Consider the following 53,214-nt stretch of genomic DNA (forward strand, 5'->3'; position numbering starts at 1 on the left):
TGGCCTATCATGTAAAAGAACCTTCATTAGAACAATGAATCTTTAATTCATGAGTGTCTGAAGAACAGAGAAGGCGATCCAATGTATTGGACACATAAAGAGAACTGACTAGGTATAGTTTCCTCACATTACTACAGATAAAATATAGTCCATTTAGAAGGGCAGCAGCTACATCTTGTGGAAACACATGGCACTGCAGTCTTGTTCTTAGAAAAATCATGAAATCCATGAAGATTCATCACAGTAACTAGTTCCCAAAAAATGTTTAATGGAAATAATATTCAAAGAAAAATTCCAGGGAGCGATACATCTTAAGACCACTGATAGAGCAGAGAGCTTTCCACTACAAGGCTAGCTAGTTAAATCCATTGCAAATCAGACCAAAAGTCAATATCCTCCAGCCATCCCCACTGGCTAAAGTTGAAACATGCACAGGAAATTTTTGCTGTATGTGAGGTACCTGTTCTGTGAATAACTTACTACCTTATAGGAGTCTGTCACTTCCATGACCACTAAATTAGTTTAAGTAAGGAAAACAAAACTGGTAGTAAAGCAGTATGAAGAGGGAGAGCTTAATACAGTGCTGTAGGGAGGGAGAGGGGTCAAAGCTGCCTAAGCATGGACTGGTTCGTGCTTGCCCTTGCAGTGTGAAGCTCTATATTGTACCCCAAGTTGCATATGAGTGGCAAAATTCCTCCCTCCAATGCTGTATGTAATAGGAAAAACTGAAGGGCCTTGAGCCATATTTAAAACCGCAGCTCCCGTTTTGAAAGAACTGAATCTCAGATGCCTTTATTTTAGATTGTCACAATGGCTCCTTGAGCAAGGGTCCCGTGTTCTTTGCAAACATTCCTCTCAGTCCTGACAAACTCATGCCAAATACATAAAATGACATGTGTAAGATCTCTGTTGAAAGCTTGCAACTTCTCAATGTTAATTATCCTGGCATGATGGGAATGGCAATTTAAGGAATAATGTAACTATATTGAAGTTTATGCCCTTAAGGTTAAGAGGAGTAATCCAGTACTTAGTGAAAGCCTATTTATATCAGAGGGAATTGACACTGGTTAGCCAGTGATGTAATGCAATGCTCAACTGTCTACCATTGTCCCATCAACAGGAAACCTTCAAACAAACAACTGCAAACAATAAAACAGACAAGGGATGACCCTATGAATAAAGGCAAGAAACTATTATATGCTAACATGAGATGGAGAAAAGGTACTTTGGATCCAATCAATCAGGAGGCATCTTGTTGATCTGGGCTGTTTTTCCACGAAAAACTGGATCCTGATTCCTGTTAAACTAGCCAGCTCTGCAGGATGAACATGGTTGTGGGGGAGGCCTACTTGGATAGGAAAGGTAACTATTAGTAAGTTTAGGCCCTAGTTTGGATTTTATGACTGTTTTGTATTGTAATCATTTTTCTGTCACTGATTTCTAGAGAAGTCCTTAATTTTTCTTAAATAAACCTTTTGTTTTATTACAAGTGTTGATATAAGACAGGACTGGAGATTTAAGGTAAAACTGGGGTGTGCTGCTCCTGGGTAAAGTATCTGGGATTTCTGTGAATAATCAGTATCAGGGACTGGATATCACAGGGGAATGCTTCAAGGGTATTTGGAGTGCATATCTTGTTAACGGCAAGGCAAACAGAGAGCTGGTGTAGCCAGTGGGATATTAAGATCTTTAGTCCAGAGCTCCTGAGGAGATTGCCACAGCTAATGGATTAAGAGCCATGAGTGTCCCAATTTATTTTATTTACAAAATTTGAGTGAAACTTACACTTGCTCATTTATTCAATTGACTTTTCATAGGCATGTGGTGAACCTGCTCATTTTAGTGTATTTCTAAATTAGGCAGACACTCTATATTTATAGCCAATATACAACCAACATTACATGAAGGAACAAGTGCAAGTGAAATCTATTACTTTTTATTACTTTCCACATACACATAATTAAAAAGTCACTGAACACACAAAGAAAAAGGACAGAATGAATCTGAGTGAACATATGTACAACAGTCCAAATATTAGATTTTTTCCATCTTTAAAATCAAGTCATCACAGATTTTTGTTAGTTCATCATTTTCTTTTGCCTGTTAAGAAGACAAAGAATTAGTGAGTCAAGAACAAACTGCAACTCACATTCATATCACAAAATTGCAGTCACAGGAGTCATAGCACCTTTGGTGTTGTGTGGAACAGGAGTTCCATTACAAATGCTCAAATTCTGTAAATGCAGTAAAGACTTGGAACAAGGCATCCTAAGGAGGCATATCTTGATTAGATTTTAAAGGGACAGCTACATTACATTGTTTCCTTAACTTTCCAGGCAGTGTCTAAAATTTAGACTGTAGTCTCTACTGTTAAGGACTATTGTTAGACTGTTGTACACCCTTTTGTAAGTTCTCTTTACAACTAAATAGAAGATGCAACCATCAACATACCTATTACTGGTGCCTGTTTTTCCACTTCCTAAGTGGCTGAAGCAATTCATTATGGAATTATGTTTATAGCATGAGTGATGCTGGTTCTTTAGATCATAATGCATCTAGAACGGATGCAGTGCCATCATATTTAAGCCTCATTCCCAGGACAAGGTGTACTGTTCACTTTCAACCTGAACCTATATTTTAGTTACACCCTTTCAACAGTTCAGCTAGTATCCAGTCTTGGAAGTCTATATATTGTTAGTTACTTCTGAGGCCCATCTATGCAAATGAACCCATTATTCACAATAGATCCCTCTACAAGGGTAGATGGATTCCATCTCTCAGTATCAAAGGGTTCTGCCATACCAATATTTGAGACATACAATCAAGACTCCTATTTCACAGTATCAGCGGGTAGCCATGTTTGTCTTTAAGGTACCACCAGACTTCTTGCTATTTCACAGTGGTATTCCTGAGAACACCAGTTCTGATGCTAGTTTAGAACGTAGCTTATTACAAGTTTAAAACCAGTCAAGTAGCAGATACTTAAACTGACCTTTTGTTCAAGGCTTCTTTCTAGAGACTGTACCCTCATTTGTTCTTTACGCAAAGTAGCTTGCAGTGCTACAGACTCCGTCTTGGCTTTGCCCCGTACCTGGGCAATCTCTTCATTTGCTCTGGAATGAAAGTGAGCTAATGTTTAAATCTGACTTAATTCAAAACAGCTAGCAAGTTACGGTCTGAAGTCAAGTTAGGTTCTTCCACTTTAGAAGTGGTTACAATATTTCTAAGAGAGGTTTTGAGATTGAGATACTAAAGTGAAATCCTGGCCCCATTGAAATCAAGGGGAGTTTTGCTTGTGAATTCACCCTACGTATAAGGTAAACATGAGAGACTAAGAATGAGAAAGTACTCACTGATGCAGTTTTTCTTCAGCATGTGCCTTCAGTGCTTGATATCTCTGCTCTTCCTTCTTAATCCTTGCAAGATAATCTTCAGCACATTTCTTCAGAGCCTCTTCATTCTATCCCAATATAATTGGAGAGTTCAGTTAGTGTCAAGGTGGTTGTTTGAATTTAACCTCATTACCCCATCGGCAGGCAAGACTCTACTACTGCAGGGGTTTTTTTTTGTTTTTTTTTTTAAAACAAAAGACCTGTTCAAGAAAACAAATAGTTAAGGGTATAGTTGAATGTCAGATCTTTCCTCGACACCCAGCCACTTGTTCTCGCCCACCTCTGTTTAGGCTCACTTATCTTCAAAATGCCGACAAAGGAGAAATTCATCCTAGTTTGCATCCTCAACTTTGTCTCTTTTTCTCTCTTCTCTTATCAAAAGCCACCATGTTCTTGAAATTTTCTCATTCTGTGCCACTTCTATTCGTTCAATCAATGTACCACCTACTCTGGCTCAAAGTAAGGCTAAATCAACTCTCTTCCAGGAAAGGCAGAAGATGATGGGGAAAATTCAGGATTTGGACCCTGCTGCAGTTGAATCAAATATTAAATATTTAATACCAAGTATGAAACCATGCAGTGCAACAAAAGCCACTACAGTGAGATGGGAGGAGAAAAGATAAGTCATTTTCCCCTGAGTGAGACTTTAGGGCAAAAAGGCCTGGTCCGCCTTGGTTTGTACAGTTCTGGCACAAGGGAGTTGTGATATAAAAGTTAGGGTCTCCAAGGGCTAATGTAATAGGCAGACTTCTCCTGAACCTGAACCAGATCCTTCTAGTAGAAATGATCTTGGCCCTTGTGATCACCTAGTCTGACCTCCTGTGGCCTCGGAACCTATGAATAATCCAGAGACAGGCTCTCTTTGGACACATATCTAATCTTCTCAGAGTCACTCGTTCAATTGTTCGTGATAGAAAAGGATAGGACACTGAGCTAGTCACATTTTGATGCAACTCTCAAGACAGCCAGGAAGATGTGGAGTACTTTCAGTTAAAAAAACAAAAACAAATTTTTTTTAAACCATACTTACTGCATTTTAAAACATGACTTGAACCTTGTCTACCCTAACTACTAACATCTTTGAGACCTTAACCAGCCACATTTCTAGGGGGAGTCGAATTTTGACTGTGACCACCTAACACCTAGTGTAAAGTGAGGTGTTCTAGAATTTCAGCTATTTCCCCAGTCTCAACAGGGCCTTAGTCTTGTTTGGGATTTGGGAGCACAGTACCAGTGTCACTCCATCATCTTACTTTGCGATAACCTTCTAAAGCCTCTTTCTGTTTTTCAAATCGTTTGAAGAGTTCAGAGAAAGACTTCTCCATGGAGTTCAGATCTGACAGAACTTGCTGTTTCTCCTCCAGCATCTTCTGGTTTTCCTTTTTTGAAAGCTCTTTCTGTTTTTGGGCATCCTCTAAAGATGAAAAAAAAAATACAAGATGGCTGGGTGTTTTTTGTTTTTCTTAAAGCAAAGCACCCCCTCATCCCAGTTACTAAAGACACAGGACCAGACATTACTGTAGCATAATGAAACCGTTACTTCTTATCTCTACTTACGAAACCTTTAATTCTTATCAGCACACGCAGCCATATTACTTTTCCTGCAGAATTCTCTTTAAAGGACCAAAGGACAAGCATCGAAGAACTGTCATTCTTGTAAATATGAGTCTTCCTTAATTAAGGATTTAATCTAAATTATGCACAGCTTTAGCATGCTTACTTGTAAAAGGATGACTAAATGTATACCCCAAATTAAACAGTTATAGGGGAAAAAAAAGCCATCAAGGTTAAAACAGAGTAAAAGAAGCTGTTAAGAGGCAAAGAGGCAGCCCTTTAAAAATTGGAAGTCAAATCCTATTGAGGAAAATAAAAAGGAAAAAAAACCTCTGGTAAATCAAGTATAAGTAGGCAAGCCAAAAAGAGCAACCAGCAAAAGACTAAACAGCAAAAATAAATAAATAAAAGTACATCAGAAGCAGGAAGCCTGCCAAATAATCAGTAAGACCACTGGACGATTGAGGTACTAAAGGAACATTCAGAGAAGATAAGGCCATTGCAGAGAAGCTAAATGAATTCTTTGCTGCAGTCTTCACTGCAGAGAATGGGAGGGTGATTTCCACACCTGAGCCATTCTTTAAGGGACAAATCTGAGGAACTGTCTCAGACTGAAGTCAATAGAAGTTGTTTGGGAACAATTGATAAATTAAACAGTAATGTGTGATCAGGACCAGTTTTGAAGGAACTCATATGAAATTGCAGAACTACTAACTGAGATATGTAATCTGTCACTTCTGTACCAGATAGCTAAGGTGACACCAATTTTTAAAAAAAAGAAGACTCCAGAGGTGATCCTGGCAATTATAGGCTGGTAAGCCTAACTTCAGTACCAAACAAATTGGTTGAAAATACAGTAAACAACAGAAATATCAGACTTGGATGAACACGATTTGTTGGGGAAGAGGAGAGATGTCTTTTGTAAAGGGAAATCATGCCTCATCTATTTGGATTCTTGCGGGGGGTGGGGAAGGAATCAACAAGCACGTCGACAAGGGTGATCCAGTTGATATAGTGTACTTGGACTTTCAGAAAGCCTTTGACAGCGTCCCTCACTAAAGGCTCTTAAGCAAAGTAAGCAGTCATGGGATAAGAGGGCAGGTCCTCTCATGGATCAGTAATTGGTTAAAAGACAGGAAACAAAAGGGTAGGAATAAATGGTCAATTTTCATAATGGAGAGGAATAAATAGTGTCCCCAAGGATCTGTTCTGGGACCAGTGCTGTTCAACATATTCATAAATCTGGCAAAAGGGGTCAACAGTGAGGTGGCAAAATTTGCAGATGATTCAAAATTACTCATGACAGTTAAGTCCAAAGCTAACTGAAGAGTTACAAAGGGATCTCTTAAAACTGGGCAACTGGGAAACAAAATGGCATATGAAATTCAGTGTTGATAAATGCAAAGTATTGCACATTGGAAAATATAATCCAATCTATACATACAAAATGGTGAGGTCTAAATTAGCCATTACAACTCAAGAAAAATCTTGGGGTCATTATGGATTGTTCTCTGAAAACTTCTGCTCAATGTGCAGTGGCAGTCAAAAAAAAAAAGCTAACAACGTTAGGAACGATTAGGAAATGGATTGATAAGACGACAAAATATCATAATGCTACTATATAAATCCATGGTATACCCACACCATAAACACTGTGTGCAATTCTGGTCATTCCATCTCAAAAAAGATATAAGAAATGGAAAAGGGCAACAAAAATTATTAGAGGTATGGAACAGCTTCCATCTGAGGAGAGATTAAAAAGACTGGGACTATTCATCTTAGAAAAGAGATGACTAAGGAGTGGAGGGGGTATGACAGAGGTCAATAAAATCTTGAATGGTATGGAGAAAGTGAATAAGGAAGTGTTATTTACCACTTCACGTAACACAAGAATGAGGGGTCACCCAATGAAATAGACAGCAGGTTTAAGACAAATATGAACAAATACTTCTTCACACAATGCACAGTCAGCCTGTGAAACTCATTGCCAGGGATGTTGCAAAGGCCAAAACTATAACTGGATTAAAAAAAGAATTAGATAATTTCATGGAGTATAGGTACATCAATAGACAGTCAGGGATGTAACCATGCTTTGGTTTTCCCTAGGCCTGACTGACAGTTACTGGGACTGGATCACTTGATTGCCCTGTACTGTTTGCTCCTTCTGAAGCATCTGTCATTGGCCACTGTCGGAAGACAAGAAACTAGGTTAGATGGACCATTGGTCTGCCCTAGTATGGCCGTTCTCATATTCTTATGGACTCAAGATGCAAGCTTTTGGCTGACATGTTAATCGTTGCCTTTGCAGTTTAGAACAGTAGAAACAAGAAGTGTCCACCAGAGGGTTCCACTGACATTTGGTCAGAAGTGATATGGCTGTGTGTGATCTACAGAAGTGGAACAGATTATTGTTCTCATTTAGTAGCAAACTGTTGAATTGCTTAGTAAGCAACTGGAACTTGTAACATCAATGGACCATCTAGAATTGAACAGCTACGAGCCATATTGTGGCCATTACTGTGCATGCCTCAGTTAGGTACAAATCAGGCACCTACCTTGCTACGTGCATGTGTCTGTACAAGTCAAGCAAACATGTAAGTACCCCAGTTGTGTAATTAAGATGCATACAACTGTGCACATTCTACTTTAGAAATCTGTCCATAAACACATTAATTTGTCTAGCTCTGATCTCTGTTCCAAGGATTCAGTATGATACAAGTGTAACATGTAATGCAGTATTGACAGCATGACTAAAGTACTAGATATTCTTGTGTCAAAGCCAGCTATATATTTAGTGAGCCCTTCAGGTCTAAGCAAAAGCCCATCTCAAGCAGTGTTCCATTTATTCAGTATACTTACCCATCATTTGGGTTATTGTACCTTCAAACTCTGCAACAATTTTTCTAAAAAAACAATATTGAATATACATTAGAGAAAGCAATCAAAAGCAATAAATCAAGCTGTATAATTAGCAGGCACTAACCCCATTTCCAGGTATTCCATATAAAGCCTGTCATACTTCTTTTTCCATTCTAAAACTTCCATTTGCTTTTCTTGAACCTTAAAAAAAAAAAAGTTCTACATTTACTTAACAGGGATTGAGATAAACGGACATTCACAACAACCTGAAGGGTATCTTAAAGAGGTGTTGACAGAAGATAAAATTTTCCCTATGGACACTATTTCATAAGTGTCAGTTATGGCAGAAAGCTCTAGTACTAGTCAGAGACAGACCAGTAGACTGGGTGATGTAGTGTTATCACTAGTCTCATAGTTCATTGTAATATTCAACACTTCTCAATCAAAAAGATTCACACAAAAAATTGTTTTAAAGCAGATTACAAGTGACCTTCCCATGCTATCCCTGTACACACAGCACTGGTGTTTGTTGCATCACATAGCAAGACTAAGTTTACTATTTCTTCATACATTGATCACAGACTGTTTTTTTCCAAGTAGACTTCCCCTAATTTGTGATATAGGCATCTTACTCCCTCACTGTTCGCGGTATTAAACTATTGACTCTCTCAGAATGCAGCCAACTCTTTTAATCTATTCAAGTCAATGTTAATTTGCAGGTTGAATCAATCTGTGTTCACACAAATTTGGAGGGAACAAGGATAACCTTACATTTTCAGACAAGTTATATTAAGATGGAGTTACAGTTGAGAAAAAACACATTAGCTATGTAGGAACTATCCTAGTAGCAAGCATTATAACCCCAGGAAATTCAGGCTTAGTTTAAAATGGTTGGCTCTCTTTTAAGTTATAAGAAGCACAGTTAAGGCCCCCAGACAAACATGACTCTGTCCTGTAGTGAAGCCATGCAATAACCATGAAGTTATATTTGTGTTTGTTGCTCCAGATTAGAAGAAACTGATTTGAAAAGATAAGATTCTTCCCCTCGTGTTGTCACTACAGGGCATTTTAAAAATAATTTAAAAAAAATTATTTTTTTTTAAAAAAAAGTCTTCCTCCTTCAGAGAAACTCATCAAGAATGGTCTTTTCAGGGCATCCATCATTTCTTGTTCTTGTCACAGTACAGTACTATAGTTGGGAGGTGCCCCCACCTTACCCCACACAGGCACAGCCCACTGGCACTGGAGACAACGAGGCAGGCAAGGAGGCTGAAGGTGCTGTAGGCTAGAAGCACATTGAACAGCAGCAGCGGCAGTTTCCCCTACTCTGCAAGCACCAGGGACGGGGGGGCTCAACCCTCGGCCTGCCCACTCCACCCCTTGCACGAAGCCCCCACCCTTAACCACAACTTTAAATGGAGCATGTTCTGTAATCGAGCAGGGAAGTAAGATCGAAACAACGTGAAGCGAGATGACGTTACGTGGGGAGTTACTGTACTTCAAAACCTGAAAAGGGGGGTGGGGGTAGTGGGATAACAAGTGTTGAAATAGATGCCCAGTATTTACTGAGTAACTCAAAGAGGGGAATGCTTGCATGTGTTGGATCATATTAAAGAAGTTCTGTATTAAAATCACAAATGAGTTTGATTCCCCATAGTTTAAATTCCAGGGTATTACTAATTAAGAGGTCTCTTGATTTTTGGTACTGTTTCTCTCCCTCTGTGTATGAAACTTGCAAGCTTCTAATTGTGTTAGTACATTCTAAGACAGAGTCTGTTCTCAAAGCAATTCTTTGTAACAACAACTACTCAGAGAGACTCAAAGCAATACTCTAACAGAAACAGCACCTAGAGACTTTCCGCCCTTTTGTTGTATTCATCTCACTTTGTTAACAATTGTGATTAAAATAGAGATAGAGGATGTATGTGGATGGATGCTTGGTGGGGATAATAACGGAATGATCAGGGAGGCGCCAGCCTAAGAATCCAGTGTCCATCGGCGGAAGAAGGCATCAAATGGAAATAAACAGAGGACCCCCAGAGGGCAGACTGGAATCCACCCAACAGCCTCAAGAATGGGAGAACCAAAGAACAAGATAACATCTGGCAGCACGGAGCCGTCAGGATTGTGACATCTGCTGATTGATTCAGCAACAGCATGATGAAGCAATTCCCGTAGACTGGCATAGGAAGAAATTCCTATAAAAATGGACTCTAGAAAGTGAGAACTTTGGGGTCTGATTCTACAAACCAACTTCCAGCAGCATCAGATGAGCATCTGACAAGGCCCTGCTCCCTCCTCATATCCAGGCCACCTGGCCAGTGGCTTGGCATGAGCAACTCTAAGGCTGGTAACTAGGATAACCTTGCAGAACCTGTGAGAGTGTGTATGAATAAATATGAAATTGAATGGATTGTTATAGCTATAACTAACTGCTTACTATGATTCTTTCTGTATTCACAATAAATGTGGCATTTTGCCTTTTCCCCTTTAAGATGATCCTGCTGGTTTTTATTTTATTGGTATAACACAAGTTATAATGACACGCCTTTTCAAAGTAAGTGCTACATTCCTCAAGGCTTTTTAAGCTTTCTTCTTACCTCTAGTTTAACTGTTTCAACAGCTGCATCCATATCTTTTTGGCTATATTTCAGCACTTCTATAATAGCGTCAACTGCAGTGTTGGTTGGCACACCAAAAGGAGAGAGCGGTGAAGCATTACTGGTTGAGATATCTGGAATTAGAGGAACTGTATCCTTTGCGGAGAAGAAAAACAAAAAGTTTGAGTGGCTACCACATCAGCTACACTAGAATCTATTCAGATTATTGCAAGTTATTTTAACCCCAAAGCTATCCCTATAAACTGCTTAGTCATTTTTCTAGCTTGATAAAGAGATGTGGTAATACTATAGCTATATTGAGATGCAGCGCACTGCACTATTTGCCTATTCATGAACAGCAGACAAAGAAACAGCTCCCCCCACAGCAAGTTAAGCATTACTGCTAGGCAAACAGACCTTCATCCACATAAAGAATTATACAAGGACAGCCAAGTTTAAAACTTTACATTTAATTGTAGAATTTGGCACAGAGTGCTGCTTATTCAAGAAGCAGAGGAACTACAGTGAAAACCCATTTCTCACCTTACATGGGTTCAGCTGTATGAAAAAAGAATGCTTTGACTGAAATGGGAATCTGAGCTGCCTCTAGGGACTGAAAGGCAACATGCAATAACACCAGTCTAGGAGCCCACTATCCAAGAGCAAGCCTGTTTTAGTGTTTAACATCAGAAACACTGTAGATCATTAATAGCGCCAATTTTCAGAGATATGATCAATGCTATTAGGCATCAGAGAACCATTTAATCAAGTTTAATCTAAAGGATCATGTACAAAAATGCTTCTCATCACACAAAGTTTTGTAAGAATTTAGCTTAAGGTTATGGTAAGCAAGCGAGATTTCCCCCGTTTCCCCCAAAGGACCAGTGCTTAGTGCTGGAATTTCCTCTTTATCCTGAATTTCTGTACTCAGACACACAATATCTTAGCCTAATTTTAAGCCAAAAATTAAATATGTTGAGATTGTAACATTTAACTGCTCTCTAGGAAGACATAGTGTGGAAGATACTAGGAAGAGAAATTCAGGGTGTGGAAGACACTTTTGGAGATTTGTTTTTAATTGCCAGAGTAAAACAAAAGCGCCAACAAAAATGTTATTATATAGCACAATTATAGGACAGTGACTCTGATGTCAAAACAAGCTTGATAGAAGCCTCCTCACCAGTGATAACAGTTCACTTAAACATTAAAAAAAAGTTAGTTTTAATACCCAGTATTGGGGCTAGAAACTATTTTAAATATGAAGATCTTGTGAATAGGCCAACTGCCTCTTGAGCACCCCTTCATGGCCTGAGATTACTCTGCAGGTACCTGGCTCTACTAACAGAGCCATCACACTCAATCAAGCTACCTAAACAAATTCTATGGTTCAGCACAACCCTCCTTGGGGATTGTTTTATCAGAGTAATCAAAAATAATAATAAAACAAAGTCCTCAAACCTCCATCAAGGCTGCAATCTGCATTTCCTGCTGAGGGTGTCTCCTAGGTGTTCCCTACCTGAAGCCCTTTTCCCTACGGCTCAGGATTTCATGCTGGAACTTGCTCACTCCTAGCAGTCTCTGACTTCCATTTTACTGTTGTCTCTCTCCCTGAGCACTCCCCTTTCTGAAGCTTCCTGCTGCTTTTTATAAAGGAATCGGCTCCTCATATACAGCTGGTTCCACTAACTAATCTCCATATCCCATCTTTGAGGTGTGGCCAGCAGGGCTAGTTGTACAGGACTGGCCAGCTAACTAACTTTAACATTCAGTTTTAAATTTCCAATTTGGAATATCATGGGGTTCTGATCAAAAACCCAAATAATCTGGTTCTGTGGATCCTGCCAAGACTATGCCAATGTGACCTGTGGTGCCTGTGGAAGCCCTCACTGGAAATGCCAAGGGCAGGGCAGGCTGCAAAAGGGAGAGCAGATACTCCCAAGACTGGTGGGAAACACTGAAGTTTATCTCCTCAACCAGTCACAAACCATGCTTCTGATTCCCCACTAGTTATCAAGAAGCAAAAAGGAAATCACACAGCCCTCTTATTTCATTCCAGTTCTCTGGCTCCCAGTCAGCACCTAGTCCCAGTACAGTGAGAAGTTTAGTTTTAAAACTACTCACATATACAAAAAATGTTCTTCTGACCCCAAAGGGCCAGCCACGTTACCAGATCAGTACAATTTGGATCTTACCCAAAATACCAAGCTGCTGGTCAGTCCTTTATGGGGGAGGGATAGCTCAGTGGTTTGAGCATTGGCCTGCTAAACCCAGGGTTGTGAGCTCAATCCTTGAGGGGGCCATTTAAGGATCTGGGGCAAAAATTGGGGATTGGTCCTGCTTTGAGCAGGGGGTTGGACTAGATGACCTCCTGAGGTCCCTTCCAACCCTGATATTCTATGATTTAGTGTCTAAACCTAAAGGTTTATTGTAAGTGGGGGAAGGACCAGAAGAGAGATGTATATCAGGCTCCTAGCAGTATTGGTGATTTTGCTGGCTTGAAAGTCCCTCTGGAATACATCCACAGCGTGGATGGGTCATTCAGTCCTTTATTCAGAGTTTCAGTTTGTAGCAAAGTTCCTCCAGAGGTAAGAAGCAGGATTGAAGCCAAAATGGAGAACATGCAGCTGCCTTTTTACAGTCTTTTGCCATGTGGCTTGTGCTTCCTTTGTTTCAAACAAACTGCCCAGCACATGGCTTGGAAGCCTTTTCTGTCCTTAGGCATGCCCTTCATGCCTTGTTGATTCATAAGGTGTATCCCCATACCTTCTCTCAATGGGTCAGTTGTACAGCTGATGGTCCTTAATTGGCCATCAAGCAGACTAGGCAGTACAGATACCAAACTGTCTGGGGGTGTCACCCAGAAGCATAGCACAAGTTTGAAATACAGACATACATATCTAGAACTCATAATAAACACATACATCAGATCATCAGATCTGGCAAATTATAACATTTTTGCAGATACCTTACATGGCATATCTGGCATAACTCATTACAAAATGGATATTCATAATATCCTCAAGTGTACCCCAGATTCAATACATCATCACAGCTCCTTTGTCATTTTAAAACTCAGACAACCTATATGTATTAAGCCATTTAAAGTCTCTTGGCAACACTTGTAATGCCATTCACCCAGTGAATGCATACGTCCTGTTTGAGGGTACTGGCAATTGTAACACCAACACTAACCCACAGCAGTGCAGGAACACTAAGCAGGCAAGAAGTTGATAAAGGTTGTTTATTCTTCCCACTCGAAGAACTCATCCAAAAATCCACTAACATGAAAATTGACATGTTTATGATTTACTTACTGGAGCTGGGAAAGTTCCCAGAAGATCCAGTCCTTTAGGCTTTTCTTCATTTTGAAGAGATTTCACTGCAGGCTTTGGGGTTTCCAAAGGCAGTCTACTGAAGTCAGAAAGAGGACTAAAAAAAACAAACACAGTTAAAATGAGAGTGTTCAAAACCAAATTTATGTGCTATAATTTAGATTAATATCTACACTTACCCACTTTGAAATGGTGCATTGACTACACATGAGTTTATTGTTCCAGGGGCCAGCTTTTTGGGGCTGTCTCTCAGTAGAGGGTCAAACTTCAAATACAATGACTGCTTCCTCAAAGCAGACTCTTTAAACTGGGGAGAGATAGGGGAGATATTACTCACATTGAAGGATATGTTACTTTGTAGTATAGCCAACTCAGAAACTTCAAGTGGTGTGTTCTCTCCAGAAGATAGGCTTAGTCAAACCTCAGCCTTGGCTAGACTACCAACAAGGACAGCAGCTAATTATAGGGGGATCATGAGAAAGACTGAGCTCAACCCATTGTCTCTATCTACTCATGAGATGGTACATAAAACTGCTACACCCAACTGGGCCACATTTGAACCTACAACCTAGAGGAGAAAGGATTAGATCTTATTGTTCTCTCCCCACCCCTAACTCTTGAGCCAACAAGTTTAACTGCTTAAATATCAGATACTTACTGAGGATGTACCGAATTGTTCCAGGTAGTCTATTTCTATGCCCATTCCTAGAACTGGAAAGGGCAAATATATTAATAAAAATGATTTAATACAGTCATACAGTTGTTAATAGAGCAGGATGGAAAGTGACATTGATATGAAACTGATGGAAAGCAAAGAGAAACTACTGTCCCCAGTTAGATTAAGTTATTAGCAGGAGAAAAGAACCCTGAACTTTAGCCTAGAAGGGAAAGAGTTCGCATTTAAAAAAAAACAAAACAAAAAAACCCCACAACCCCACTGCTCTTCTTAAAACTCAGGTTTATTTATTTGGGGATGGAAGGAGTTAACACGATTCAAGTGTCTTGATGTAGTTGAAAAGCTAGTGCACATCTTTAAGTTTAACATGGAGGTATCCTCAAGAATGGACACACTGCTCTTCTATGAGCTCTGTCCTTTTAGTATATCATTGACAGTTCAATCTATGCAGATTTACACACAGCTGCTATTACCATAGTCATCGTTTTCCAAAATGATCCACCAACCCAAGTATTAAGAGGTTTGTGATAGATTGTAAAAGGGGAACCAGTAAACTTAATGTGCAATGATAGACCTAGCCCTCTAGTTTTGAGCATAAACAATCTTTTGAATTATGCAGCATACTATAGAAGTTTTTATTTTTTAATAAAATTGCAATTCTGCACTTGATTTCTCTGTTTAAGGTATGAAAATGCAGAAAAGCCATTTGTACCATAACAAGGACAGGGTGGGTCCTATGGGTTTGTATGAAGTAAATGTAGTATCAAGATTGTTCAATAGATTTGTGTTTTGTATAGTGGGCACTTTGGTAATGTGTGGTTTTATGACCTGAAAAGAATAATTCAACATAAAAGTGCTTTTCTAATGTTACAACCAGCCAAGTGAAACCCATTAGAAACTGTATCATTGTCACCAAAACAGGCGAGGTGGTATTGTTTGGATTGTAACTGGATTTGGCACCTGGTTATTTAGTGACTATTGCTTGACGGGACAATGTCAACAGGAAATCTAGTCAGTTTTTGAAGGGGGAAGGAAAAGGAAAGAGTATTTTTGGATACTCCACCAGCTCCGACAACCCTGCCAGTTTTGGTGGCTTTAAAGTTACTCCTCTCCCCCCTCCTTCAACTTTAAAAATAGCTATTGGGTAGTACTTGCAAGAAGCAAACAGTCAAAGAAAACTATTAGAGGGAAACTGACCGTAAACAATGCTTTCAAGTGTTAAGTGTAAAAAGTCCTCTTTAAACTTCTGTCAGTTTCAATAATCTTAGGAAAAGTTACTGGTCTGAATTTAAGAATTGTCCCTTTAAAGGTAGGCAGGATGAAACATTAAAAACTAGAATTGGTAATGAGATGTATGTTCCTGTAACTTAAACTGAAGTAGCAGAAAAACAGCATACAGAGCTGTTTTAACAGCATGTGTGTCCAGTTCTGTTGCAGCGCCTTGCTAAGAGCAACTGCTCTTACCTTCTGTTGAGGGTCTGAAGTACTCTTCAGACTCAGTGACTACTGTTGGATCATTTATATCAACTGCCATTTCAGTTTTCTTGCAATTGGCTTCATGTTCTTGGTCAGCCAAAGGGGATGTTCCACTGCCAAATAAAGGCAAGTTATCTTGACTGTGGGCATCAACTGGTGAGGTATTTGAGCTTGTTTTTTTCTCCTGGAAGGCATACACACACACAGTTTGTAATATGGAACATTGGGAGTATGGCTGGCATAGTGCATTTATGGCACTTAAAAACGTTAGTGATGGTTAAATCAGTTTGTTACACAACAGTTAAAAGGGTTGCTGAAACAGAATCCATGGGGAAGACTGCAACAGCAGCAGGAATTTGTTAACCCAACACATTGTGTTAATCCTCATCAAGCAGAACTGCATTTTATCAGATTCCCCACCCTTGATTTAAGTTTTTAGCCTGAGCACTTTATGCTGTCAACTAAAATCAAGATATTTCAGATATTCCGTGATACTGATTTGATCCCTTCAGTTATGTCAGGCTGAGTTTATGGATTTGGTATTTGGTACAGACAGGGCCCAACCCCTCTTTCATTGGTTTTTAAAATAAACTTTGTTTTCACTAAAGAAGTCTGAGGATCTGTAAGAGTTACAGTTTTAGACTGAAAGGCATGCAAGAAGGGGAGAACAGCAACTTTATTAGAAATAGAAAACTGCTTTAACATAATGGTTTTACCTAGAACTGGATATCTTAAATATAGATACACATTACCATAGTTAGTTCTCTTGAAGATTCCTCTTCAATTTCTGCTTGAACTACAAATTTGTCTTCATCTTCACTCAGTTTTTCTTCAGGGAAGCTACTAAACAAACGGTTAAAGTCATTGTAATCTAGTCAGTTGTAAGGTCTAAACATGTTCCTAGACCTGGCTAAGAGTCATTTAGGCAGAGGAAGCTTGTTTGACAGCTTGCCTCCCCCCTCAGCCCACAGCTAATATAGTGGTCTCTAAATGGCAACAAGCTCTCCATTAACAAAAAATCAGCAGGTAAGACAATGAATTTACATACTTCTCCCATGAAAGCTAGAATGCTATCATGGATGCATAGAAAGTCATGACTGTCACAGAATGGCCAAACAGCCTTTTCCATTAACAAAAAACAGGGAGATTAGATTTAAAGGAGTTTCTACTTCTGTGAAAACAGCTCTGTTGGAGTTAAACCCCAGAACTCATAGGGTTCCCACCCTCCCCTTAACAATGGTCTAATATCCGTAGTAACATTTTTATAGGCACTCCATAAAGCCTCACTGTAGCAGTCCAAAACTTTAGCTGATGGTAGTGTAAATTTAATATTTACCCTAAGTTTAACAGTAATAGGTGGCTCTGTATGCTTGACCAGGAGAGTGAACACGTATTACTCATTCTTATCAAATGAAATGAAATAGAGTCTATTCTGGATAAACAGCTAGTTGTTTCCAATATGTTCCATAGTAAAGTCGTTGGCATGTAGTGGTTAAAACTGGACTTCAAAACTCAACACCCTACACCCTAAAATTAACTAGGGGAAGAAAGCTCCAGTCCCTTGATATTACTACTTTTTCCTGCAGCTCCAGATTTTGTGAGAAGCATTTATATTACAGACCGTGTTCACAACCAGAAAGCAGTGTGAACTCCCTACTATAGAATAATAGGATGAACAAGAGGGTCATTTCTTCCTTGCTAGCTCTTGTCCTGCACCCCAAGAACATTAGGGTTAGGTACCAGAGGTGAAGTGAGAATTGATTTTAGGCTAAGAGTGTAAAACAGAACAATTGTCCAGTTTGTTCCGCTCCCTGCTACTGAACCAGCCATTATCTGGTAGCTCTCCAAGCTTTAACATCTACAATGGAAGGAATGTGACAGATCAGTGAATGGGAAACAGGGTAGATATAATGTTTATTTTGAAGGAGGGGCAGGGCAATGTTGAAGGGAGAGCAGGCACACAGATCTGATGCTCTTATCTTTTATTTTTTGAAGCAAGGACAGAGAGAAGTATTTTTAAAATTTGTTGACTGTCAACAGAAAAATTCTGTTCAGAGGCACCAGCACAGATTTCTCAGAACTGTACAGATTTCTGCACCCACAAATTTTTGGCATCATCTTGCCCTGAAAAAAAGTCTTTGAGGCAGTTCTACAAGTTCAATTAAAGATTTACTTACTGAGCTTCAGGCACTATTTCTTCAGCAGTCTCATCTGCAACAACAATTCTGTTAAGCTGCTCTGGTGGAAGAGATTCCCTTTTTGGTAAGGTGTTATCCTGTTCCTCTTGCTGATTAGCTTTTTCGGTGTTGGGTTTAGGGCATTTGGGTGAGCTAGAAACTTTGGAACCTCCTCCAAATGGATTAAAGTTTGGATCATCAAATTTGTCCCAGTCAAAGTTATAAGATGCACTGGAAACAGGAATATCACTTTCTGTTTTACTCTTGCTTTTTGCCTCAGAGTTCTCCAATGTTTTCCCTAGAGCTATAGCGGTTTTCTTGGAAGGAGGCTTAATTCCAGGTCTTTTACCTAGTTTCCTTGGAGGTGGCCTTTTACTAGCTGTGTTATCAGTGAAGTCAAATTCTAGTTTCACAGATTCGGCTTTGGAGAAGCTAGCCTCTTCTTCAGGTTTTGACTCTTTTGTTGAAGTTCTTTCTGCTACTAGAGAATTCTGTAGCTTTGATTCCCTAGTTTCGAAAGGATGTGTTGTATCAGAGCTGTTAGGATCAAAGGTGTAGGACCCTTGTACAGGTGGTGGAGAATTCTGTGTGTGTGTTGATCCGTTGGAAGAATTGGTTTTGCTGACTTCACCAGAAGTGGGCTTTATATCCAGTTCAGTGTCATTAGGAATTGGTTTGGATTCATTACCAGACACCACGACATCCATGAAAACAGTCTCTTTTGTCACACCAATAAGGGTGTCTGCATTTAGATTTGTACTCTCAGACACTGCAGCAGTAGGTGGGGAAGTAACAGGAAGGGTATCATCCAGTGACAGAGAATTTGTATCATTTTTCTCAGAAACCTTTTCAGGGTTGCTAGACAATATAGGAGACTTTTTTAGGCTCTCAGGAGAATTCTGCATCTGAGAGGAACTCTGGAATGGATTGATGTTGTTTAAGTTATCAAAATCAATGCTGTATGTACCACAGCTTTTCACTGGCATCTCATCATCTGGATAAGGAACAACACTGGCTTCCTCCTGCATTTGTGCATCTTCTCTAGTAATTTTAGTGTCAAATTCTGTTACATGTTGATTTCTGTTACACAAAAATAAAGTCAGTGTTAATTTATAATTAGCCATTTTAAGACACCATTTAAAAAAACAGTTTTCAAACTCATATGCTGGAGTTTGCAAAGCTTTATGCTACACCAAAAGAGTTGGACATAAGAAGGCTGAGATCACCATAAAAGCAAGAGAATTTGTCTGCTTTCTAAAGAGCCTACCACCCTGGTATCTTACTGTTCAGGGATTAGAGAAAAGCCAACAAAACCTCTCTTAAAGAAGTCAGTTCTCCTCCACCACATTGTGCTCATATAGAAACACACTGCTGAGTCCCCTTCCTTTTCTCCTCAACCCCACATAGGAATGCTTTACAAGGGAGGCTGAAATTCAGGGCATAACTCTCTGGATAGGCTGAATATGTACTGCAATAGTAAAGAACCAGTAGTACTGAAAACCCCTACAGAACTTAGATTCAGATAATGGTACAGATTCCTGGACTACTGTAGATATTCACACAGGGTTTATAAGAATGGGAGTGACCATCAACATAATGTATCAAGTTATAACATGACTCACTTCTTCCATTCCATCCTTTGCTTTCTCTGGTCACTGCTGATTTTTTTTTTTTTTGGCTGTCCGTGAACACTCCCTTCCCTCCCCCGCCATCTATGAAACATGTATGCCAGAATTGCATAGACTGCTCTGAATACAGAAGTTGAATGCTAAGACTTACTAAAAACAGAGAGGCAAGGAAGAACACAGGGGGTGGGGGGAGAAAGAAATGACTGACTGCTGTAAGTGAATAGATTATAGAAAGATTATGCATAATCACTACAGACACATTCTAATGTTATGTTCCCAAGTCACCCCTGAGCTCAAGTTTGCTTATTTGTAGCTCATGTACACATGATAGAGCATTAAGACATTACTTCCTGAAAAAGTATTTCCTCCCATTGTTTTGCCTCTTTTGCAAAAGAGTACAAAAAGTTATATGAATGCCACACACACAAAAGCTATACAGCAAAACATAATTAAAAGCCAACCAGTTAAAGTTCCAGCATGACAAAGTTGGAAGCAAGAAAGGATACAGTTCACTACGATCTCCCCACCCTGTGAGTCTCTTCTCTGCAAGACTTGTTGTCTAAGTAATCAGACCCCTCCCATCCTCTTTCAGTACTTAACCAATAAGAGCCTGAGAACTATGCACCACAGTGCTGTTCTTTGAAAGTTTCCGTCTGCAGTACTTTCTTCCTCTTAGTCCTAAAATAAGTCCTCATACTCCTTACCACAACACAATACTAGACTGCAGCAACACAAGCGTTCTCATTGTAGCATGGAGAAAGGGAGAGGAGATATACAACAGCAGGGGAACGGACTAGATGACCTGCTGAGGTCCTTTCCAACTCTGATATTCTATTATTCTAACAAAAGCAGTAGCTCTTGAGATGCTGTTACTTGTGCCTGAATCATGACTGTACAACACCATCAATAAATGTTCCACTTTGCCATTGTAAAAGTCACTTAATCCCTACATGTCAGACCCTGACATTTAGAGACATAGGAGCAAGAAGTTTAGTTGACATATGAATTACAACTAAGAAATTAGTGACCATGCCTAAAGATCTAGAATCAAATACTGCTGTTCAGTTCAGAGAGGCTGCGTGGATTTGAGATCAGAATTTGACCACTAGTCAAAGATTACCCAGTTCTTTTTTAGCCAGCTTGGAGATAGTAATTTTCTGAAAAAAGAACAAAAAATGCCATACAAGTAGGGTTTATAAGCAATTAAACAAATTAATCACAATTAATCACGCGGTTAAACAATAGATTATTTAAATATTTTTGGATGTTTTCCACATTTTCAAATATATTGATTTCAATTACAAAACACAGAACACAAAGTGTACTGTGCTCACTTTATATTATTTTTATTTCAAATATTTGCACTGTAAAAAAGAAACAGTATTTTTCAATTCACCTCAGACAAGTACTGTAGTACAATCTCTAACATGAAAGTTGAACTTACAAACGTAGAATTATATACAAAAAATAACTGCAAAAAATAAAACAAAGTCCACTCCATCCTACTTCAACCAATTGCTCACACAAAACAAGTTTGGTTACAATTTGCAGGAGATAATGCTGCCCGCTTCTTATTTACAATGTCACCTGTAAGTGAGAACAGGCATTCACATAGCACTGTTGTAGCCAGCATTGCAAGGTATTTACGTGCCAGATATGCTAAACATTCATATGCCCCTTCATGCTCTGGGCACCATTCTGGCAGATATGCTTCAATGCTGATGATGCTTGTTAAAAAAATAACGTATGCATTAAATTTGTGACTGAACATTCTGACATCTATTTCATGTTAGAGCAGTCTCAGATGATGACCCAGCATGTTCTTTGTTTTAAGAACACTTTCACTGCAGATTTAACAAAATGCAAAGAAGGTACTAATGTGAGATTTCTAAAGATAGCTACAGCACTCGACCCAAGGTTTTAAGAATCTGAAGTGCCTTCCAAAATCTGAGAGGGACAAGGTGTAGAGCATGCTTTCAGAAGTCTTAAAAGAGCAACACTCCGATGCAGAAACTACAGAACCTGAACCATCAAAAAAGAAAATCAACCTTCTGCTAGTGGCATCTGAATCAGATAATGAAAATGAACATGTGTTGGTTGGCATTGCTTTGGATTGTTATTGAGCAGAACCCATCATCATCATGGGCACATGTCCTCTGGAATCGTGGCTGAAGCACGAAGGGACATATGGATCTTTAGTGCATCCGGCACGTAAATATCTTGCAATGCTGGCTACAACAGTGCCATGTGAATACCTGTTCTTACTTTCAAGTGACACTGTAAACAAGAAGCGGGCAGCATTGCCTCCTGCACATGTAAACAAACTTGTTTGTCTGAGCGATTGGCTGAACAAGAAGTAGGACTAAGTGGATTTGTAGGCTCTGAAGTTTTACATTATTTTGTTTTCGAGTGCAGTTAAGTAACAAAAAAAATTCTACATTTGTAAGTTGCACTTTCACAATAAAGAGAAAGCACTAAAGTACTTGTATGAGGTGAATTGAAAAATACCATTTCTTTTGTTTCTCATTTTTACAGTGCAAATATTTGTAATATAAAGTGAGCACTGCACACTTTGTATTCTGTGTTGTAACTGAAATCAATATACTTGAAAATGTAGAAAAACATCAAAATATTTAATAAATTTCAACAGGTATTCTATTGTTTAACAATGTGATTAAAACTACAATTAATCGCGATTAATTTTTTTGAGTTAATCGTGTGAGTTAACTGCAATTAAATCAAGAGCCCTACTTATAAGTGAGTACCACTGAAAAAAATCTTAGTCATGTACATGTATTACAATGGTGTAGTCTAAGGGCTTGTCTTCCCAGCATTGTTTTATAGGTATAACTCAAGCATTGCCTCTAGTCAGACTCCTTTGACCAGTATCAGTGAAAGCATTGGGACTAGAACACGGGAATTACTATTGTAGTACTATTATAATTACTAGGGTATTTTTGCTCCAGCTATGTAGGCTCCCCTGTATCATTTTTAATTGCAGCACCAGATTGCTTTACTTGTACAATTTAGAACTTGTTAAGTATGAAAGTGTCAGAGTTGATTATGCAGACAAATTTCTAATGGGAGATAGTCGTCCTCAACATATATTGCATTCACAAACCAGTCACTCTTAATAGCCTTAATTATTTGCAAGAACACTAAGTGTATTACTCACGCAGCACTGCTGGATTCAGACAGATGAAGGTCTCCTAGAACTTCAGTACAATCGTCTAGTGTGAAAGTAGCATCAAGTTTGTTTTCCATACTAGGACTCAGGATTCTGTGAGTCTGAGGATCCCTCATAGGAGTTTGAAAAGTTACCTTTGAGGTGAAAAAATAGTAGTTTCTGATTGAATATTTTTAAGCCCCCAACAATACATACATGATTTTTTCTCTTAAGAGCGAGGCCCTGAAAGCGTGAGAAGGAAGAGGCTAACATAAATGCAGACATACCTTCATAGCTTTTGCTACACTTTTTGGTGGCAGATTTTCTTTCTGTGATGGACGAAGGATAGAAGGTCTCCCTGTGGACTCTGGTGGCGGGAAAAGGAAGGAACAGCTTTCTGCTGTTAGATCATCACTGATGTTTTCGCCATTTAAAATCTGCAGACTCATTCTAGAAAATAAACACATTTACATGCCCACAACGTGAATGAGAGGGTGTTGACAGACAGCTGTGCTTTCAGATAATTGGCCTCTTAACAGTCAGCCTGGCATGCTAGTGAAGAAAGACTGTAACAGCCACAGAACTGAGTTTTACAACTATTCTAAATCCTTATGCAAGTTAACATACTACAATACATTGAAAAAGCAGATACATACAATATTACATCAGCAACTCTGCTTTTAAACACAAAGTGGTCACAAGTTCTCTTCTCTTCCCTCCCCTCCCCCAAACCTGACAGGTATGTGCAGTCATGCAGTTGTCATGACATTCAAGCTATGCGTAGCCACAGTTTTTGCAGGGGAAACAGAATGCCTGCAAAATTCCTACATTTTATTTATAATGCATCATGATTAAGCTTCCAGAATCTCCTTATTTGAACAGAGTTTTTAATAGTTAATGTTCTGAAATGGTACGGAGGACATAAGCATAATATGCATTTCCTCCCACTTTCTCAGGATGTCAGTTATTCATCCCCCTCAAATATAAATTGTGACTCAACAGTTCAAGCAGACATAATAAGGCACATAGAACCATAGGGTCCTATTTACATAAATAATATATATAACATTTTAGCATGAGAACCAGAAGAGCTTTATAGGGAACATAATTTTTCCATGCAACGTTACTGTCAACATTAAAAGGAGCTTATATACAGCTCATCAGACTTTGTAGGCTGATTTGTTTTACGAGTGATCTAGGGGAGCACAATTTATAGTATGCTTACTTTTCAGTGGGTTTTATATCAAGGACAAAAGATAGAGAAGTTTAGAGCACAGTGAAAGCAAGTATTCAAAAATTATTATAAAAATCCTAATGTTTTTAATGCTGGCACTGGACTCTAACTCTGGCGATTTCTGACAGACACTTTTCATTTGTCTGTCTTTTTGTAGGTATGATTGTGATAATAATTACAGATGCCTAGTATTACTCTTGAATGTTTAAGAACTATCTATGAGGGTTTTTTAAAAATGGAAAGGTATGCAAGAAAGTTTAGCAGGATTTAAAGCATGTCTGCTATTTTTTTTTAGTCATCTTGTTTTAAAGGGACAGTGTCAACTGAAACTTTGCCCCCAAATTACAGCTCTGAGAATCTTCAAGGGAAGTTAACCTCACTGCTTTTTGTCCAAGCCAAAGGGGGGAGGGGGGGTTAACATGCACACAAACCTGTGAGCAGCAGTGAACTGAATTTTTAGAGTTGTAGTTGTAATATTCTAAGTAGTCAGTGAATAAAATAGAAAGTATAAGATAAGATTTAAGTTGACAGCATCCTTTTAATACCAGATCTCTTTACACAACAAGGACCATTCAGAGACTTCTTCACTTATTCAATGTAGCTGCCTTTGCTCATGCTGGAAAAGTTAATAAGACCACTAAAAAGACATATGATGTGCACAATAGGGATCCAACATCGAGTTAAAGATACTATACATGCACACACCACATATATCTAGATTTCCATACATTAGCAACCACTGCAACCATTTCTACGTTCTGAAACAAAGTCATTGTAAATACTTGATATCTGAAGTAGTGTTGCAGAGAATAGACTACTTTAATGTAAGATTTGGTTGAGAACACAAGTTAGTTTTCACAGCAATTAACTATAACTTGATCCATTTGCATAAATATTAGTATACCATGAGGTACAACCGCATAAGAATGGTCATATGTAAATGTGATTGAGTTAGTATGTGAAAGCCATCACTGAGTTTTCCACCTGATAAATATATAAATCTCAACAATTTAACATTTAATTGCTTTAGGTTTTAGTGAAGGATATAATTAAGTGCATTGGTGCCAATCTGCAATTGCATATGCAGAACTGTCACTATCATTAGATAAAAAGGTCAACTCAGGTTTCTCTGTATGCCTCAGAATGCACAAAACCTGACATTAGAAGATGCGCAGCTAAAAACTGTTTAGTAGTAATTCATTTTGGCATATATGTCAAACTTTAAGATCATGGCAACAGCGTACCCAAATACTCACACAGTTGTGCATACTTAAAGTTTGCATTGAATATTCAGCGTAGAGAGAAGAGACTAGTGTGGAGCATTATGAATAATGCCTTCAGTTCTTCAGCAGAACACAGGACATGAAGAACAGGTAGCTTCAGTGCTTTGCATGGCCAGTGTTCTATACTGGCATGTGCATGTTGTCTATGTTCAGTTCATAGAACTGTGGTTCTCAACCCATGGACCACTTGGGGCCCAATCAGCACACAGCTACAGCCCATATGACATCCTCGGGGCCATACACGTAATATATATTGTGTGGATGTGGTCCACATAACACATAGAGAGCTGGATATGCAGCCCACAATGATAAATAGGTTGAGAATCACGGTCATATTAACATGGATATTTAAAGATTCCTTGGGCACATGTGTAAAACATACCACATTTTTTAAAACCTACATTTTATTTTTTTGCAATATTGAGCTCTTAGATTTAGCACTCAGTAAGAGCCTAGTCATTGGGATGACCATAGCTATGTTAAAAAAAAAAAATTACCAGCATTTAAGTTAGTAGCAAATGTAAATGAAAATCAATTTTTATTTACAACTAGAAGACATGATTGCCAGGCTGATTTTACTCAGACTTCCCAGCCACAAAAAGGCATCCTGTTTAGTAAGTTACAGCCCCACAGGCAAGTCTGCGAAAGTAACACATAACTCAAAGGAAAGGTCTGAGGGTGACACAGCCTCACCAGGGAGCAGAAGAGATCCCGGTCATGCCACTGCCAAGTCAGCTGATGATTAAACCCCCTGCCCCTCCCCATGCCCCTGTCACGCATTTCAGGGGAACAAAAGAGGGCCTTTTTCTGGTGAATCACCAAGACATTCGGTTACCAGCAGAGCCAGGAGTGGAGCAGCGGCTCCCACACCGGGCAGCCACAGACGTGGCCACTGAGCTGCAGCAAGGGGGAAGGGAGAACAGCCTAGAGAGATTGCAGAGTAGCAGCCGTGCGAGTCTGTATTCGCAAAGAGAAAAGGAGGGCCTGGGGCACCTCAGAGACTAACAAAGTTATTTGAGCATAAACTTTCGAGAGCTGCAGCTCGCTTCATCGGCTTAGACTAGAGAGAGGGAGAAGAGGGGGCGACGGGAGATTGGGAGGCTTAGAGGCCGACAGACGAACGCCCCCCCCCCCCCGCCGTATTGTCAGGACACCCTCACCGTCGCGTCAGTGCACGAGCCAAATCCACCCGGCCCAGGGAGTCGCATTAGTCCCCCCCCCCGGCCCCGCACCACACCCCAGACTCCCTCAGCGGGGAACCCACAAACCCCTCCCCTCCCCGACACCTCAGCGCCCCCCACACCACCCCGCCAGCTTCCCCGCAGCTGGGGGTGGGGGGGCTGCTACCTGCCGGCGAGTTCCAGGCCTGAGGCCCTGCCTGTGCGCTCGGCTGCCCGGGTGTCTCCCCTCTTCGCCCCGCAGCCGCTCTCCCCGTCACCGGCAAGCAACCAGCCGAGCCCACTCGCCGCAGCCGCGGCCCCCGCCTCAGGATTTCAAATGTCAACGTTAGCTCGACTCTGCCAATGACAGGCCAGGAGCCAATCAAGTCAGAGGTGACCTCGGTATGAACAGACCAATCAGAGAGGGGGCTGGAGGAGGGGCACCCAGCCGATAAAAGCTCCCCAGAACTAAGCGATGGTGCGTGCGGCATGCTGGGAAATGTAGTTTTCTAGGGATGAGGGTGGAACACGAGAATCTTTTCATCTCGCTCCCGCTGGCTAAGCACCAAATTCTCCCCACTGGCTTCAGGGGCTGATGTTTGTGAGCTCAGGAAAGCTAATGAGACCTAAATATATTCTGCTTCAAATAAATGTTTCCTACAAGAAACATGCTGTATATTTACTAATAAAGAGCATAGGTCACTGAAACAGCCCCACAACTGTCTGTATTACAAACAAAATTTAACTTGGGCAAATAATTACTTTAATCCTACACAAATATTATTTAAAAATCTTACTGCAATATAAATACTGAAATTATCTATTTCAAGTCCCAATGCTGCAAGGATTCTTATGCTCACATGGGCACTAATGCCATAATAAGTTGTAGGTGGATCACTGCACCTGCATCAACCTCAGGTCAGGATTCAGTACCTGGACATGCATAGGACTTTGTGTGAGCAAGGGGTCTGCACAAGTGGGTCCCTTTTGCAGGATAAGGACCTCTGGTATTTATAAAACACCAAGCCAATGCTACAAAAAACTTATTTAATTCTGAAAAATGTAAATGTTAACAACAATGACATAAAACATTGCTCTGGAAATAACTGAATAAAATACTTTTGAAATGACTAACATAAGGCCCAATCCTGCAATTCTTACTCACATGAATCTCACAGTCAACCTGTGACCCTCAATGCCATAGGATGTTGTGAAAGCCAAAAGTAAGTGGGTTCAAAAAAGCATTAGATAAATTCATGGAGCATAGGTCCATCAATGGCAATTAGCCAAGATGGTCAGGGAGGCAACCCCATGCTCCGGGTATCCCTAAAGCACCAACTGCGAGAAGATGGGACTGGACTCAAAACTGCCCTGTTCTGTTCATTCCCTCTGAAGCATCTGGTGCTGGCCACTGTCAGAAGAAAGGATCCTGAGCTAGATGGACCATTGGTCTGACCCAATAGGACTGTTCTTATGAATAACCCTTACTTGTGTGAATAATCTGGACATGCAAGCTATCACTTTAAGAGTGTGTGTGGAGGGAGGAAGTTCCAGGTCCACTTGCAGGCTAGGTACCTTAGTCATCTGGGATGGGGAGCAGTACCATAGTCAGTCTGAAAAGAACAAGGGGAAGGTGAGTTGTGCCTCTCTGTCTTAGGGAACAGCTTTGTCTCTCTTTCGTTCTTGTGTGTTATCATTCTGAATTCTAAGAAATAAAGTAGTGTTAAGTTGCAAACTTCTAGCAAGATAACTTTACTTGTTTATCTAACTTCTCTGTGTTTATGCCATAAACCACTTTGCAAAGGGGAAATTTTACAAAAATTAAGCCTAGTGATCACAAGGCCACATAAGGATATGGGATGAAATTACAAGGCAAGGCTCTGAATTTGAAGCCTCAACTGGATTTTTATATGGTGCATTGGTGAAAGCTATGAAAACACCTAGACCTCAATTCTGGAATGAGCTCTTCACAGGTGGACTTCTGCACTTGATGAAGCACCATTGACCTCAGACAGGCATAAGAGTCTGCCCATGCAGAATTCAGTGCAGGATCAGGTCTCTATTTAACAGTCAGAAGTGAAGAGGCCTATAGAAGGCTGAGCTCCACACCTGCGGCTCTGTTCTGTAAAGAGAAAAGGACGACTTGTGGCACCATAGAGACTAACAAATTTATTTGAGCATAAGCTTTCGTGAGCTACAGCTCACTTCATCGGATGCATTCAGTGGAAAATACAGTGGGGAGATTTATATATACAGAGAACATGAAACAATGGGTGTTACCAAACACTGTAACAAGAGTGATCAGGTAAGATGAGCTATTACCAGCAGGAGAGTCAGGGGAGGAGGGGGCGCGGGGGGGGGGGAACCTTTTGTAGTGATAATCAAGGTAGGCCATTTCCAGCAGTTGACAAGAACGTCTGAGGAAGTGGCAGAGAATAAACATGGGAAAATAGTTTTACTTTGTGTAATGACCAATCCACTCCCAGTTTTTATTCAAGCCAAAGTTAATTATATCCAGTTTGCAAATTAATTCCATTTGTTGAAGAATTGCCACTTTTAGGTCTGTAATCGAGTGACCAAAGAGATTGAAGTGTTCTCCGACTGGTTTTGAATGTTATAATTCTTGACGTCTGATTTGTGTCCATTTATTCTTTTACGTAGAGACTGTCCAGTTTGACCAATGTACATGGCAGAGGGGCATTGCTGGCACATGATGCCATATATCACATTGGTAGATGTGCAGGTGAACGAGCCTCTGATAGTGTGGCTGATGTGATTAGGCCCTATGATGGTGACCCCTGAATAGATATGTGGACACAGTTGGCAACGGGCTTTGTTGCAAGGATAGGTTCCTGGGTTAGTGTTTTTGTTGTGTGGTGTGTGGTTGCTGGTGAGTAATCAGGTTGGGGGGCTGTCTGTAAGCAAGGACTGGCCTGTCTCCCAAGATCTGTGAGAGTGATGGGTCGTCCTTCAGGATAGGTTGTAGATCCTTGATGATGCATTGGAGAGGTTTTAGTTGGGGGCTAAAGGTGATGGCTAGTGGCATTCTGTTATTTTCTTTGTTGCGCCTGTCCTGTAGTAGGTGACTTCTGGGTACTCTTCTGGCTCTGTCAATCTGTTTCTTCACTTCAGCAGGTGGGTACTGTAGTTGTAAGAACACTTGACAGAGATCTTGTAGGTGTTTGTCTCTGTCTGAGGGGTTGGAGCAAATGCGGTTGTATCGTAGAGCTTGGCTGTAGACAACTGATCGTGTGGTGTATTCTGGATGAAAGCTGGAGGCATGTAGGTAGGAATAGCGGTCAGTAGGTTTCCGGTATAGGGTGGTGTTTATGTGACCATCGTTTATTAGCACTGTAGTGTCCAGGAAGTGGATTTCTTGTGTGGACTGGTCCAGGCTGAGGTTGATGGTGGGATGGAAATTGTTGAAATCATGGTGGAATTCCTCAAGGGCTTCTTTTCCATGGGTCCAGATGATGAAGATGTCATCAATGTAGCGCAAGTAGAGTAGGGACATTAGGGGACGAGAGCTGAGGAAGCATTGTTCTAAGTCAACCATAAAAATGTTGGCATACTGTGGCGCCATGTGGGTACCCATGGCAGTGCCGCTGATTTGAAGGTATATATTGTCCCCAAATGTGAAATAGTTATGGGTGAGGACAAAGTTACAAAGTTCAGCCACCAGGTTTGTCGTGACATTATCAGTGATACTGTTCCTGATGGCTTGTAGTCCATCTTTGTGTGGAATGTTGGTGTAGAGGGCTTCTACATCGATAGTGGCTAGGATGGTGTTTTCAGGAAGATCACCAATGGATTGTAGTTTCCTCAGGAAGTCAGTGGTGTCTCGAAGATAGCTGGGACTGCTGGTAGCGTAGGGCCTGAGGAGGGAGTCTACATAGCCAGACAATCCTGCTGTCAGGGTGGCAATTCCTGAGATGATGGGGCATCCAGGATTTCCAGGTTTATGGATCTTGGGTAGCAGATAGAATACCCCTGGTCGGAGTTCCAGGGGTGTGTCTGTGCGGATTTGTTCTTGTGCTTTTTCAGGGAGTTTCTTGAGCAAATGCTGTAGCTTCTTTTGGTAACCCTCAGTGGGATCAGAGGGTAATGGCTTGTAGAAAGTGGTGTTGGAGAGCTGCCTAGCAGCCTCTAGTTCATATTCCGACCTATTCATGATGACGATAGCTCCTCCTTTGTCAGCGTTTTTGATTAGGATATCAGAGTTGTTTCTGAGGCTGTGGATGGCGTTGTGTTCTGCACGGCTGAGGTTATGGGGCAAGTGATGCTGCTTTTCCACAGTTTCAGCATGACTGAGGCTTGAATAAAGACTGGGAGTGGATGGGTCGTTACACAAAGTAAAACTATTTCCCCATGTTTATTCCCTGCCCTCCCCCCGCCCCGCTGTTCCTCAGACTTCTTGTCAACTGCTGGAAATGGCCCACCTTGATTATCACTACAAAAGGCTCTCCCTCTCCCCCCCCCCCCCACTCTCCGGCTGGTAATAGCTCATCTTACCTGATCACTCTCGTTACAGTGTGTATGGTAACACCCATTGTTTCATGTTCTCTGTGTAAATAGATCTCCCCACTGTATTTTCCACTAAATGCATCCGATGAAGTGAGCTGTAGCTCACGAAAGCTTATGCTCAAATAAATTTGTTAGTCTCTAAGGTGCCACAAGTCCTCCTTTTCTTTTTGCGGATACAGAGTAACACGTCTGCTACTCTGAACACTGTTCTGTAAAGGTTTCAGAGTGGTAGCTGTGTTAGTCTGTATCAGCAAAAACAACAAGGAGTCCTTGTGGCACCTTAGAGACTAACAAATTTATTTAAGCATAAGCCGGGAGGCCAGACTGGAATCCACCCAACAGCCTCAAGAATGGGAGAACCAAAGAACAAGATAACATCTGGCAGCACAGAGCCCTCAGGATTGTGACATCTACTGATTGATTCAGCAACAGCATTATGAAGCAATTCCCATAGACTGGTATAGGAAGGAATTCCTACAAAAAATGGACTCTAGAAAGTGAGAACTTTGGGGTCTGATTCTGCAAACCAACTTCCAGGAGCATCAGATGAGCATCTGACAAGGCCCTGCTCCCTCCTCATGTCCAGGCCACCTGGCCAGTGGCTCGGCATGAGCAACTCTAAGGCTGGTAACTAGGATAACAACCTTGCAGAACCTGTGAGAGTGTGTATGAATGAATGTGTGACTAAATATGAGATTGAATGGAATGTTATAGCTATAACTAACTGCTGACTATGATTCTTTCTGTATTCACAATAAATGTGGCATTTTGCCTTTTCCCCTTTAAGAAGATCCTGCTGGTTTTTACTTTATTGGTACTAGCAATGGTTAGCATCTCTAGATTTGGTTGCCTAAAGTTAGGTGCCCAAGTTGGAAAATGCCGGTTTGTGTAACTTGACCAAGCCCAGGGGAATCCGTATCAGGATCGATCCCCTGCGGTCAGTCCCTTGTCTAGCCCCTGGGAGCAGAGCTCAGGCTGCGGGCTTCTCAGTAGAGGCACTGACTCAGCCACAGGCCGCGGGCTAGCAGGGAATTACAACAGCCCGGGTAGTAACCGGGGCACGCAGGTCAGGCCCCTTGTGTGAAATGGCCACGGCTCTTTGTGAAAAACCGAGGGACCGACTGTCATGAAGTTTTTTGGACCTCAAAGCCCAGCAGCCCGCTGCTTGTGGGAGGACTTCGGATACCTCGCTCCGGAGTCGGTTACGTGCTCAGGGCTCGCGTCACAGGGGCTGGGAACCGGAGAGTTGCACCCGAAAGCCGAGCGGGAGTCGGCGGCGGGCCGGGAAGGCTGCTCGCGGCCCGGGGCCAGGCACACACGCCCCCGGGGCCTCTCCGTGCCCTGCAGCCCGCGGTAGCGCCCCCGCTCGCAGGAGGGTCCCGAGCCGGCTCCGCTGGGGGCTGGTCTCCCGCTGGGCGGAGGCCGCGCCGGGGATCGCCGCTTTCTGTCCCGCCGCACAACTTCCTCTCCCAGGGCCCTGCGCGGCGGCCGGGCCGGGCCGGGCCGGGCGGGCACAGGCGGACTCGGAGCCGCCTCTGGAGCGGAGCGGGCCATGGACAGCCCCGCCGTGACCTTCACGCTGGCCTACCTGGTGTTCGCCGTCTGCTTCGTGTTCACCCCCAACGAGTTCCGCTCGGCCGGGCTCACCGTGCAGAACCTGCTGGCCGGCTGGCTGGGCAGCGAGGACGCGGCCTTCGTCCACTACCACCTGCGGAGGAGCACCGGCACCATGCTGGCCCACGGCCTGCTGCCGCTCGGTGAGCGGGGCCTGGGGCACGGAGGGAGCGGGGCTGGGGGAAGCAGCTGAGGCGGGGGCGAAGGGGGGCTGTGGGCAGAGTGGCCGGGGGGGGGGGCTGTGGGGAAGGGCTGGGGCCAGAGTGGCCGGGGGGGGGGGGGCTGTGGGGAAGGGCTGGGGCCAGAGTGGCCGGGGGGGGGGGGGCTGTGGGGAAGGGCTGGGGCCAGAGTGGCCGGGGGGGAAGGGGGGCTGTGGGGAAGGGCTGGGGCCAGAGTGGCCGGGGGGGGAAGGGGGGCTGTGGGGAAGGGCTGGGGCCAGAGTGGCCGGGGGGGGGGAAGGGGGGCTGTGGGGAAGGGCTGGGGCCAGAGTGGCCGGGGGGGGGGGAAGGGGGGCTGTGGGGAAGGGCTGGGGCCAGAGTGGCCGGGGGGGGGAAGGGGGGCTGTGGGGAAGGGCTGGGGCCAGAGTGGCCGGGGGGGGAAGGGGGGCTGTGGGGAAGGGCTGGGGCCAGAGTGGCCGGGGGGGGGAAGGGGGGCTGTGGGGAAGGGCTGGGGCCAGAGTGGCCGGGGGGGGGAAGGGGGGCTGTGGGGAAGGGTTGGGGCCAGAGTGGCCGGGGGGGAAGGGGGGCTGTGGGGAAGGGCTGGGGCCAGAGTGGCCGGGGGGGAAGGGGGGCTGTGGGGAAGGGCTGGGGCCAGAGTGGCCGGGGGGGGGGGAAGAAGGGCTGGGGCCAGAGTGGCCGGGGGGGGGGGGGGAAGAAGGGCTGGGGCCAGAGTGGCCGGGGGGGGGGGAAAGAAGGGCTGGGGCCAGAGTGGCCGGGGGGGGGGGGGAAAGAAGGGCTGGGGCCAGAGTGGCCGGGGGGGGGGGGAAAGAAGGGCTGGGGCCAGAGTGGCCGGGGGGGGGGGGAAAGAAGGGCTGGGGCCAGAGTGGCCGGGGGGGGGGGGAAAGAAGGGCTGGGGCCAGAGTGGCCGGGGGGGGGGGGGGGAAGAAGGGCTGGGGCCAGAGTGGCCGGGGGGGGGGGGAAAGAAGGGCTGGGGCCAGAGTGGCCGGGGGGGGGGGGGAAAGAAGGGCTGGGGCCAGAGTGGCCGGGGGGGGGGGGGGGAAAGAAGGGCTGGGGCCAGAGTGGCCGGGGGGGGGGGGGGAAGAAGGGCTGGGGCCAGAGTGGCCGGGGGGGGGGGGGGGAAGAAGGGCTGGGGCCAGAGTGGTCGGGGGGGGGGGGGGGGAAGAAGGGCTGGGGCCAGAGTGGTCGGGGGGGGGGGGGGGGGAAGAAGGGCTGGGGCCAGAGTGGCCGGGGGGGGGGGGGAAGAAGGGCTGGGGCCAGAGTGGCCGGGGGGGGGGGGGGGAAGAAGGGCTGGGGCCAGAGTGGTCGGGGGGGGGGGGGGGGAAGAAGGGCTGGGGCCAGAGTGGTCGGGGGGGGGGGGGGGAAGAAGGGCTGGGGCCAGAGTGGCCGGGGGGGGGGAGGAAGAAGGGCTGGGGCCAGAGTGGCCGGGGGGGGGGGGGAGGAAGAAGGGCTGGGGCCAGAGTGGCCGGGGGGGGGGGGAGGAAGAAGGGCTGGGGCCAGAGTGGCCGGGGGGGGGGGGAGGAAGAAGGGCTGGGGCCAGAGTGGCCGGGGGGGGGGGGAGGAAGAAGGGCTGGGGCCAGAGTGGCCGGGGGGGGGGGGAGGAAGAAGGGCTGGGGCCAGAGTGGCCGGGGGGGGGGGAGGAAGAAGGGCTGGGGCCAGAGTGGCCGGGGGGGGGGGGAGGAAGAAGGGCTGGGGCCAGAGTGGCCGGGGGGGGGGGGGAGGAAGAAGGGCTGGGGCCAGAGTGGCCGGGGGGGGGGGGAGGAAGAAGGGCTGGGGCCAGAGTGGCCGGGGGGGGGGGGAGGAAGAAGGGCTGGGGCCAGAGTGGCCGGGGGGGGGGGGAGGAAGAAGGGCTGGGGCCAGAGTGGCCGGGGGGGGGGGGAGGAAGAAGGGCTGGGGCCAGAGTGGCCGGGGGGGGGGGAGGAAGAAGGGCTGGGGCCAGAGTGGCCGGGGGGGGGGGGAGGAAGAAGGGCTGGGGCCAGAGTGGCCGGGGGGGGGGGGAGGAAGAAGGGCTGGGGCCAGAGTGGCCGGGGGGGGGGGGAGGAAGAAGGGCTGGGGCCAGAGTGGCCGGGGGGGGGGGAGGAAGAAGGGCTGGGGCCAGAGTGGCCGGGGGGGGGGGGAGGAAGAAGGGCTGGGGCCAGAGTGGCCGGGGGGGGGGGGGAGGAAGAAGGGCTGGGGCCAGAGTGGCCGGGGGGGGGGGGGGGAGGAAGAAGGGCTGGGGCCAGAGTGGCCGGGGGGGGGGGGGGAGGAAGAAGGGCTGGGGCCAGAGTGGCCGGGGGGGGGAGGGGGGCTGTGGGGAAGGGCTGGGGCCAGAGTGGCCGGGGGGGGAGGGGGGCTGTGGGGAAGGGCTGGGCCAGAGTGGCTGGGGGGGGCTGTGGGCAGAGTGGCGGGGGGGGGAGGAACGGGATGATGGTGGGGAAGAGTAGCGGGCGAGGGGTTGGTGGAAGGAGGGGGAAAGTGCTGGGGGAGAGTAGCAAGGGGGAGGAAGGAAAGGGAGTGGGAAAGGATAGCGAGGGGGCTGTAGGGAAGGGTGGGAGAATGGTCAGGCAGGAGAACGGTTAGGGGGTTGGATGAGATCAAGGAACTATGGAGAATGGGGGAGTATAGCTTGCGGAGAGGGGATGGAGGGAAATGGCCAGGGAGCTGTGGTGAAGGGGGTGGGGGGATAATACCTAGGTCGTGTGGTAAGAACTGAGGGGATGGAGAAGGAGGAAGAAGGTGACAGCAAATTAAAATAGGTATTTGTACAGTCTCTGCTGTCAGACTGTCCCGTTGCACCTTCAGTTAGCAGTGACTGTGCAGAAAGCCTGGACCCTGGTCTGTCATCATTTAGTCAGTCTTCTGACAGTGTGGTTTCCCCTTCTCATCTCTTTCACTTGCTGTGATTTGCATCCCCACTTCTTTACTGAATGTAGCCTTGTCTGCACTGAGTTTGAAAAATGCGCTCTATTGTGTCCCCTTGACGTGGGTGTGGCTGTGTGAGCTGAAGGAAGGCAAGACCTAGATCTTGAAGGTTGAGGGATTGTCCATGGCTTCAGTGTCTTTACATGCTTCTGTCTCTTTCGCAAATCCACAAACACATCTGAAGTACTTGTGAGGTGAAGCAGCTCCTTCATATGCATCAGAGCCTCATTAATTTGCACCAAAATAACAATGGTCTTGCCCTGCCTATGAGTGGAGATCTAATATCAGCTCTAGTGAGATCTGGTATTACTAAGAATTCATTGTTTTACAAAAATTCACTATTAGAATATTTACTCAGACATTACAGAATATTATAAATAAAACAAAACTACATGTCAGTGAAAAAATTGTCAGATTCTGCAAATTATGAAGTAATCAATAATGGGTTTCCCAGAAAATGGTGCAAATAGCGAGGTTCTGCTTGGGGCATTAGATGTGAACGCTTAGAGCCGCTATTGAGGGTGGCCCCTAGGGAGCATGTTGTAGGGAGGTAAAATTCTGTGTAAACAGAAAATAAAGACAGTCTTGCATTCACCCCAACCATGGTGCCCTGTGTCTCTACACCACTCTAATAAAGCAGTGTAAGTGAACATAAATAATACTTGAGCTGTAGTGTTAAACAAAGTAATCCATTTTGGGAGGAGAAATCTTGTAACTCACAGGTATGAAATTACATCTGCATGTGAATTGTGAAACTGAACCAATCAGCACCACTGTCCGAGAAACTCTCTCTGTCTGTTGTTGTCATCAGAAGACCTACTCTGGCAGGATTAACTAACCCCAGAGAGGGAAGGAAGCAAGCACAGAAAGGCAGTTCAGGGTGGTAGTGCAGTGCCATTTATTATAAAGTTTAAAAAAAAACCCAAACTGTCAAACTTTAAATAATGGGGTTAATTCCATCTCTGGGACCTGCATATTATATACATACCACTTTACTTTTATTCTCGGTAACTCTCAGTTGGCTATGTTTGACTATATGTTATATAGGGATATGGGTTTGTTTACTCAGCAAACTGTAATGACCTCCCTTTACTAACTGTATAACTTGTGTAAAAATAAATGCCTTCTAAAGACTCAGGCTAGGAAAGTTGAAATTGAAGTCACCACCCTAAAAAAAAAAGTCACCCAGAGTTGAGCACACCCGCCAGATGAACTATAAGATCAATTGGTGTGAATATATTCTATTGTCTTCTGAAAGTAAATATCTTTCTTTGCAGGTTATTACATTGGCATGTGCTTTGCAGCACCAGAGAAGCAGCTTTTCTATTTTTACCAGGCCTCAGAAGGCTGGGAAATATTCTTCTTGCTGGCTGTTCTTGCTCCAACAGTCACTGGCATCCTGGCATATTACTGGTCACGGAATGGCTGGGATAACCATCCTTTAGCTCGGACACTTGCCTTTCATGCTCTTCCACAGTCTGGTTGGCGGGCAGTGGCTTCTTCCATCAATACAGAATTCAGGAGGATTGACAAGTTTGCTACTGGAGCACCAGGAGCAAGGGTGATTGTTACGGACACCTGGGTGATTAAAGTGACCACTTACAGTTTACATGTTGCCCAACAGCAGGACATTCATCTGACAGTGACAGATTCCAGACAACACGAACTATCACCTGATTCAAACATGCCTGTGCAGTTCCTCACCATCCGTGTTGCCAGTATTAATCCCTATGTGAAAGCTTTTGATATCCGGTAAAACAAATTAACCTTGCAGTGTTATGCCGTGTATAGTATATGCCATTTGATGATGGATAGGGAAGCGCATGTGTCATATCTGCTGCTGCTGTGACAGATCCCAAAACTTTTAGGGTGTTGACACCTCCCCTTCGCCGCCAACAGAGAAAGTTGTGTGTAGCCCTGTAAAGTGCAGGGAAAAATGCTATTCAGGGAGATTGCTACTCTGTAAGGCAATGAAGGCATATTGGACAGTCAGAGGAACAAGTTACTCATTCCCAGAGCAGGTTAAAGAGGGAGAGCGAAGCCACTTAGAAGAGCTATGGGTGAGGGATGGGGGAGAAGAGGGAACAAGGGAAAATCTCCCGTCAAAATTGTGATAAAAATCAATGACTCTAGCAAAATTGACCATGATTTCCATCTTCCTTTGAGACATACGTACCTTTACAAGCTGTGGTTGTGTTTTCACAGTGACCTATTGCAAACAAACCTAATTTTAAAGAGAAGTGGACAAGTAGCTTTGGCCCCAAATTTCACCTTATTTAAATTTAAAATCCTGCTAGTTTCCATATAAGGAGAGAATAATAAGACTGGGACTTTTCAGCTTGGAAAAGAAATGACTAATGGGGGATGTAATGGAAGTCTATAAAATCATAACTGGTGTGAAGTAAATAAGGAAGTGTTATTTACTCCTCATAACACAAGAACTATGGGTCACCAAATGAAATCAATAGACAGCAGGTTTAAAACAAAAGGAAGTATTTCTTCACATAACACGCAGTCAACCTGTGGAACTCCTAGCCAGAAGATGCTGTGAAGGCCAAGACACTAACGGTTCAAAACAGAACTAGAGAAGTTCATGGAGGATAAGTCCATCAATGGCTGTTAGCCAGGATGGACAGGGATGGTGTCCCTAGCCTCTGTTTGCCAAAAGCTGGGAAAGGGGGCAGGGGATGGATCACTTGATGACTATCTGATCTGTTCATTCCCTCTGGGGTACCTGGCATTGGCCACTGTCGGAAGACAGGATTCTGGGCTAGATGGACCATTGGTCTGACCCAGTATGGCCATTCTTATGTTCTTAGTGAATGTTCTCTGGATTTTAAATGCCTATTTTCTGTTTTCTGTGTTCCTCTCAATTGCTGTTTTTGTTTTTCAAGTCACTGTTTATGTAGGAGCTAGATAAATCTACAGTTCTGCAGCAAAATGTAGTTAACAAAGGCTATTTTTAGTGATGCTGACATCCTTAGTAATGCTGTCTCACAAAGGAGTAAACAAACAACGCCCTGTAGTTTGTTTTTATTCATGCTTCTAAAAGGATATTTAAAACTATACATTTGAAAAGGTAGCTGACAGTGTCCATTTACATGGCTGAATCTGTAAGTTTCTAGTCTGTGGGACAGCCTGTGGATATGACTGACAGATTAAATCGTAAGTGTCAGAGGGCTCTGAAGTCTAAACTAGAATAGCAGATATATTCAGGCCTGATCTAAGATACTAATCCATCAATTTCAGTGTGTTATTTATTTACAGTGGCATCTGCCAGACACTGAAAACAGATGGTCCCTACTTCTAGGAGCTTAGTATAAGGACGGTTAAGTAGAAAGAGTTTAAGGAAAAGGCCACAGTAATGGACAACCTATATACAAATCAACTTGACTTACTGCATGACAGAGGTGTATCTAAGAGAGATTTAAAAGTGGACCAGGCAGGACCCTTGCAGGGTAGCTCAGGGAGGTCATAGGAAGCATGGAAGAAGGCACAAGGGTGATTGTGAAAAACTGACAGAGCTGGAACATTTGCAGAACTGTGGAGATTGTGGGGGGAAGGGAGGAGCCCAGTGCAATCCTTGACAAAGGTATAAGTAGGGAGGGTCAAATGTGTGTAGGGCTTTGAAGGTGGTGACATAAAGATTATTCATTAGCTGATTATTTCAATTGTGTTTTAATGAGGCAATAGTAAAGTCACATCCACTGTTAAGAATCAGACACTTACCTTGGTAATTTTTTCCAAAGAAATATCAGGGCCTTCCTTTTGCTAAATAAACTAGTACCAAGAATATTTTTTATAAAGTCAGAAAGTTCTTGTAATAAGAAAATGCAGAAATAGCAAATCTCCATAGGTATAATGTAGATGTAACATAACTAAGTCATAATAGGACATATGTCAACATTTCCCCTTCCCCCTGTGTGCAGTATAGGTACATACCCACAGGCTGAGTTGCACCATTGTTAGCAACAGTGGAAAGTTTTTGTAAAAATTGACTTGTGTGAACAAGGCCCCATATATCACACACGTTCAACATGAGAAGCTAGGACCTTCTGCCCTGAACACACAGGCCTCGACCATTTGCACTGAAAGAATACCTCTACTTGCTATCAGCAATATTACCTTTAGCTATAATTCTTCATTTAGTAGTGTACTGGAGTAGCTCTCCAAAGGGCTGTATCATGCCTTTCTCATACAGGTGATTTTTTTTTTCAGTTTCTCTTACACATCTCTCCGTTGACCCTCACGCCCAGCTCCAGTTTCTACCATCTTGCAGCTGGCCAGCGGTTCTAAACAACACTTGGGCTTCCCTTTCTGCTCCTAGTATCCCACCTTTTGTGCTTCTCCAACCACTGCAAGGCTTCCTGCACCTGTGTGCTGCTGAAGCTCTGTGCACCACTAGTTTGCTCTCCAGTACTCCGCTCTCCAGTACTCCAGTTCACTTCACTTCCTGCCCATTAAACCCTTCTCAGACTTCTCCCAGGTGCAGCTGATTCTCCCACTGAGCTTTCCGAAAACATTGGGGGTTAGGGCATTTAACCACTCTGTAGTCTGCAGCCACCAGAAGATAGCATCACAAACACTTGAGCAGATGTGATTCCATTCAGCCATGGGCAGTGGTGACACACATTACAAATATGTATGTTATCCCAGGAATGTCTCTTTTAAAGTATCTCCTAGGTGCAGTCCTCCTGAACTGTTCCTTTTCCTTTTTTATTTTTTGCAGACTCCTACATATTGTAACTTGAACAGAGTAATATTCAGTGTGATTGCAGCCCTACGTTAAAATATAATAGAACTGTAGGGCTCCGTTAGTCCAGCCCCCTCTGCTGGGGCAGGATTAATTTTACCTTATCGTAGGTTAAATTACCTATCAAAATAATTCTCAGTCTACTGAAGTTAAGATGTAGTCAAAACAAGATGTGTTGTTTTCAGATACATATGATCAGTGTGAAAGCTTAACTTGTAAAGGCTGAAAAGCTGAGTACTAGAGACTACAGTATATGGCTGTAGACAAGAGTTTGATCTGTTAAATCAGCTTAGCCTTAGCCTTGAAAGATTTCTTTCCAGTAATGGATGAGTATTCTTTATCAGTTCTGGCTGTGACAGAACCAAACAGCTAGTTGTGTCCCTGCAAACTGCACTTGCCAAAAATAGAAAAGGAGTACTTGTGGCACCTTAGAGACTAACAAATTTATTTGAGCATAAGCTTTCGTGAGCTACAGAAGTGAGCTGTAGCTCACGAAAGCTTATGCTCAAATAAATTGGTTAGTCTCTAAGGTCCCACAAGTCCTCCTTTTCTTTTTGCGAATATAGACTAACACGGCTGCTACTCTGGAACTTGCCAAATAAGATCTTATCATGCTCCTGAAATTACTCTCCCAATGTAGGGGGTTTGTGTTAGAGGCTTCTGTTTCCTAGAAAGACCCAGCAGTAATTGCCTTTCACATCCTGATTTTCCTGTGTGCCATCACTATTTAAAGCAAAATTGCTGTATCCCTGTGCTGCTTCAAAATGGGGGAAGAGCAGGTTTAGAAAGGAAAATCACAGTTAAAGAACATGGGTAGCTCAGAGAATTAGCAATAGGATGAAGAGCCTTTACCTCTATGGCCTTGTCTATATTAGGACATTTTTGCTACAGTTTCTCACTTTTGCTGCCGCAGGTTCAGTTCCACCAGTGATAGCACATATGAGAGCCCTACTATAGACAAGTTACCCTCTGCAACAGGTTTTATGCCCCATGTTGTGGTGACCTGTGCTGAGCAGTGCTTAAAACAATGGGGGCCACCAGGAGCCGTATCTTAACTAGCATTGCCACTGTGGCTACCACCTCCGGCGCTGAACTGGTGGTAGCAAGAGTGGGAAACTTTAGCAAAAATAACCTAATGTGGACCCGATCAATGTTGCTGGACAATAGTGACACAGAGTTGTTACCATCTAATGGTTGTAGGTATAGCCTATGTGAAACATGAAATCTCAGTTGTGTTACCCATAATGCTACATACAAAGCAGTACAATGGTTGACACTATTAACACACTTTATTTATTTATTTTAGGGCTGTCAAGCGATTAAAAGAAGTAATCGCAATTAATAATTGAACTGCTAATAACAATACCATTTATTTAAATATTTATGGATGTTTTCCATATTTTCAAATATATTGATTTCAATTACAACACAGAATACAAAGTGTACAGTGCTCACTTTATATTTATTTTTATTACAAGTATTTGCACTGTAAAAAACAAAAGAAATAGTATTTTTCAATTCACCCAATACAAGTACTGTAGTGCAATCTCTTTACCATTAAAGTTGAACTTACAAATGTGCAAAAAAAAGCATTCAAAAATAAAACAATGTAAAATTTTAGAGCTTGCAAGGCCACTCAGTCCTACTTCTTGTTCAGCCAATCACTCAGACAAACACATTTGTATAAATTTGCAGGAGATAATACTGCCTGCTTCTTGTTTACAATGTCATCCGAAAGTGAGAACAGGCATTCCCATGGCACTGTTGTAGCCGGTGTCGCAAGATATTTACGTGCCAGATGCGCATGCTTCAACCACCATTCCAGGTGATATGGGTCCATGTTGATGACGGGTTCTGCTTGATAACAATCCAAAACAGTGCAGCCTGACGCATATTCATTTTCATTATTTGAATCAGATGCAACCAGCAGAAGGTTGATTTTCTTTTTTGGTGGTTCAAGTTCTGTAGTTTCCACATCGGAGTGGCGTTTTAAGATTTCTGAAAGCACGTTCCACACCTCGTCGCTCTCAGAATTTGGAAGGTACTTCAGATTCTTAAACCTTGGGTCGAGTGCTGTAGCTATTTTTAGAAATCTGACATTGGTACCTTCTTTGCATTTTGTCAGATCTGCAGTGAAAGTGTTCTGAACATGAACAACATGTGCTAGGTCGTCATCCGAGACTGCTATAACATGAAATATATGGCAGAATGCAGGTAAAACAGAGCAGGGGACATACAATTCTCCCCCAAGGAGTTCAGTCACAAATTTAATTAACGCATTATTTTTTTAATGAGCATCATCAGTATGGAAGCGTGTGCTCTGGAATGGTGGCCGAAGTATGAAGGGGCATGTTTAACATATCTGGCACATAAATACCTTGCAATGCTGGCTACAAAAGTGCCATGCAAATGCCTGTTCTCACTTTCTGGTGACATTGTAAATAAGAAGAGGGCAGCATTATCTCCTGTAAATGTAAACAAACTTGTTTGTCTTAGCAATTGGCTGAACAAGAAGTAGGACTGAGTGGATTTGTAGGCTCTGAAATTTTACATTGTTTTTTGTTTTTGAGTGCAGTTATGTAACAAAAATCTACATTTTTAAGTTGCACTTTCATGACAAAGAGCTTGCACTACAGTACTTGTATGAGGTGAATTGAAAAATACTATTTCTTTTATTATTTTTAAAATAATATACACTTTGTTTTCAATCAACACAGAATACAATATGTATGAAAATGTAGGAAAACGTCCAAAATATTTAATACATTTCAATTGGTATTCTATTGTTTAACGGTGCGAGTAAAACTGCGATTAATCACGATTCTTTTTTTTAGTTAATCGCGTGAATTAACTGCAGTTAATCGACAGCCCTAATTTATTTATTTATATTGCACCTAGCTATGTGATATGTGCCTGAAAGGAGCAATAACTAAACTGATATCTGCCCCAGAGAGCTTACAAACTAGAATTTAGACGTGATGTAAATGAGTGAGTGCAAATGGGGCGGGGGAGGGACTGGACAAGGTAACATATGTAAATCCTGCAGAGACTCAGTAAGTTGGTTTCCACTTACTGGTGAACAAGGTTTATTTTGGTTTTATGTAATATTTTAATTCATCTCTTGTATGGCCCCTATTGGCAGTCTTGGCAAAGAAGCCAAGGACTTGAATGGGCATGAAGTCCAAACTACACTCTTGGCCCTAGTAGCCGTGCATCTCGGTCTGGTTGAGGCATGATAATGGCCAGTGTGAAAAGCACACACTATCCAGGTTATATCTGCCCTGTAGTTAAAGGGATGGCTTCACCCTTCAGTATTGTCAGACTAACCCCTTTCATGCATGCTTAAGACCAACATTTTCAGAAGTGGCTTCAGGGTTGTGGTGTCCCAATTTTTGGAACCCCAGCTTGACTGAACTTGGCCATGATTTTCCAAGGTGTCATACACCTGCAACTCCATCTGAAATCAGTGGCAGTGTTGGTGCACAGCATCTCTGAAGAAACAAGCCAAAGGTGTCTCAAGTTAGGCACTCAAGACGAGAAGCCAGTTTTGAAAATATGGTCCCGCATGAACCAACCACAACAATTAAAAAAAGAGTGAACGAGTTTAGGGTTTCAGGGTTTGTCTTGACCTGTGGAAAAGGAAAATAAAGTTTTTCCTTTTACTACCTATTAAAAAAAAAAAAAAGCCCAAAGTGTATTTATTCTGACTAGATACCAGACTGCACCACTCTACACAACTTTTCTAGGTATTCACTTCTTTGATGTTATGCTTCAAAGTAGCAAGCAAGATAAATTTTCTCTTCTTACTTAAATGGATGATGAGGTGACATTCTGTTCCATCCTTTCTTTAGGTTGAACTCCTCAGAGTATGGGGAACTACGAGAGAAACTTCATGCTCCGATCCGTAACGCAGCTAACGTTGTGATCCATCAGAGCCTCAGTGACTTGTTTCTGGAAACCTTTACATCTCTGGTGGAAATTAATCAGACATACCCTGTTCCCAGCAATCAGGTAGGAGTTTCTAATCACTTGACATTATAATAATTGTAGTTTCTGGATTAGTCAAATCTATGATTACTGTGTTTGCATAGTGGTTATCTTACAATTCAGTAAATATTTAGTAAAGTAAACCTGGCTGTTTTTTCTGGTGTTTGCTCCAAGAGAAGCCATTGATGGATTAAGTTTGGGGGAGGATGGGAAATATCATAATAAGGAGTTTTATTTTAATGTAATGTCAACGCTAGGATTTTACCTGGGGAATTTGGAAATGATGGAGTTACATTTCCATGTGTTGTCTAGAGAGCTAGAGTCACAACTCCTATTAATAATTGAAATTGATGCGCATACCCTGTCTTGACAATTTGCCTTAGCTAGCTCACACCTTACATCTTGTATTTCTGGAGAGCTAAGTTACTTTAGATCTGGGCCCAGATCCTTAAAGGTTTTTAAATACGCAATGTCCTTTGAAATCAATGGAAATTAGGTGCCTAAACATCTTTATTGATCTGGGCTATTATCCTTTAATATATTGAAATGATTCCTAATCTGGATCTTATTTTCATTATAAATAATATTTTGAATCTTTTCTTTGGTAATAATAAGGACCAAGTGTCAATGGAAACAAACCTTCAGGCTCAGAACTGTACAGTTATTGGGTTGAGAGAGAATCACTTTATTTCAGTCCTTTTAGCTTGTGGTATCTTTAGGTATAAAGTACTTGTGCTTATGGGTTTTGGTTTGATACTGACTGATACCATAAGTAATGGTCTACATTGAAAAAGAGAGGTGATGATTTGGGAGTTAAAACACAGAAATGGGAATTGGGAGATCTAGGATATCTCCCTAGCTTTGAGACTGACTTTCTGCGTGACTCTAACCAATGTACTGAATCCCTCTGTGCCTGAGCTTTCCCCCTCTGTAAAATGTAGATAATATCTTGAAGGGGAATTATGAGGCTAATTTGATTGTAAATAGTACTTGGCACTTTTCATTTATAGAGTAAAGTGCTGTACAAAGTATGGTAAGTATAATAAAGGCCATTTTACAGATGAGCAAAGTGAGGCACTGAGTGGTTAAGTGACTTGCCGAGGGCCACACTAATGATTGAAAAAGCTGAGAGCAGAACTCAGGTGTAATCCTCCCAGTTTAGTGCCCTATCTGCTGGACCATGTAAATGCTTTGAGGGTCTGGGCTGGAAAGCCCAGTGGCGATGCAAAATATTATTGTTAATAAAACCATTAAAAACTGTTCTTCCAGCCTGCACCTTCTCAAGGGGGCTGCAGGTGCACACCCAACATGACTAACTGTGGATTAATGCCCAGATAGTCTGTCCTTTTCAGTTATACAAAATTTGCTGGAAAACTCCCAGGGGGTGAAATCCTGGCCGTCTTGAAAAACACCCATTAACTTCATTGGAGTTAGGATTTCACCCAATATATCTTCCTTCCTTTTGGGGGAAGGAGACTACATAACAAACATTACATTTCAAGTACCTTCGTAAATGTTATTGAAGAGCAATAATTTGCTATACGGTTATGCTTTTTTACCCTTTTTCTCTTTCTATAGGAGCTGGAGCCATGTATAGGGTGTATGCAGACTAATGCAAACATCAAGCTTGTTAAAAATTGCCAAGAGCCAAACGAAGGAGAATGCCAGCAATGCTACTGTCGTCCTATGTGGTGCCTGACTTGCATGGGGAAATGGTTTGCCAGCCGGCAGGATCAGCAGCACCCAGAGACCTGGCTATCAAGCCAAGTGCCTTGTCCAACCTGCCGAGCAAAGTTTTGCATTTTAGATGTTTGCATAATACAATGAATAATATCTTGGTACAGTTTACCTTTTGAAATCTGAATGTATTCACAGCAGGGTTGGATGCGAGCCCCATTAGATTTGTTTCTTGCTCTTCTGCTTCTGAAGAGGTAAAAGCTCTGGAGTTTTCTTCTTCAAAGCCCTGAAAATGGTAACCCAACATTTTCTTTTCCTTTTCTTCCCACTCCTCAAAATGTGTTCTCCATTTTTATTCACTAACATCGTAGTTAAAATTTTAGATTGTTGAGTTTTGGGGGGGGGTTTGCTTTTCATTTCCAAACAGTTGGATGCACTTTAAACCAATAAGAGTGGCCCATTTGCTTCCCTTACATCATAGGTGAAATCCTGGTAAACTAGCTATATCTTAAGTGCTATTTTAGTTACAGGATTAAGCATGGGTGTTTAATGATTCTTTAGCTAAGGGCTAATTTTCCTTTATAATAAGATGTACTAAGCAAGTTGCTATTGCTAAGGATAGTTGGCTCAAATTGCAGCCTACCTTTCTTCATCTTGAATCCATTTGTAAAGTCCATTTTAATTTTTGTGGGCTTTCCTCAAAACAGATGTCTCAGTGTTGTGTTTTTCCTTTCCACCAAAACAGGCCCACAGATTAACTACTATAGAGATCTAGGAAATTACGCTGTAACTTCTGCAGGGAGTTTAGCGCAAAGAAGAATAGAAAATAGTTTGTTTCCAGATATATTTAGTATACAAGGAAGGTCAGTCAAAAAGGGTGGTTAATTTAGTTCATTAATCTGAAGTGCTGCTGGTGCTGTGTAGAGCATCTTATAGCTAGAGCTACTTTTTCCCTGTTCGGAGTCTCAGCACTCTCCAGCTAATGCTAATGTTAAGCATGACTTATCCATATTTGGACGGAGAGCAGCAATCCTCTCAATTATCTGAGTAATCCAAAAGAATGTTCGGCTGTGTCAAAACCTGTAGCTTTTTCCTCGGCAACTGCTTTTCCAAATGAATGGGGTGTCAGGACTGGATAAGGACGTGTCGCCATGCTGGCTATTTCAGGTATAGACAGAGTGTGGGTTAGACAACACAGTGGTAAAAATGCCTGTGCTTTCCTATACCACAGCTTCCACAATGGAGCTGCACCAGTGCAGAAAAGCAGAGAGATTTTCCTGGTGCGGACAAGACCGTATTACTAGTGCGTCAACTGTGTGGCCTTGTCTACTCTGGCACTTTCCTTAAAACCTCCCACTGATGCAGCTCCACAAGGGGTAGGTAGTAGCAGTGGGAGTATAGACAAGGTGCTAGTGGTTGCCAGCATTTGAATCACTGTAGGTCATGTAGGACCACTTTGAGCAGAAGTAGATGGCGTAGTGTAAAAAATGATAGCAGCCACTCTACACTCGAGCTCCCACCATTGGTAACAATTATGCTTTGAAGAATTAGATTTTTATTGGTAAATGTCAGGAAACGTTGATTTCACCAGACATGCACAAACTGATGAAATAATATTTCCGGCAATACTAACTGAAATTTATAGATAGGCAAAATGAGAAAAATGCTGCTTGAGAACTTATTAGAGTCCCACCTCAATGTGTATAAAGCGTGTTGCAATGCTGGCTTAGCGGAGCTGAAGCAGGGATGCCATTTAGGTAGCTTTAACTTTTTGCATCTCAACATCTACTGTCATTAAATAATTATTGTCTGGACCACCACCACCCTCTTCTCACCCCCCACCCACCCCTAACAATTTCCTGTAAAGATGAAAATTTAAATAAATACAAATCTAAACAAATGCTTAAAAATAAACCTCTATATTATCTGCCAAAATTATTTTTTTAAAAATAGTCAGTTCTGCCAAGCATAGTAATAATACAAGCAATGAGCTGCAATAGCGGGAGATTTCATTTAAACTTTGGTGTAGCCACAGCCTGTGTGGTGTGTAGACACAAGCCAGGCATGTCAAGAACTGGTTACAAATATGGTTAAAACTTGTATTGTGGACAGGGTTTAAGGACACTTAGAAATGACAAATAGGCCTCTTTTTTGTTTTAATTTTTATATATATAAACTACCAGATTACTTGTATTTGGGGAAAGTACTCACTTGAGCATGCTGTTAGGCATGCACTCTTTACTATGAAATACTGGCAACTCTTTATACTATATATTAATTAATTAATGATGATTTTCCTGGGTTTCATATCTCAGCTGTTTCAGATCGTATGGAATCGAAACTTGATACAGAGGCTGGCCATGTGGATCTGAATCTCTTTCATAAAAAATTGCTAACTGACATCAGTTGTTTTTTTTTATTTGTCCAGAATCCAATTGAATTCCTTAGCTTCAGGCTTGTGCTAAGTCTGAAAAAAAATAAAAGCAAGACACTAATCATTTAAAATACATGATGCATGCTCAAGTGAGTATGAGTTTGTGGGGAGGTTATTTTGAAGTGACATTTACAGTATTCTTTCAGCCTACATTACACAGTCTTAGTGGGCTGAATTCTGCTCTCAGATAGGTGCGTGCATTTCCCTTCTGTAATAATTTTTGCAAATAAAGATAATTTAGTATTTATTTTAATCAAGTTTGCATAACACAATGGTAAGGAGGTGTGGTCTTTAATGGAGTAGGCGCAGCAGGGAAATGGGTAGTCTGACCGTGGCTTTCTCACTGACAGTCACTCAATTTCTATGTCTGTTTTCCCACTTGGAATAATAATCTTTTACTGGAGAGGTGTTATGAAGCTTAATTCATAAGGAATTTGAGATCCTTGGATGAAAAGCACTATAGAACTGCAGAGTATTTTTTTAATAAAGTAAAAATAAGATGATTGCCAGTATGTCTTTTTAATACAAGCTTTCCTATCTGAGCAGCTTGCCCAGTAGATTCACTATATATTTCTTTACTTTTTTAACTATAAAAAGCCTCTCTTTGAGGTGACTGGAAGTTTTAATTTCAGTGGATCTTTGTGTCATAAGAATAGAGCTTAGTAACACTTTATAATATTGTAGTATACCAAATGCACTAATACACATAAATGTAAAATATTCTTGCATCTTTTAAGGGTAGTGCTGTATCTACAGAAGTACAGTGTTTCTCAAATGCGGCCACTGTGGCCACATGCGGTCACCTGAGTGTTTTCCTGTGGCCATGACAGCCTCCTGGGCAGAGATGGGGGAGGGGTCAAACAGAAGTGCATCCCTGCAGTGTCCATATGCTCCAGGGGAGGGCTTCAGCCCACATTTTTCCCCCTTCAGCTGCAGGACTCCAGAGGTGGGCTTCAGCCCCCTTCTCTGGTTCAGCCAAAAGTGGGCTTCAGCCCCTCCTTGAGCCCTGGAGCTCTGACAGTGGGCTCCATGCTTTGGCCCCTCCCCCTGCCAATCTTCAGCTCGGGGGCTCTGGGCTTCACTCCCCCGTGCCGGCTGGTGAAGCTTCAGGCCCCCTTGGACCCTTCCTTGGCTCCAGCCATAGGGCTCCCGCTCTGGGCTTCAGCCCAGGGCAATGGCACTTCAGCAGTGCTGGCCTTACCAGACACCGTGGTCAAGAGGCACGGAGTGGGATGAGCCTGGGATGTGAGGTCCAGGGGAGCAGGGGGGTGATTGGGAGCCTGGGGAGGGATCTGTGGGGGGCTGGGGATGGCAGCGGGGGCTGAGACACCAAAATACAACTGTACATTGTTTTTATTATTGAGTCTGCAGGGGGAAAAAACCCTACATAAATAAATTACAATGATTTGGGCATGCATATGTGCTTATTTATTTGTTTTTCCTAACGTTAATTAAGTATTTTAGGAAAATTTGTCAGACCAGCCACCAGGAAGAGTTGGTGGCCACACTCTGAGGCCATCAAAAATTTGTTGTGAGATCCCCTGTCTTAGAAGACTCACTAATATTTACTAAATAAAGTGGTTTTTGTAATGTCATGAATACTAATTGACATAAATTCCTAAAACCAACAACTTCTGAAGTTTAGATTGTTTGAATGAGTCCAACATGTCTCTAAGTTCTGCAGACATCTTATTGGATATGTTAGACTAGAGAACCGAGTGTTTTCAAACCTCAATGAGCTTTACCTTTAGAGCTAGTAGAAAATGAACAATGGGCCAATGGCCTCTTACTACACAACGCCCCTAACTTTTTAATTGACTTGCATACTTTAATGGAGACTAAGTGATATAGTGTAGAAATGGACATCCATTTTTGTGGTTTCATCAGGTCGATGGCCTGAGAAGTATATGGTGAAATAAGGTCCTTTTTCTCTCTTCCACGGAAAGTAATAACTTGCATTGAAGAATCACTTTAAAAGTATGTTCCATCCACCCTGTCCCGTTAACATGTGTAAGCATAAAAGCAATATTTAGAACAGTTCTTCTTACTGTTCATCTTTAAAAATAGCCAAACTCATTTTGTAAAATAAAATATTTATTTATAGAATAATAATTTCCTGGAGACAGATTGAAGGTGGAAATCCTAAAAAGTGTGTGTGCACTTCTACATTCCCTTGTGCACACACAATATCCGTACAGTAGGTATTGTATATTTACATGCAAATCCCCAGTTTCCATGCACAGTAGTGTTGGGCATGCATTTCTGAAAATTCAGGCATTAGTTACACTAGTTTGTGCCACTACCATAGTGTGACTATTTAATGTCTAGACATTTGTTAGACATTAAAAGCTGTGTAGTGTAGACATAGCCTTAGAATGGTATTTCCCTAGAGCTGTAGTTACATTGTTCAGATCATTTAAACAGTGCTACAGCCCTCTATTAAAAAAATCTTTATACCAAATCTTACCTTATTTGGGAATTTTGACTGATGATAACCTTCAAGTAGTGCTGCCACTTTAGTTGCATTTTGGTAGGTTGAAGTTGCAGTGACATTTAACTTGATTGCTAATGGAAGACTTTTTATTTTATTTTTCAAACTTTTCAGCAGTTTACAACCTCCAGTTTGTTGGTTGCAAAGACAGAAATGATTCAGATTCCTTATGTCTGATGAATACCAGTATGGCATAGACTGCATGTTGGGGCATCTGAAGATTCTACAGATTCAGTGCTTGACATTGAAACAACACACAATGAGGTGCCATTGTCCCTTTTTTCCTTTAAATAAGAATACAACTTTCTGAATTTGTAGCCTTGAGCTTTTTATTATAAAACATTTAATCTAATAGTGTCAAACCAGCAAAAGATGATCTATCTATTTGACTTCTATTATACGGGAGTACAGCTTTCAGTCTGGCTACATAATAGGTTAAGTTAATGTAATAAAATCAGCAAACACTTTATTTTAAAAGGAAAAAAATTTACTTGATGAGATAGTAACTGAGGAAACTGTAATTGCTGGAATCCTGAAAAGTTTCTTCTGCAGTAATGGGAAGCCATATGTTTTAAATTCTGTACTTTGTCAATATGTCCCTTGCCATGAGTGTGGACAGTCATATTGCGTGTAAATAGAAACCTCTTTCTTTGTTAACGTGTTCAACCCATTCAGTGATAGCACAATCTGGTAGTAAGTATTTATTGTCATTCACTGGTGACAACTCAAAATGAGATCAGATGTGGTAACTAGTTTCCAAAGTGTTCTGTGTTTTTACTGTTGCAAATTTTAAAAGAGCGGGTATAGGGAAATGGTGGAGATAAGCATATACTTCCTGGTGTCTGGCAGCAGAAACAAAAGCAAACAAAGTGCTGGAATGTATGCAAATAAGTGGAATGCAACCTGGAAGAGAGCATGAATGATATTGCTGAACAAAAGGCTAGGAGTATTTTGTACAGTTTTGAGGACCATGGTACATGAAGTTTACTGAACTGAAAAGTGGGTATCAAAGTGGGCAACAAAGGTAATAAAAGGGTCTCTTGGATTATAACTGAGGAGAAGATAGGAAAATCAAGATTATGCTAGTAGAGGTACTAATGTCTTGGAGAGCAGTTTCCACATTAAGAATATCCTAATTATTTGAATATTGTGTCACAGGTCAAACTAGAGACCTTCCTGCAAATCTTGAGAGGTAGGAGGAGTTGAAAGAGATGTGAAATAGTTTAGGAGGACTCTATTTGTACACCCATTCAGAATCATTCTGTTATACGTAACTTGAGCAACTTTAACTGTATTACTACCAACACCAACTGTAATGTATTGAAATACAAGGACTTGAGAGGATATGGTTATAATGTATAACACTAAAGGACACAGGCATGGATGGCATTTATGAGGTACTAACACAACAAAGGTGAACAGGTCTAGTTAGGACACATGGCCTCCTACTGTCCTAACCTATTGCAACACTACCCAGTTTTCAGTTTGTTTGATTTAAACATTAGGGAGTTGGGTGAGTTTCTACAAGGTCACAGGGATGTTAGTGGCTCAACCACTTACTGAAGTAGAAATTTCCCAGCTCCCATTATTTTGCTTTAGATGACAAATCATACAGCCTCCAACTCTGAAAAGAAATTCAGGAAAAGTATGAAACATAACTGGTATTCTGTTAACAATTAAATTTGCTCAAATGGTGAGAACACTGTTTCATAAAGAAACCTTCCTCTCTCTCCTTAGTCTATGTTTGCTTGGCTGCTCAGTTTTGAAAATGACAAGATGCAGTAAGGAGCCTGGATACCATCACTTTGACTTGAAGTAATATCAAGTTCTGTACTACCTGACACTGCCATGAAGCTGGGGTGTCAAATATAGGCTAGGTTGCTGTCAGTTAAGTGATAAATTAGCAGGGGAAATTGAGGAACAAATGTCAGTGTGGAGGCTTAATTATTTTTCAGTTTTTCAACATCCGCAGGCTCTAGGCCCCTTTCAAATTGCTCAGACTGGGGAAGTACAACTGAGGAAGGCAAAACAATAAGGACACCAATTAATAAAAAAATTGCCAAGTAAGTGCTGTGTGATTATTTAATAATAATACTTTGCATTTCTAGTGCCTTCTGTCT

At 42.5% G+C, this 53,214-nt stretch overlaps 2 protein-coding genes across 5 annotated transcripts; one reads left to right on the forward strand and one right to left on the reverse strand.

Annotated features, from left to right (window-relative positions):
- Positions 1-1,920: 1,920 nt before the first annotated feature.
- Positions 1,921-32,773, reverse strand: TACC3 (transforming acidic coiled-coil containing protein 3). Of its 4 annotated transcripts, none has more exons than XM_084627108.1 (16): positions 32,650-32,773; positions 23,148-23,310; positions 22,870-23,015; positions 18,067-19,146; positions 16,642-16,732; positions 15,878-16,073; positions 14,396-14,448; positions 13,917-14,044; positions 13,720-13,834; positions 10,406-10,561; positions 7,930-8,006; positions 7,806-7,849; positions 4,646-4,806; positions 3,354-3,460; positions 2,993-3,113; positions 1,921-2,100 (listed from the first exon to the last, which is right to left on the reverse strand). In XM_084627108.1, exons 2-16 carry the CDS (start codon positions 23,307-23,309, stop codon positions 2,035-2,037), a joined length of 2,703 nt encoding a protein of 900 aa, XP_084483234.1. In that variant the 5' UTR covers position 23,310; positions 32,650-32,773; the 3' UTR covers positions 1,921-2,034. The 4 variants fall into 4 exon arrangements, with proteins under 4 accessions (XP_084483234.1, XP_084483235.1, XP_084483233.1 ...); XM_084627109.1 differs by lacking the exon at positions 32,650-32,773 and adding an exon at positions 26,725-26,881 and having other exon boundaries at positions 16,642-16,729; XM_084627107.1 differs by lacking the exon at positions 32,650-32,773 and adding an exon at positions 26,725-26,881.
- TMEM129 (transmembrane protein 129, E3 ubiquitin ligase) lies at positions 32,066-49,106 on the forward strand. Its single transcript, XM_084627111.1, has 4 exons — positions 32,066-32,818; positions 37,030-37,504; positions 44,357-44,516; positions 46,071-49,106. Exons 1-4 carry the CDS (start codon positions 32,614-32,616, stop codon positions 46,317-46,319), a joined length of 1,089 nt encoding a protein of 362 aa, XP_084483237.1. The 5' UTR covers positions 32,066-32,613; the 3' UTR covers positions 46,320-49,106.
- The last annotated feature ends 4,108 nt before the right edge of the window (positions 49,107-53,214 follow it).

Source organism: Lepidochelys olivacea (genome assembly GCF_965140295.1).
Source record: "Lepidochelys olivacea isolate rLepOli2 genome assembly, chromosome: 4".
Classification (NCBI taxonomy): domain Eukaryota; kingdom Metazoa; phylum Chordata; order Testudines; family Cheloniidae; genus Lepidochelys; species Lepidochelys olivacea.

Bases quoted from the DNA above. Each gene is read 5' to 3' on its own strand.
- TACC3 (XM_084627108.1), bottom strand. From the start codon at position 23,309: ATGAGTCTGCAGATTTTAAATGGCGAAAACATCAGTGATGATCTAACA. The intron at 14,045-14,395 runs GTAAGTATCTGA...ATCTCTCCCCAG, and splicing joins AACAATTCGGTACATCCTCA to TTTAAAGAGTCTGCTTTGAG. The intron at 4,807-7,805 runs GTAAGTATACTG...TTTCATCTTTAG, and splicing joins TACAATAACCCAAATGATGG to AGGATGCCCAAAAACAGAAA.
- TMEM129 (XM_084627111.1), top strand. From the start codon at position 32,614: ATGGACAGCCCCGCCGTGACCTTCACGCTGGCCTACCTGGTGTTCGCC. The intron at 32,819-37,029 runs GTGAGCGGGGCC...CTTTCTTTGCAG, and splicing joins CCACGGCCTGCTGCCGCTCG to GTTATTACATTGGCATGTGC. The intron at 37,505-44,356 runs GTAAAACAAATT...TCCTTTCTTTAG, and splicing joins GTGAAAGCTTTTGATATCCG to GTTGAACTCCTCAGAGTATG.